At 37.0% G+C, this 71,498-nt stretch overlaps 2 protein-coding genes and 2 long non-coding RNA genes across 5 annotated transcripts; all 4 read right to left on the minus strand.

Moving 5' to 3' along the window:
• Positions 1-3,772: 3,772 nt before the first annotated feature.
• Positions 3,773-31,688, minus strand: LOC113168618. Its single transcript, XM_026369666.1, has 8 exons — positions 31,522-31,688; positions 7,702-7,947; positions 7,413-7,529; positions 6,941-6,997; positions 6,655-6,729; positions 6,164-6,229; positions 5,964-6,034; positions 3,773-4,141 (listed from the first exon to the last, which is right to left on the minus strand). The coding sequence occupies exons 1-7, from the start codon at positions 31,616-31,618 to the stop codon at positions 5,964-5,966; spliced, it is 729 nt and encodes a 242-aa protein (XP_026225451.1). The 5' UTR covers positions 31,619-31,688; the 3' UTR covers positions 3,773-4,141.
• LOC113168634 lies at positions 10,743-14,191 on the minus strand. The gene is made up of 5 exons (XR_003299500.1): positions 14,020-14,191; positions 13,321-13,395; positions 12,712-12,787; positions 12,217-12,287; positions 10,743-11,671 (listed from the first exon to the last, which is right to left on the minus strand). It is a non-coding gene; the product is annotated as an uncharacterized LOC113168634 (long non-coding RNA).
• Positions 26,318-29,400, minus strand: LOC113168627. Its single transcript, XR_003299493.1, has 3 exons — positions 28,498-29,400; positions 28,292-28,368; positions 26,318-27,874 (listed from the first exon to the last, which is right to left on the minus strand). It is a non-coding gene; the product is annotated as an uncharacterized LOC113168627 (long non-coding RNA).
• LOC117153117 (high affinity immunoglobulin gamma Fc receptor I-like) lies at positions 31,069-54,686 on the minus strand. Of its 2 annotated transcripts, XM_033326778.1 has the most exons (6): positions 54,656-54,686; positions 54,444-54,488; positions 53,867-54,127; positions 53,534-53,779; positions 53,131-53,368; positions 31,069-31,088 (listed from the first exon to the last, which is right to left on the minus strand). In XM_033326778.1, the coding sequence occupies exons 1-5, from the start codon at positions 54,684-54,686 to the stop codon at positions 53,139-53,141; spliced, it is 813 nt and encodes a 270-aa protein (XP_033182669.1). In that variant the 3' UTR covers positions 31,069-31,088; positions 53,131-53,138. The 2 variants fall into 2 exon arrangements, 1 of the variants encoding a protein (XP_033182669.1); XR_004463542.1 differs by lacking the exons at positions 31,069-31,088; positions 53,131-53,368; positions 53,534-53,779; positions 53,867-54,127; positions 54,656-54,686 and adding an exon at positions 45,609-45,848 and having other exon boundaries at positions 54,444-54,470.
• Between the last annotated feature and the right edge of the window lie 16,812 nt (positions 54,687-71,498).

Genomic DNA, 71,498 nt, shown 5'->3' on the forward strand with positions numbered 1-71,498 from the left:
GCTGTGAGGGAAGTTTTGCATGTGCAAATAATGTAAAGTGGCATAAATAAACACTAAATGAACCTCAGTATAGTTAGACAGAGTGACAGATCCTGTTGTCTCTGGATGAAAGTCAGTGTACAGCCTGCAGCTCTCAGACCTGGAATGGGCCTTTAGATTGTGACTACAGACATGTCTGTGCTTCAGTTGTTATGTTTCTTACTGTAAGTTCCTGAATGATGGTTGAACACAGCTATATGCAGAGTGTCAGCATCTCTATAAACTGTCAGAGCTTTTCTGAAAGGACCAAATAGCAATAAATAACATGTCATTATGTCTGTGTTAATATTTCTATAGTTGTGTAATTACAGTGTAATAGCTAATACGTAACCTGACTGGACTTACTGTGTGATCATCATAGTAACAGCTGGAATTGGCTCAGACATATTTTAGCATTAAAGTATTAACGTATACATAACAAAACTACACATATAGTAGAGCAGCACAGTAAGATGGATACAATTAGATAGAGGAGCCTATAACCTGCACTGCCGAGGCTGATGGAGCGTAATCCTTGCTATTACGAAAACCTCTTACCCTCAAAAGTGGGTCATTCAGTGAGGATGACTGAAATGGCAGCCTGATGAATATTAGACAGGTTATGTCTAAGGCATGACTTACACCATCTTTCATCCAGAGACATCTGGATCTGTCACTCTGTCTAACTCTAAGTAGTTCATGCAGTGTTTATTCAAACTGAGAAATTACACTAATAACAACTGAAGTACAGATCCAGCTACAGTCACATGGACAGCACTATCCTAGCTGTAATCACAGCTACTTCAGTGTCACAGCCTGGTGTTGAGAGGTGGTAGCTAACTAACAGAACACTAACTATATCGTCTCACTGAGGTACAGTGGTACTTGCTGCTCAGAAGCCACAGCTGATGGTGAACCCACTCTGTTTCCACAGCCAGCGGGGTTTTTATGAACGGGCGAACTAGTGGACCAAGTTGCACATCGACAGCAAAAGCAGAGTGAGATTTCCCAAAAAAGGATTTATTAACAGAACATGTTATGATTAGCACAGAAAATACGTAATGTAATGTAATCACAATAACTAAATAACAAACAAAGAAACACAGTAAACGCAATGGAAAGGAAATCAAAATCTCAGCTGAATCTGGAACTAACGAGAGACAAAAGTACAGCTAAATGCTGGAACAAACTACAAAGCTAACTACTACTAATAAATAGGTACAGCAAAGATTATGACCTCCATCAACATTTATGCTCATGCTCTGCTGCTGAATGACAACGGGCTAATAATTACTTTCTAGGTACTTAAAGGAACTCAGCATTCTGAGAACAGAGGACCCACCGAGGTACTGTGTCACCCACAAGGTGTCATCGCACCTTCACAAGCTGGCGATGAACTTTTTGTGCACACCAGCTTCCTCTGTTTCCTGTGAGAGGATTTTCTCCACGGCTGGTGAAGTCATCACGTCAAAACAGTCATTTTAGTTTGGCCCTGTTTCACAAGCACACCCCCCTCTCACTTTATACTTATTATTCACAATGTAACACAAGTAAATGATCACAAATTGTTTTGTTTTATAATTTTTATTATGTACATATTGAAGTATAACATGACAAGGAGGCTGGTTACAGCAGATGATATACTTTCAGTCCACCACCAGATGTCACTGTTCTGTGTGGTTTCAAAGCCTCACATCTTTGGTTCATTATCTGGCACGATCAGATGAACCCTGTGGAAGCTTCATGATGCTTCAGCTGCCATCACTACTAATAAACAAGCTGACATCACTAACAGGACTCGGGGGTCGGGGAAAAGGTAGATGGAGGAAGCAGCTGTTGACAGTCGACACACTAGCAAATGAAAAGAGCAGACACCAACTTAAATACAAGACACAGTAATGACAAACACAAAACACCTACTGCCCCTCAAACCAACAGGAAAACAAAAAACACACAGACTTCAGTGGACACCGCCTCAGCTGGCCGGAGGAGGGAATTGTAACAGGGGGTCTACTGCATGATATGGGTTGTACAGAAGTAGCTTTGAACAACATGAACAGTACATTACTAAGTCACTGGTTACTGGAGGAAAACAGCATTGAATTAATTTTAGTTTTTGTTTCATCAATCATCACAATCGTCGTATTTTGGATTTATTGTCAGTTAGTACAAATGTAAATCAGAGTTTGCAGAGATGTTAGTGCCCAGGTTATAGTCAGTGTCAACATGCATGGTTAGCGCTACATGTGATTTGGAATAGTGAAATTCAAAATGTCATGTGTTTATTAAAACATGTTAATGTTACTGTTACTGTATGTATTCTGACAGTGGTCAAGGAAAAAATATTATTATAAATATAATTATAATCAGTTTGAAGCAACTAGTGAAGCAATCTATCATGTGTCTTATTTCTTTTCTGTCCTCACCACAGTGAGATGCCTCTGTACACCTACGTTACACTTCAGTCTTATGTTCAGTCAGCAGCAAGACAACATGGAGGTCACAGCTCTCTGCATCAAACTGCGTGAGTACTGAGTTTGTTTCTGTTACTTTATAGTACAAACTTTCATCTGTAGTATTGTATTTTTCTGTATCATCACATTGATCTGACAAATATTCCGTGATGATTGTGATGCTGCTGTGTGAACACGATCAGAAAGTTGGTAAGTACCAGTTTTTTACTCAATGAACACATTCAACATTTTTCTTATTCAGCAGATCCAATCATTTCTGACAATTGGTTAAAAACAACACTTTCAATTGTCACAGAAATTAAGGTGCCATTTATCATTTTATACTGGATCAGTATTTCTTTTGTTCTGTTATTTTGAAAAGATATTCCAGTTTTATGAATCTGTTTCTCATATTTATTCTTTTTTTTTCTTTTGCAGATGCTGTTACTCTCTATATTGCTAAATTGATCAAAACAGAGCACAGTTCTTTGAATATGAGTCTGTAACCTTTTATTGTGAGGGCGTCTCTTATTGTGAAGTTGTACATGAGTCCAAAGGAAAAATATCATCATGTAATAAAACTAATAAGAGATCAGCAACAGGGTCGTCCTGCACCATTAGAAATGTTTATACAGATGACAGTGGAAAATACTGGTTTGATGCTGGAGGGGGGAACAAAAGTAACAGTGTCAACATCACTGTCACTGGTAAGTTTTTATCATGACAACAACATTTTGTCATAAACTCAGCATAAGTGTTTCATTAAATCAGCTTTTACATCCTTGTTGTGATCCAGTTTTTTTTTTTTTTTATTGGGTATTTAGTGTAGATCAATAAAAAGAAAAATAATTTGTGTATCGTATGTCCATGCTAATAGTAGCTGACTTCTATCACCACAAGAAACACACTGAACAAAATCCAGTCTCACTGTGTGTTTGAGGTTTAGCTGCTGGTTTCAATGCGCAGTACTTTAGTTTCCACAGTTTCATCAAAATGTACTTTGCTGCTACAAATAATATATTTTTTTTATTTATTATTATTATTTTGAAACTGCTTTAATTTCGATGGTCTGATAGAAGTAAGTGAGCTGATATATTAACATGAAAGACCATGATTGATTTTTCAGCTCAGAAATATTAGATATCAGATCCCATTTCATACAGAAAAAATATGAAACAGGTTAGTTTTTCTTCTTACTGTTTTTTTAAAAGGTGGAAAATGTTTCTGTTAAGATAATTTTTAGACGATCACAGTGAGACTATTTTTTAAAAGGCACAGCCGCTCTGCGTTTGAAATGTATTCTCAAACATGTGAACAGACACACTGCTGATGGAATACGTTGGTTAACCTGATAGAAACAGATGTCTTTTAAAAGACATGTCTTTTGGTTAGTTAAAGAGCTTAAGAAAAAATCAATCAATTTAACTGCTTTTAATTTCAAATGTACCTCAATCAACATAAATACAGAGTGTAACTTCCATACAAAGCTATGGACACTTCAAAAATGCATCTTTTTTTTAAATTTTGTAGTAAACATATAAAGGTTTGAAATAGTTTGCAACTATACTCAACATACAGCTGTCTTTCTGTCATATCATGGTTTTAATTTACAAACACTGATGATAACTGTCCTTTAAAGCTTCTCCTTCAGTCAGCTCTCTCTTTGGAACCTGTAAGAAACAGAAAACATATAATACAGATTACAGCTGCGTTAAAAAAAACCAAAACAAAACCATGTGTTAAAAATTGATTCTTCAAACTATTAATCTAATTGTAGATTTCTGATTTGTGCATACATGTTGATTGTCACATGACATTGGGATCAAAGGAACAGCACTAGGGTAGTTTAAATCTATCAGATAGATTTCAGTTTGTACATGTTAATGATAAATCTTAAATGTGCAACAAAGTTAGCTACGGAGTTCCACAGGGTTCTGTGCTTAGATCGATTCTCATACATATGTCCCCCTTAGGCAATATTATTAGGGAACACTGTAAATTTCTATACTTTGAGGAATCTCTGAGTTATCTTTGACCAGGATTCTTCTTTACTTCATACATAAAAGAAATATCTAGAAATGCCTTTTTTCACCTGAGAAACATTGTTAAAATTAGGAGCATCCTGTCCCAAAGTTATACTGAAAAACTAGTCTATGCATTTGTTACTTCCAGACTGGACTATTGTAATTCCTTATTAATAGGGATGTCCCAATAACTCATTAAAGAGCCTCCAGTTAATCCAAAATGCTGCAGCCAGAGTTCTGACTGGAATTAGCAAGAGAGATCATATTTCTCCTACGTTAGCTTCTCTCCATTGGCTCCCTGTAAAATCCAGAATTGAATTTAAAATCCTTCTCCTCACTTATATATCACTTAATAATCAGGCTCCATCTTATCTTAAATAACTCATAGTTCCATATCTTCCAAGCAGAACTCTACGTTCTCAGACTGCAGGTTTACTTGTGGTTCCTAGAGTTTCCAAATGTAGAATGGGAGACAGAGCCTTTAGCTACCAAGCTCCTCTCTTGTGGAACCAGCTCCCAGTTCAGGTTCGGGAGGCAGACACCCTCTCCACATTTAAGACTAGACTTAAAACTTTCCTTTTTTATAAAGCTTATAGTTAGAGATGGATCAGGTGACTCTGAACCATCTCTTAGTTATGCTGATATAGATTAGTCTGCTGGGGGACCTCTACTGATAAACTGAGCTCCTCTCCTCTCTCCTTTCTCCTGTATCAATTCAAATGTCACCATTTCATGTCATTAACTTTGTGTCTTCTCTCTCCTGTAGTTGTTTCCTCCTCTCTGTCTCCCTCTCTCTGTACTTTTCTGCAGATATCCTCGGCCTGGAGCTGTACATCTCCAGAATCCAGTTGACCTGCCTAATGTTCTTGCTGCTTGTTGTTGTCTTTATTGCCTGCTGTTCTTTTCTCTCTTCTTTTTCCACTCACCCCAACCAATCGAGGCAGATGACCGCCCACTATGAGCCTGCTTCTGCTGGAGGTTTCTTTCTCTAAAGGGAGTTTTTCCTCTCCACTGTTGCCTAAAGCTTGCTCAAATGGGATTGTTGGGTTTTCTATATCATTTATTGTATAATGATACTCTGTAAGGTCTTAAACCTTGCACTGTAAAGTGCCTTGAGATAACTTCTGTTGTGAATTGGCGCTATACAAATAAAACTGAAATAAATTGAACTGATTAGTGAAATGAGTGACAAAAATACGGTAGGGAAGTGGAAAAAAAAAAAAAAAGCAGAAAGACAGAAAGTGGAGCCACGATCATGACATTGATTTTTATGTCGTAATTACGATTTGCCACCTGTGACAAAAACTAAATAAACATGGACGTTTGTTGCCAACTGAAGTTATTAACAATAAAAAAGATCAAATCCACATTTTTAAGACCACCTATGAACACATAAAGCTATGATAAGCTCCCAGTGACATTAAAACATCCATCTCATACAACATGAGTTTTTTTTTATTGTTCTTACCTACTGGATTGTAGAATAGAAGGCATCTTCTGGTAAAGGTGAACTGGTACGAGCCAAGGAACCTGATACAGCTGTTTCCACATAAAAACAAGATTCTATTATTATGCTGCCAAAATAGAGCATATTTCATTTACTTTGAATCTAGAATTGCTATTGATCAATACATCAGTTACCATTTAATTTAGCTTTAATAAACTCACCAAGCTGTTGAGTTTTATCCAGGTCCAACATGTAGTAAACAGGTGTACATGATAATTCATCCTCATCTAATAAAGACAAATACAGTGGAGGTTAGCTGGCACATCAACAGCTACAAAGAATTGATGCTGTGAACCAGTTTAAGGTTATTTTAGAATATTTGTTCCCATCGATGTGTTTAATTGTTTCCATCAGTTTAACATTCTGGTTCATGTGTCTTGACTTATCTAATACACGTCAAGGCACAAAGCCACAACATCTTACGTTACCTTACTGTATGTAGCTAACATATAACAAATACTAAGACAATACCACATAAGTGTCATGTTTACATTGTTGTAAACTGCTTATGGTTGTAACACAGTAGTCATAATCTCACTCTGCTGTTGTTAGCATTAATCTACATAATGGGACATTTCCAGTGTAAACAATTTGTTAGGAACATCAGCGCAGATATAAATTTAAAACAGCAATGACAGGTGAAGTACTGTACCTTTCTTTTTTCTGTTTTTTGTTACTACAGCATAAACGGCTTTGCTTGTAGCAGTTGAATCAACATTTTCAGAGACTGAAAAACAGGTCAGCAGTGTAAGAGACATGTTATATACACAAATACTTATTTTACTATAAAAATGATGATTATTATTATTAATATTGTTTCAGTTTTGATCTGATTTTTCTTTACACAAGTAGATGATCTGTGTCATTTTATACAATATTAAACCACTGAAGCAAACAAAACTTTCATATGGCCTGTTTTAGTTTTTTTGTTTTTTCACCTTTTTGATTCCCAGCTGAGCCTGATCCAGGTCTCAGAGTGGACACGTAAAACACTACTGCAATAGAGGAAAAATAACAACGTCAATAGAAAACCAGAAAGAAGAACGATCTTGCTTTTTACAATAAAGGGAAGTGGTGTAAACGGACTGAATAACACAATGTTTCACTGCTAAATCTTCCTCTATAATTAGTTTTGAAAGATACAAAAAAAAAAAACCCATCTGAAATATACTAAAAAATATTGTTTTAATAAGTTTAAATAAGTTTAACACGCTGATTATAAACAGTAACATAATTACTGTCCATTCCTGTCTTCTTAACAATGAATCAAGTTAAACACCTAAATCAGTCCTAAAAACATACTGAATGCTGAATCTGGCTTGTTTTAACAATATTCACAGCTTGTTTCAACCTACTTGTTGTGAGGTAGCACTGTATAAGTATTAATCTCTTACAACAATTGTAAGTTACCTCTGTGCCAATAACTTTTTAACTGAAGTAGTCCGACCACCACCAACAGAACCAGCAATAAAACTGTGACAATGATCCATGGGGTGGAACTGGAAGAGGAAATCTCTTTTTGACCATCTAGAATGGATATAGAAGAAACTATACCTAAAAATGTGCAGTGACTTTCACAATACTTTGATATTCAAGTTTGACTATTAACTAATATAATGTGTTGTTTACAGTCAATATCAAACTATAGAGTCGCCATCAAGTGTACGTATAAACTATCTTTTATGTTTCTGTGTCTCACCTCTGATGATCAACCTGCTCTCTGCTGATTCTCCAGCTCCAGAGATGCTGCACTTGTAGAGTCCTTCATCGGACTTAGAAACACTGTTGATGATCATGTTTCCTGTAGAGCTGCTACTGATGAAGACTCCATAATAATAGAAATCAGCTGAGGTCTGTGAGGAAGTCATCTTGTTTCTACAAGTCAGAGTTACATCTTCTCCCTCCATCACAGGAAGAGCAGGAATTTCCAGGATCACTGAACCAGCTGAACAACAAGGATGTAAAAGCTGATTTAATGATACACTCATGTTGAGTTACTAACAAAATGTTGTTGTCATGATAAAAACTTGCCAGTGACAGTTATGATGACACTGTTGCTTCTTTCCCCCCCGTCAGCTACAAACCAATATTCACCACTATCATCTAGAAAAACATTTGTTATAAGAAGAGACCCTGTTTCTGTTGTCTTCTTATTACATAATGGCATTTTCCCTATGTGGCAATGTACAATTTCACAATAAAAGGCCCCTTCACAGTAAAAAGTCACTGCATCATACACAAAGAACTGTGCTCTGTTTGGATGAATACGAAGAGAAGCTGCATCTCGAACAAGGGAAAAGAAAATAAATTCATATAATAGCTGGAATATATATTTTCAAAATATTAAACCAAAGAAATGAGCCAGTATGAAATGATAAATGGCAGCATGATTTCTATGTTATACCATAAAAACAACAGTGATAACATATATAAAATCACTGAGTAAATAACTGGCACTTACTAACTTTCTGATCATATTCACACAGCAGCATCATCACAATCATCACTAAAGAGACAAAATAAAAGAGAGAGATGGTTATAAGTACTATATGCTGATACAGATTATTGGTACATAAATAAAACAATATGTCAGCTGAAGGTTAGTAATTTGAATAACAGAGAGATTCAGTACTCAGCAGTTTGATACAGAGAGCTGTGACCTCCATGTTGTCTTGCTGCTGACTGAACATCAGACTGAAGTTTAATGTAGCTGCACAGAGGTGTCTCTTCCTTTTTTCTTAACTCTGCTGTTAAGTGTTGATCAAAAAAAACTTTCTGCAGTTGTAGCAGAAATACTCTGGTGGTTGAACATCAGTGGGTGAAGCAAAGCACAAGTCTCAAGTTAAAAATAAAAATTGAAATGACTAGTTGACCAAAACGTTTTACAGGTATCGCATACAAAAATATACTATGTATACAGACATAGTGCTGCATTTGAGCTCAAACCACAGCTGTATGTTAAGAGAATAGTTCATGTTTGTATAGTAACAATCTCACAGTGACACTGCTAGCATACTGATGTTTGGCAGGTTTATGATTTTTTCTTTCACGTCCTGCAACACTAGTCAAAGACTTTGTCAAAGACAAATACTGCAATTTCATTGCAACACATTTGCAGACAAAGGACATTTGATGTTGCCACATTGGAGACAAATATAATGCATCATAAGTCACATGTGTGTCCACACTGGCCACAGAGACTCTTCACAGAGGTGTAGAGTTACATGTAGGGTCAAAGTGGAAAGTCAACTGTTGTTTTCAAAGGATGGAGCCTCATATATTAATACAGTACATGATATTGACAAAAAATTAACTCATAGTCTTTAATTTTCATATTTTCTTTATTATTTTCTATATCATGACGGTTTACATCTGAGTGGATGGTAATTTTGTGTTTCCCACAGTGAAGCAGTCCCTCCAGCAGCAGCAGCAGCAGCAGCAGCAGAGCCAACATCACTGTGAAAAACACAGTCTTTAAAATGAGGGACACAAAGGTTTGTCTGCAAGCTCCATGCTGCCTTTTTATGGGTTTTGCACTGAGGCGAGGCATTGGTTTAGCTGGACACCAGCTTTTGGAAGAGTCCTGGTTGTGCCAAACTTCTTCTATTTGAGAATTTTGAATGCTGCTCTGCTATTGGGGACCTTCTTCTTTAGCCTACGCCCGATGTGTGCCTGGCACAAATGCTGTGTCTGAGCTCCATCTTAATACTTTTGCAAACATTTCAAAAAATCAGATTTTCTACAAACAGTTCAAATTTATTGATTATTATTATTATATTTATTATTTATATTTTCGCAAACTGCAAAAAATTTGATAGTTTTTTTTAAGTCAGCGAAAAGATTATATACCAAAATGAAAAACCCACGACTATGATATATCAGAAGAGTAATATTAGATATCATGTATGTTACATGCAGTTTACTTGGACCACAAGGGTGCATCACTACACCATGTTTTAAACAGCAAGAGGGTCTGGATTCAGACTGTGAATAAGTTTAACAGCTGTTCCTTTCATGAAACCTTTAAAAAGTTTATACATCATAAAGACAATGAAATTGATAGAAATAGTAATGGAGATGACCTGTTAAACATGGGATGTGCTGTACGAGCTTCACATAACTATCACATTGTTGGCCACAAAGAGTGAGACAGCATGTTTCAGAGTAAATAAAGTAACAAGAATATGTTAGAAGAGTTGACCTCAGCATGTCTAATTAAAAGCCACAGCAGCTCTGTGCTTTTGAACTTTATTTTCACACATGTGAACAGATGCTCTTGTAAAAAAAGTTGGTTTAACTGGTAGAAATTGATACATCTTAAAAGAGACATGTCATTTAGTTTGTCAAAAAGCTTTAAAAATTCTACTTTCCATAAAAATCTATGGAGGTGTATAAAAGCATCATTCATAATTTGTAGTAAACACATTTTGTAAATATAAGTGTTAATGCATTTACAATGACACAAAGAAAGTATGTGATTAATTTGCATTAACTTGTCATAAAATGTGATCTGATCTACCTCTAAGTCAAGAGCATTCACAAATATAATGAGCCTAAAATAATAACACAAGGAAATTCACATATTTTATGTCTTCATTGACTCTTTTAGTGGAAACAGTATCTGATTGGTTTTCTGAAGCCATGTTATTTTGTGTTTTGGGTCATTGTTCTGTAGCATCACTTAACTTCCACAGAGTTTCAGCTGACATTCTTATATAATCCTGATTTTTTTTTTTTTTTTTTTTTTTTGATACACTTGGGAATTCAACTTCTCCCCAATCACTATAAGCTGGCCAGGCCCTGATGCACCAAACCGGGTCCAAATCATGATGTTTCCTACACCATGCTTTGCAATTGGGATGATATTTTAATGATTGTATGCTGTGCCCTTTTTTAGGCTGTCCACTTCTTGGTTTAGCCACAATCCTAAAGTGTCTTCATTTATAGTTTATTTGCCTAAATGTGGACTGGTGAATTTCTAAAGTCTTTGAAACCACTTTGTAACACTTTTCTAGCTTTGTGTAATTCAGCAATCTTTGTTGCAGATCATCTGGAAGCTTCTATGGCAAGGAATGACTCACATAAGCATCTTCTTCTTGTACGGTGCAAATTAAAAACAAGTTTGGGTAGTTTTTGTCAGTCAGAGTAGCTCTAGTCCACAACTCCAAACTAATTGTCTATACAAGACTCCAAGTATGCTGCTACACTTGACTCTGTTTAGATTTTTTCAGGTCATTATTCACATACTTTTCCAATAGTACTATAAGGGTTGTATAATTGTCCTCAATAAAGACAGGAAACATCTAAACATTTGTGTATTTCTTTAGGCACGTTGTATTTGTTAATACTTTTTGATGAAGATCAGATCACAGTTTAATGCAGAACACCATGAAATTCCAAAAGGTTCACATACTTTTTTCTTGTCACTGTATAAAGTGCTTTTCTTCCTAACTGGCACTCAGTGATTTTAAACTGCTTCTTATTCACCCATCGCACACACAATTGAACCACCGGTCCGACAATTGGTAGATGACTAGATTCCTGAGCCACAGCTGCCCCTATAGGTTTTAAATAGCTGTCTTTGTCATATCATGGTGTTATTAATTTAGAGACACTAAGGGAAACTGTCTTTTAAAGCTCCTCTGTCAGATGAGCTCTCACTCCAAAACCTGTAAGATACAGAAAATGTACAAAAAAATTATTAAAAATATTACAGCTTGTCACTGCGCTGAAAAGTTTGATTTGGACATTTTTCCCCAAACCTTTGTTGCAAACTCCATTATATAACAGATGAAGACGCTTAAAGACCAAAAACAATCTTGTGCTAGACTGATATAATATTACTTCCTAAAATGCATTCATGAAATGGTTAAAGATGTTTGCTAACACATTGATTTATTCATTCAACTTATTTACCTAGAAGCTTTCATGTAGTCGTTGATATGTAGTATATATATAGTCATTTTAAAAACATCACATTTAGATTGAATTACATCAAGTATCTGCATGTCATGTTTCTGATTTGTGCATTGATTTCTATGTAATAACTAATACATAAAGATAAATAACTATGTTTGTTACTAGTTAAATGTTATTTAAAACAAGAAAACCTAAATCCACATCCTCAATACCACTTTTGCAATCATACAACTACCTTCAGTTCCCAGTGGGATGAAACCCTCATACGACATGAGTGAGTTTTTATTGCTCTTACCTATTTGCAGACTTGAAGTCATCTTCTGTTAAGACGAGTTGGTACCAGCTGAGGGACCTGATACAGCTGATCTATATTAAAAAAAAACATTTATATATAATATTTTCGAACTGCCAAAATAAAACACATTTCATTTACTTTTAATCTAGAATTGCCCTTTTCAACAACATCAGTTACTAATCAAATGGGGTATCATCAATGCCCAACATGTTGAATGAACATAATGATGCATCCTTATCTGGTGAAGATAGATCTTGGAAGTTAGCGGGCACATCAAGAGCAACATAAAAACCGATACTCTGGACCAATGGAAGATGATTCGATTATTTGAGCCCATTAGTATGTATGATTATATCTATAAGGACATGTTTTAAATTTTTGGGTAATGTGTCTTGACTTGACTCTAACACAAGTCAAGCCAGTGTAAGAGGTTATCAGGTTATCACCAGCTCACTGAACCATCTAACAACTACTGACACGAAATAAATACTGTACCTTTGTTTTTTCCTGTTTTTTCTTACTACAGCATAATCTGTTGTGCTTGAAGAAGTTGATTCGACACTTTCAGAGACTGAAAAACATGTCAGCAATGTAAACAGACACGTAAACAAGACAGGCATTTATATCAAGATAATTATTACAAGTATTAATGATGTAGGGGATCAGTCTCATCTAATGCATCGTTAAACCACTGAAACAATCAACTATTTCTTTTTACCAACTGGTAGATGCAACCTATTCCAAAGAATCATAATAATAATTCCCATTCCATTATTTTTTAGGGTGATGGGTATAGAGTGGCAACCCATCCTCATTTATTGACTGTTCTAGCCTCAATAGTGAAATATAAGTCGAGGTGAGATGATTTAATAAGAGCTAATGTCGTAAAAGGTTCAGTCATAGATAAATTCGAGATTCTATGTAATCTGTGCTGCCATGTTGTGTAGTGTAGTAATGCTCATATTACTCTGTAAACCAAGTCTGATGTTTTTAGCATGTACATGTAGACGATGGTACTTTTTCAATGCAAATAATACATTTAGAACATGTGCTTGTTATGAATTGTAGTATAATTGTAAAGTAAAAATTAAAACAATACTGTACCTTCCATTTTCCTGTCTTTTGTTACTAAAGCATAAGTTGTTGTGCTTGTGGAAGCTGGTTCGACATTGTCTCTGTCTGAAAACCAGATCAGCAGTGTGAGATACTTTGATAATGATTGGACACATCTAACAAATACTGACACAAAAGAAATACTGTACCTTCCTTTTTCCTGTTTTTTCTTACTACAGCATAATCTATTGTGCTTGAAGAAGTTGATCGAACACTTTCAGAGACTGAAAAACAGGTCAGCAGTGTAAACAAACACGTCAACAAGACATGTACAAAATGTTAAATACACATCTATCTATTTTAATATTAAGATTATCAATGTCTTATTGATCTGACTTTTCAGTCAACGAGTCAAAGATAACTCTCATTTAATACATCATTAAATCACTGAAACAGTCAACACTTTCTTCTTGTCAGTTGTTAAATTTGTCACTTGTTTTGAATGCACACTAGATCATCAAATGAGGTTAAAACCTTGCTTTGGTAAAAATGTAATAAAACTCAATTCGATATTATAAAAATGCACCAAGCAAACTTTCCTATGTTCAGAAACCTATTGGTTGAAACTTGAAAACTGAATCTTACAGCTTGGCTGGACCCACCTATTCACACTGTGAGTAATTTGTGGGGACGAGTCAGTGTGTAAGTGGTTAATCTCTTACAAAAGCAAATATTCATGCATATTTTTACCTTTATTTTCTTTACCACTGAAACCTTTGAAAAAGTACACTAGTCCCACCAACACCAGCAGAACCAGCAGTATAACTGGAACAACGATCCATGGGGTTGAACTGGAAGATGAAGCAACCCTCTCTTTGGAAGAAGTAGTGCTCATGTCTTTGAAAGAGGAAGTAACCGTCTCTGTTTGTCCATCTAAAGTGAGTATAGAAAGTAGGTCCATTATAATGTACAGGGACTATCACAACATTTTGGCAGTAGTTTGACAATTAAATGTGTTATATAAAGTCAATATCAAATGATACAGTTGTAATTTATATGACATGTACTTATAGATCCTATTTTTAAATGTTTCTGTGTCTCACCTCTGACAATTAACCTGCTCTCTGCTGATTCTCCAGCTCCAGAGATGCTGCACTTGTAGAGTCCTTCATCAGACTTGGAAACATTGTGGATGATTATGTTTCCTGTAGAGCTGATACCAATCAAGTCTCCATAATGATAAAAATGAGCTGAGGTATGTGAGGAAGTCGTCTTGTTTCTACAAGTCAGAGTTACAGCTTCTCCCTCCATCACAGGAAGAGCAGGAATTTCCAGGATCACTGAACCATCTGAACCACAAGGATGTAAAAGCTGATTTAATGATACACTCATGTTGAGTTTATGACAAAATGTCATTGTCATAATAAAAACTTACCAGTGACAAAGATGTTGACACTGTTACTTCTCTCCCCACTTCCACCTTCAAACCAGTATTTTCCACTGTCAGCTGGAAAAACATTTGTAATGGTGCAGGACGACCCCGTTGATGTTCTCCTATTAGTTTTATTACATGTAGGTACTTTCCTCTTTGGGGCATGAACAACTTCACAATAAGAGACCCCCTCACAATAAAAAGTTAGTGACTCATATTGAAAGAACTGTGCTGTGTTTGGATCAATACGAAGAGAAACTGCATCTGAAACACAAAAAAAAGTAAGAGACTCACTAAACAGCTGGAACATATTTTAACATTTTAACAGAACCAAAGAGATGTTGATCCAGTGGCAGCATGATTTCAGTGAGAATTGAAAGTCTTGTTTTTAACCACAATTTAGAAAAGATTAGGTCACCAGAATAAGAAACAAACATATTTTCCTGTTTCTAACTTAGACAAATAAACAAATGAACAAATCAAACAACAACAAGTAACAGTGAACAACTCAGTGAGTAAATAACTGGTACTTACAAACTTTCTGATCACGTTCATGACACATCAGCATCACAATCATCACTAATGAGACAAAAAGAAGAAGGAGGTGTTTATATGATCAACGTGTTGATACAGAAAAACACAATACTGGAGCTGAACCTTTGTACTATAAAGAAACAGAGACAGACTCAGTACTCACACAATTTGATGCGGAGAGCTGTGACCTCCATGTTGTCTTGCTGCCGACTGAACATCAGACTGAAGAGTAAAGTAGGTGCACAGAGAGGTCTCTTCCTGTTTTCTTACTTCTGCTGTTAATGTGATGATTTATTTAGATCGCAAACTTTCTCTATTGTTTTAGCAGAAAAAAACTGGTGGTTAAACATCAGTGGGTGGAACAACGCACAACTGTGGATTTAAAAATATCAGTTGAAATGACCAGTAGACCAAAATGTTTTGCAGATACCAGTGTTAAAAATATACATCTACAACTGCTATGCTGCATTTTAGCTCAAACCACAGAAGCAAGTTGAGAAAAGGGTTCATGTCTGTATCATACCAATCTCACAGTGATGCTGCTAACACCCTGTGATGTTTGGCAGGTTTAATCTGTATTTTTTTTATATTTAAATATTTTTAATTATACATTTCATCCTTAGTGTATTAGCATGATAACATTAGCAAACTAACACTAAGCACAAAGTGCAAATAGTGTTAACTGAAAATTATTTTTCTGATAGTGACACTTTGAAAAGTCCTGTGCGGAACCTGAATCTGGGACTGTTAACCAAGAGGCCATTTACTTTTATGATTAGCCGATTTCAAGATTATAGCAAGTTTTCATAAATGCACATTTAAATTCAAAAGAAAATCACGATTTTCCTCTTTTAATGGCTTTACTTTCTTTTTTGGTTCGTTTTAGACACACACACATGCAAACACACCAACTCAATTCACTAGTCCTATTCTGCCCCCTGCAGTACAACAACAACAAAAGTATGATTTTCATGACAATTTAATTAAAGACAAACAACATTTTATGTTTACTCATTAGAGACAAATATACTGCAACATAAGTCACATGTGTTCCCACACTGTTCACAGAGTCTGTTCCGAGTTGCATGTTCAGTCAATGTGGAAAGTCAACTGAAAATATCAGTAAGAGATTGAGATTGTGATTTCTTAGAACAGTCACAGCATTTGACAAATATATATATAATATAATAATAGTGATTAGAATGGAATAGATTTAGAGCACAAAAAATGTGTGAGAGCAGCTTGTAACTATTATTGAACACGAAACATATGAACACACACACACACACACACACACATACACACATGGACATATAAATTAATTGAAGATATAACATGGATTTCAGAATGGATTCTGACAAATCATGATCAGATATTAATCACTGCAGTGAATGCACCAGCAGCAGCAGAGCCAACATCACTACAATGAACACAGTTTTTAAAATGAGGACAATATTACATCAGTGGTCTGGGAGAGTTTGAGTCTCTGTGATGAGTTCTGCAAAGACGACAAAATATATGTTTATTGATGCTCAAAGGTGTTTTTTTTTTTTCTGCGTGTACTGATTCTCCAGCTCCTGAGATGCTCCACTTACAGAATCCTTTATCAGACTTTGAAACACTGAATAAATCATCTTTCCTGTAAAGTTTCTCATGATGAAGACTCTGTGTCCACTAGCCAGTGACATTGTAGTTCACCCATGTCTTTCCAGACTTTTATTCTAATAACTTTGCATGAGTCCAGCAAGATGTTTGTACCACATGTAATGAAATTCCTCTCAGGCATTTCTGAGATATAGGTTTGACAAAAATGTCACGATGGCCTTGACCTTTCATCTTCGTCCACTAAAATCTAATCATATCATCTTCTGACCAAAGAGACAATTTGTATCCCATTTGAAGAAATTATCCTTAAGGTGTTTATGAGACATCACATTCACATTAATAAGAAGAATTAAATGAACATGAGGTAACTGTGACCTTGACCATTCACCTTTGGCTGTCAAAAGCTAAGCAGTTCATCACGTGTCCAAGTGGACAGTCGCAAAGCCTGGCTATTGCTGAAGTGGAGACATAAAAAGTAGAACCATAAACTTACAACAGCTTTATTTACTACAATTAAAAAAGGGAGAAAAAACTTTAAAAGTAATCAAAAAAATCTTCACACACACAACATCGAATATTTGATCATTGATGATAATTATTATTGCTGTTTTTGTTAAGTATTATTAATAATAATAATCCTGGATGCATATATGGAGTTGTAATTTGATTCCACTCTAGACGTGGACTAAAAAAAGCTGGATTTAATTTAATCATCTAAGATAACAGTGCACCCCAGACACTGCTGGTCTAGTCGACAACTTGCTTGTTGACTAGACTAGTGACTAACACTGGAAAGCATGATCAGCAGATTTCCCACTATGTCTCAAAGGCAAAAGATGCAAACGTATAGCAGACCGTTTTAACATTTAAGAGTTTTAAGCTGAAAATCTACGATAATGATTTAAGACATGTAAAATGGCTATTTGACTAGAAATTATAATGTAAATATGCAAAATTATAATTCAAGATCCGCTACTACATTCTGATCAGTAAGAATAAAATTTTAAGATCTCTTCACCTACATTTTTACCAGTCATAATTTTATTAGAGATTAGAAAATGACAACATAAATGCCATTGCACCACTTTAGCATACTATGGACTAAAGGTTTTGCCTATCCATCAGGAATTCTAGATAGATTTAATTACATTAGACTATTCAAAATTCCAGTTACAGATATTTTCATGCCATTTTAACTTGTCACAATTCCAATGAAAAGTATATTTAATTGACCTTTTTAGACCTTTTTGGTCTAACCAGGCGCCGCCTCAGGTGGCTGCCTGTTGCAGTAGCTCCGGTTAGATTTTGTAGTTTTGTAGTTATTTTGGCCGTTTTTTTTTTTTCTTTCCTTACTTTTCTCTTTTAACTCTCCTTCGAAACAACTTACTTCACGTTGAAGGTCCTGGAGAGACTGGTTCTGACTCATTTGAGACCTCAGGTTAAGACATCACTAGACCCATTGCAGTTCGCCCATCGTCCCCGGGTTGGAGTAGATGATGCTATTGTCTACCTGCTTCAGCGAGCTCTCTCACACCTGGACAAGGCAAACAGCACTGTGAGGATCACATTCTCTGATTTCTCCAGTGCCTTTAACACCATCCAGCCTGTCCTGCTGAGAGAGAAGCTCCTGAAGATGCAGGTAGACTCCTCCACAGCCTCCTGGATCACTGACTACCTGACAGACAGACCACAGTTTGTACGACTGCAGGGATGTGAGTCTGAGCGGGTGGTCAGCAGCACAGGAGCACCTCAGGTGACTGTCCTCTCACCTTTCCTCTTCACCCTGTACACCTCAGACTTTCAGTACAACACTGAGTCCTGCCATCTGCAGAAGTTCTCAGATGACTCTGCAGTGGTTGGGTGTATCAGCGGTGGGGAGGAGACCGAGTACAGAGGTCTGGTGGACAGCTTTGTGAAGTGGTGTGGGACTTCAGGAGGAAGAAAACTGGCTTTGACACTGTGTCCATTCTGGGTGAGAAGGTGGACGTGGTGGAGGTGGTGGAGAGGTACAAATACCTGGGAGTTCACCTGGACAACAGACTGGACTGGAAGTTCAACACAGAGGCTGTATACAGGAAGGGACAGAGTAGACTCTACTTCCTGAGGAAGCTCAGGTCCTTTAATGTGTGCAACAAGATGCTGCAGATCTTTTACCAGTCTGTTGTAGCCAGTGTGATATTCTTTGCTGTCGTCTGCTGGGGCAGCAGCATCAGAGCCAGCGACTCTAAGAAACTGAATAAGCTGATCAGGAAAGCTGGCTCTGTGCTGGAGGCTCCTCTGGAACCTTTAGAGCAGGTGGTGGAGAGGAGGATGCTGCACAAACTGCTGATCATCATGGAGAACAGCTCACATCTTCTCCACAGCCTGCTTATCAAACAGCGGAGCAGTTTAAGCCAGAGACTTCTCCAGCTCCGCTGTGACAAGGAACGGTTCAGGAAGTCATTTGTGCCAACAGCCATCAGCCTGTACAATGACTCCCTGACAGAGAGCCAGTGTCCACGCTGATGGTTTAACAATGTGTAACTTAGTCACTTTACATTCAAGTCCTACAGTGTGTTTTGTTCTTATTACTGTCTATTCTCTGTGTTATTCTTGTACTGTGTCTCGTGTATTGTTGTGTAGATCATGTTACTCAATGTTCAAATGTTTTTGTGTGTAATGGCTGCTGCAACACCAAAATTTCCCCTTGGGGATCAATAAAGTATCTATCTATCTATCTATCTAATATGTCAAACTAAGATATTGCTAGCCCTAATTCAATTGTATTCAATTTCTTTACTTGGAATTCTTACTGGTCAAAATGAAGCTACGGAAATCTTCCATCACAGATTTTACTAGTGAGAAATACATTACAGATATCTGTAATGCGAATCCTGCATGCCATACACTGGCAATATTGCCAAGATATGAAATATTTTGTCACTAAATGATGCAGAAAAATTAGTCCATGCTTTCATCATCTCTAGGTTGGACTACTGTAATGTTTTACTGTCTGGCTGTTCAACCAGGTGCATAAACAAGCTTCAGTTAGTTCAGAATGCAGCAGCGAGAGAACCAGAAGATACGAGCACATCACCCCTATCTTATCTACACTTCATTGGCTCCCCGTGAAATTTCGCATTGATTTTAAAATGCTACTTTTGACATTTAAAGCATTAAATGGTCTTAAATGGTCTCTCAGTATCTAAGTGAACTGCTAGTGTCTTATGATCCACCACGCCTACTTCGATCAAAGGATGCTGGCTGCCTGTCAGTACCTCGTCTCATGAAAACTACAGCTGGGGGCAGAGCTTTTTCTTACAAAGCCCCAAAGTTATGGAATAGCCTTCCAAATAGTGTTCGGGACTCAGACACAGTCTCAGTGTTTAAGTCTAGGCTGAAAACTTATTTTTGTAAATAGATTTGGGAAGGACTCATGGACGTAGAGCATTATGGTGAACTGATATGTTTAGATGCTGTCTTCCCAACTCTCATTGATCACTCGGGTTTGTTGATGGTGAAGTGTTTGGTTGCTCTACATCCCAGGGAGCCCTCATGTCTGTGTTTCCTTCTGGCCCACCCTTTTAGTTAGGCTGTCATAATTACCTGCCTGACTCGTCCTGATGCCCAACTTCTGGCTGGAGATCTCTTCGCCTGGATCCACCGTCTGCCCTATGGGATGCGTTTGGAGACTGGAGTTGGTCACACACTACTATGAAGTCGGTCTTGGCCTCGGCAGACGTCGACAGCTGTTTCTCGGAGGTCTCGACACAACGCTCGATAGTCCAAGAATGGAACAAATCTGCCTGCAATTAACTAACTGGACTCCACATTAACTTAAAGACATTGACTATTATATTGGACTGCCACAGCATGTAATCACCCATATGAGGATGGGTTCCATGTTGAGTCTGGTTCCTCTAAAGGTTTCTTCCTGTTGCCTTCTCAGGGAGTTTTTCTTGCCACCATCGCCCTCGGCTTGCTCATCAGGGACAATCTGATGTCATGATTCATACACATTTGCTGTTCATGTACTGTTCTTTGGTTGTGTAAAGCTGCTTTGTGACAATGTCAATTGTAAAAAGGGCTCTACATTAAAATTGAATTGAATTGAATTGAATTGAATACACACAGACATATACTTTTTAGTCTAGCCGTCCAAGAGATTCTGTGAAGTCATTGCATTGTAGTTAGTTTAATCCTGCATACCAACATGAAAATAGCTTCACAAAAGAGAAGTATGATGTTACTAGCACCATTATTTGGGGCTTTGACTCAGATGAAGTTAGGTGATGCAGCAGGACAATGAATAAACCTCAAAGTTAATCTGAAACTGAAGACTAAATGTCTCCCATTATCATTTTGGAGTAGCCCAGTGAGAAACGCACACTTTAAACCAACAAAGCTATTGTTGAACGACCTCAAAAGAGCTGCTAACACCAGAAATCCTAAGAATATGTCTGCACAGGTAGTGCCTGCTTGAAGTTTGTACTTTTTGAAGCATCACTTGAAGTGGTTGTAGTTTTAGGATCTGTTCAATAAAGATATCAAATACCAGGACTGTGATTTATCAGCTTGAAAATATGAGCTAACATCTTATTACGATGTTAGCTTGAAAACTACTAAAGTCAAAATCTCTTGGTCTGTTTTTCTTTTTCCTATGTTTTTGTAAAGCTGATTTTTTTGTTTTTGTTTTTGTAATAATCACTTAGACCACAAGGGCGCACCACTACACCATGTCTTACATAGCCTAAAGGTTTGGCTTCAGACTGTCCTTTTAAATAAGTCCAAAAACATTCACTCCTTTTCCAAATTAACTTTATTGTCTTAGGACATCGTAAACACAAATGAAATAAAGATAAAGAAACAATTAAAACAAACAAACAAACAAAAAATAATGTTCTATAATAATGACTCTTCATCTTCATCACATTAACATTAAAAGTTGGTTTACCTGTTAGAAGCAAATAAAAAGATAAAAGAGACATATCTCTTTTAGTTAGTGAACAAGCAAAAATTAAAAAAAAAATCTCCCTAAAATGTTTATTATAAACATAATAATATACATTTAATACATAATAAAATTTATATTTTGTAATAAACACATATATGTAAATGTAAATAGTCTGCACTTATACAGCTCTGTTCTACCTAATTGGCAGTGAAAGTGCTTTTTCACTGTTTCTCATTCAACTATTTGCACACATAAGATCATCGAACATCGATGGCATCTCTCTCTGAAACCTGTAGAACACAGAAAAAGTAGAAACAAAAATTTAATAAATTACAGGTTGAATTTACAAACTCTATGATATAATATTACAGATGAAGATGATAAAGACCAACAAAAATCCTTCTGTGCTACACTAAAGAAATAATTCTTACATTTGGAAGCCTTTTCTTTTATCCATGTAAAAGTTGCATGTGAAATTGAATCATTCTAATAGTTGATTTCTGATTTTTATATACATGCTGAGTTTATGTCGTAATTATGATTTGCTAGTTTTGAAAGCTACAAAATAACATGAATTGTGCTTGGAACCTGAAAGCGTCTAAAGTGTAAAAACTAAATTAAAAATCTATGGGCTAGAGAGAGTAGTGGTAAGATCATCACCCTCATACGACATGAGTTATTTTTTATTGTTCTTACCTACTGGATTGTAGAATACAAGGCCTCTTCTGGTGAAGGTGGGTTGGTACCAACCAAGGGAACTGATACAGCTGGTTTTATATAAAAACAAGATACGCTGTCATGTTACACATTTAATTTATAATGAAATCACAAATTGGCATTTTCTCTGGTTGTGTTTGATCACAACATCAGTTTTAATTTAAAATGGTTTTAATAAACTCACCAAGCTGTTGAGAACCACCATCCAGGCTCAACATGTAGTATACAGCTCTACTGGATGATTCCTCTTCATCTTATAAAGACAGAGACAGTAGACGATAGTTGGTACATGTACAGCAACAAAAGAATCGATGTGAAACAATTAAATGTTATTTTAGAATAATTGTTCCCATTGCTTTGTCTTTTCTTAACATAAGTTGAAAAGCTGTGTTTGTTTGTTTATGACTATATTACTGCGCTAATCACCTACGTGGAAAGATGTAGCAGCGAGTCTTCTCATCAGTAATGAACAAACCACACTGTGATGATCTCATTTTTCACATGCCTCTTATACAATCTATATTATATGATGTTCTTTTATACATTAAAAAAATGCATATCCAAAGTGGTTGCATAGAAATTCACAAATTATACTTTGCATACATCCTGTACTCTGCAGATGTGTCAACCTCTTCCTGTGTGGTTTCAGTTTAGAAGCTCAGGTTAAAACCAGCACTCACACATCTAACAAACACTGAGGCGACTGTAACCAAGTGTCATGTGAAAAACACCATAGTCATATTTTTACTCTGCTGTATTTAGCATTAATGTACATGGCTATACATTTCTAATTCAAACAATATATTTGGAAAGTTTGGTACAATTGTTTGAAGATCATAAAGTAAAATTAAAACAACAATAACAGGTGAAGTACTGTACCTTTCTTTTTCCTGTGTTTTGTTACTACGTCACAAGCTGCTGTGCTTGTAGCAGTTGAATCGCCATTTTCATAGACTGAGAAACATGTACAAAATGTTATATACTATTTATTTCTTTACTAAGATTATTAACTCTTAACGATTTGACTTTTCTTTACACAAGTAGAGGACCTGTCTCATTGAATACATCATTAAACCACTGAAATAATCAAAACGTTTTGTTGTCGACTGGTAAATTTGTTGCTTGTTTTTCCTGGACATTACATTTTGTCTTCATGTTTCATATCAAAAATTATTTTCACGTATGTTAATAACTGAATATTTCCTGCTTTGTCTGAAAGACTTTGTTATCTGGGTATTTGTGTTCCTAAAGAACAAAGGAAGCGTAGTTATCTTACTTTACATGAGGAAATCATGGTCAGTGTGTCTTGTTTGTTTTCTCACCTGTTTGATTCCCAGTAGAGTCTGATCTAGGTCTCAGTGTGGACACGTAAAACACTACTGCAATAGAAAAAAATAATGGCATCAATACAAAATCAGGAAGAAAAGATGTCTTACTTATTATGTTAAAAAGTTAAACTTATAAATGGACATAATCACATTCTATGCTATTCAAACTATGCTAAAGTTTCCTCCAAATTTAGTTTTGGACAATGTAACTACTGTGGTGACTACTTGCTGTTTATCATTAAGTAAAAATGTATTTAACATGAACACAAATAATGTTTTAGTATAATACTACTAGTAGAATATTCTATAATTAGGTTTGTCGCTATAATTCTCAACAACAAATATCATCTTATGGCAGGTTTCCTCTCCTAACCAATCTTCAATTAAAATGCCAACAAGCTGCAGGTAAATACCTCACTTTGTATAAGAATGTACTAAAATATACTTAAGAGTACTAAATATGCACTGTTTAGAAACATATCCCCTTTTTTATAACCCACCTATTCACACTGTGACTAATATGTGGGGATGCATCATTGTATAAGTGGTGAATCTCTTACAAAAGCAAATATTTATGTGCATTTTTAACTTTGTTTTCTTTACCTCTGTGCCAGTAACTTTTGACAAAATAAAGTAGTCCCACGCAGATCAGAAGAAGCAGCAGTAAAACTGCTGAGACAATGATCCATGGGTTGAAAGTGGAAGAGGAAGGAACCATCTCTTTTGAAGAGGTAGTACTCGTGTCTTTAAGATAGGTAGTAAACGTCTCTTTTTGACTATCTGCAATGAGTACAAAAAGTAGTTTACAGTCAATATGAAGCGTTTCATTTGTCATTTATATCACATGTACATATAAACTCTTTTATAAAATGTTGCTGTGTCTCACCTCTGACAGTCAACCTGCTCTCCGCTGATTCTCCAGCTCCAGAGATGTTGCACTTGTAGAGTCCTTCATTAGACGTGGAAACATTGAGGATGGTCATGTTTCCTGTAGAGCTGCTATTGATCAAGACTCCATAATTATAAAAATCAGCTGAGATCTGTGAGGAAGTCGTCTTGTTTCTACAAGTCAGAGTTACAGCTTCTCCCTCCATCACAGGAAGAGCAGGAATTTCCAGGATCACTGAACCATCTGAAAAACAAGGATGTAAAAGCTGATTTAATGAAACACTCATGTTGAGTTTATGACAAAATGTTAAAGATATGATAAAAACTTACCAGTGACAACAATGTTGACGATGTTGCTTTTGTCCCTCCCTCCAGTCTCAAACCAGTATTTACCACTGTCATTTGGAAAAACATTTCTAATGGTGCAGGACGACCCTGTTGATGTTCTCTCATTAGTTTCATTGCATGATGATATTTTCCCTTTGGACTCATGTATAACTTCACAATAAGAGACCCCCTCACAATGAAAAGTTAGTGACTCATATAGAAAGAACTGTGCTCTGTTTGGATCAATACGAAGAGAAGCTGCATCTGAAACAAAGAAAAAGAAAGAGATTAATGAAACAGCTGGAATATATTTTTAAAATAACAGAACCAAATAAATATTGATCCAGTACAAAATAATAAATGGCAGCATGATTCATGTGATTTTTGAAAGTGTTGTTTCTAACCACTAATCAAAAATTATTGGGTCAGAATAAATAACAAACATTCCTGTTTTTAACTTCTTTTAAATAAATAAATCAAACAACAACAACAGTGAAAATATATCTTTCAAAATGCTAAATGTGTTCAGTGAGTAAATAACTGGTACTTACTAACTTTCTGATCATGTTCACACAGCAGCATCATTGCAATCGTCACTAAAGAGACAAATGAAAAAGCAAGAAAACTTAATCAGATCAATGTGATGATACAGATTACTGGTACAGAAAAACATAATACAACAGCTAAAAGTTTGTAGTATAAAGTAACAGAGACAGACTCAGTACTCACGCAGTTTGATGCAGAGAGCTGTGACCTCCATGTTGTCTTGCTGCTGACTGAACATCAGACTGAAGTGTAATGTAGCTTCTCAGAGGTGTTACTTCCTGTTTTCTTACTTCTGGTGTTAATGTGTTGATTTTTTTTTTAGATAACATTCTTTTCTCTATCTGGTGGTTTAAATGATAAACTAGAATTACATCAATGTTATTTCCTCCACTAACCAGTGACTTTGTAATTTACTGTCCAGATTCTGTCCAGGTTTCACAGAGTTCAAGCAGATGTTTGTGTCAGATGTAATGAAATTTCTAAGATATAGCATTTACAACAAACGGAAATAAATGAGGTCGCAATGACCTGAGCTCAACTAAAATCTAAACAGGCCACCTCTTGATGCCAGTAACATTCATAACAATTAGTTAAACCTAAGCTGGCTGTGACCTTTGACCTTTGGCCAATACGGTAGTTCATGCAGTTTTATTCATACTGAGCAAATACTCTAATAACAACTGAAGAACAGATTCAGCTACAGTCACATGGACAGCACCATCCTAGCTGTAATCACAGTTACTGCCAGTCAGTGTCACAGCTCGGTGTTGAGAGGTGGCTAGCTAACTAACTGAACACTTACTATATCAGTTCACTAAGTTACAGTGGTACTTGCTGCTCACAGCTGATGGTGAACCCACTCTCTGTGGCCACAGACAACAGGGGTCAACTGCATGATACAGGTTTTACTTTGGGAACAGATCAATATAGACCAGAGGTACTGAAAAAGTATTATGAGAGCAAAGTGAAAGAGAACACAGGAGTAGCTCAGAATAAAATTCATCGTTGTGACCCTTAGTGGGATCTATAACAGTGGTACTGTATATGAACATAGACAGTACCACTATCTATGTCCTGAAGGCTACAGACACACACTCACTGAGCATGTCTTTCCAACCTGACTGTACAAAAGATTAATTAGAATATTTAAACATGTGACTTGGTAAAGTGCAGAAAGATAGAGGTAAAAAGTGTTTGACAGAGTAAAAGTAAATTCTAACATGGGAATTGGTCAAATGTAAAGTTGAGTACAGAAAAACTAGAAAACTAGTTAGTCTTAGCACCAGGTCCTAAAGGCAAAAGAGATGCACTCACTTAACATTTCTTTTCAACCATAGAAGTACAAGAGATTCTGTGATGTTACTAACACTACGTTATCATTGTAGTTAGTTTAAGCCTGCATACCAACATGAAAATGGCTTCACAACAGACAAGTATGATGTTATTAGCACCTTTTTTTAGGGTACAAGCACAGATGAAGTTGGGTGATGCAGCAGGACAATTACCCTAAACATTAAAGTTAATCTGGAACAGAATCACTGTCTCCCAACTCTCTTTGGGGTAGCCCAGTCAAAGCCTACACCTCAACCCAGTAAAGGTGTTGTTGAACAACTTCAAGAGAGCTGTTCACACCAGACATCACATGAATATGTTTTTATTTTTTTTGTTTGTTTGTTTGTAAGTCAGATTCATTGTTTGTTTTTGTAATACTGACATAGACCACAAGAGGGCACCACTACGTCATGTCTTAAATTGCTTAAAGGTTTTGCTTCAGACTGTCGTCTAAATGAGTCTAAAAGTCTTAGGACATTGTACACAGAAGAAACAAACAAAACAAACAAAAATAACTACAGCTCTTTCTGAACTGTATTGTTACACGTATCACCAGACACGCTGCTAATAGGAAAAGGTGGTTTACCTGGCAGAAAAAGTTAAAGAGTTAAAAGAGACATATATTTCAGTTAGTCAAAAAAAAAAAATACTTAAACAATTTAGAACTTGTTTAGGACTTGAATGTTATTCATTAAATCCAAATAGACGCAATGTTTATTTTTTACCCAAATCTATGGACGGGTCGATAAATGCATCATTTATATTTTGTACTAAACACATATGATAAATGTAAATAGTTTGCAGTTATACAGCACTTTTCTACCAAACTGTCAGTAAAAGTGCTTTTACACTTTTTCTCATTCAGCCATTTGTTCACAAGCACACAGCGAAGGTAGAGCTGCCATGCAGCTGACCTAACTCACTGGGGACAAATCTTCTCCTTTATTCATCTCTCTCTGAAACCTGTCGAAAATATACAAATAAAAGTTAATTTATAGAAATTACAGCTTCACACTGAACTGTAGAAAGTTTAATTTAAAAACTCTTTAAAAAAAAAAGATGAGGACGATAAAGACAAACAATAATCCTTCTGTGCTAGACTAAAGAAAAAAATCTTAGTTTCTAAGCCTTTCAGGATATCTAAATAAAAGTTGAATGTCAAATTGAATCATTGTAATAGTTGATTTCTGATTTGTGTATACTGTACATGGTAATTTCTATGTCGTAATTAAAATTTGCCAGTTCTGAAAACTATAATATAACATGAATGGTGCTTGAAACCTGAAAGTGTCTAAAAACTAAATTAATAGTCTATAGGCTGGAAAGTGTAGTAGTTAGATCACCGCTCTCACAACATGAGTTATTTTTTATTGTTCTTACCTGCTGGATTGTAGAATATAAAACATTTTCTTTAAATGGTGGGTGGGTAGGAACCAGGGCAGGTGATACTGTTGGTTCTACATAAAAACAAGATTATGTTTTAATGTAACACATTTCATTTATGTTTAATAACAACTTGGCATTTTCACTGGTTGTGTTTGATCACAACATCAGTTAGCATTTAAATAAGTTTTTAATAAACTCACCAAGCTGTTGAGAACCACCATCCAGGCTCAACATGTAGTAAACAGCTCTACATGATGATTCATCCTCATCTAATAAAGACAGAGACAGTGGAAGTTAGCTGGTACATGTACACAACAAAAGAATTGATGCTCTGAAGTAATTTAAGGTAATTTTAGAATATTTTTTCCATTACTGTGTCTTGACTTATCTAAGCCATATATAACACAAACAAAGTAGGGGCGTTCAGCAGAGGTCCAACAGAGAGAAGGTGGTGTCAGGTGAGTGCGGAGGTCTGGATGTGAGTTGCTGTGGAGAACCAGGGGAAATGGCGGAGTTGGTGATGGCTATGATCTGGAGGAGATTGATGAGTGTGAGAGGTGAGAGTGACAACAATTCCAAGATAGCCGTTGAACAGAGGGTGAAAACTGAGAGCACTGAGACACATGACTGATAAAGGTGGTAAGTTCCAGGTGAGTAGTGGCAAGTTTGCTCAAGCACAGTCCAAAACAGTTAGAGTCCAAAAACAGATTGATATGGTGAGTTTAGTGTCATAAACAATTACAGTTCAGACAAGAATAAGCAAAATCCAATAATCCAAATACAGGGAGAGAGTTTCAAAAGTTGAGTCCATGAGGCTAATAACAGAGGTCTTAAGACGACCCAGGTCATACACAGAGAGAAGGGTTAAAGGGAAGTCCAGCAGGCAAAATCCACAACAGAATAGACAGTCCCGGTCCAAAAGCACTAGGAGGTCCACACAGAGTTGAAACAGGGTAAGGAACAATGAGGGAGAGAACAGATCAGGGAAAAACACTCATGTAAAGGCAGGTTCAGGTCAGGAAGGTCTGGTGAGGGGAATCACACAGAGACAGGGTCGAAGGGCTGCAGTTCCTGGAAAGGGAATTAGGCATGTACAGGTCCAGGTCTGGTACTGTGAGCAGGGGGACGGGGAATAAGCAGAACTCACAGCACCAGGGGGTCAGGGAAGAGACAGGGTCAAGGGCAGGCAGAGTCCGAAAAATCGAAAATATGTCAGTCCAAATGAAAACGCTGGATAGTGTCCGGGAGTTGAGGTTAGACTATCTGGCCGGGGAGGAAGGTGATCAGGTCTGTATTTGTAGTCCGGGGGAAACTAGGTGCAAACAATGAGGTGAGTAAAGGTGATCAGACTGGGAGGAGGAAACAGGAAGTTGCCCATAAGAACATGGGGAAAAGCCAGGCAGCAACGAGGCTCGAACCATGATAGTAGCAGCTTATCAGAAATATACATACCACATCTGTGGTGATCTGACTCTAATACAATCTATATTTGTTATATGATATTATTTCGTATATTTTTTTAAAATGCATGTCCAAAGTGGTTGTGTGGAAACAGGATATACAGGATATATATACTACTCTATATATATCCTGTACTCTGCAGATGTGTCAACCTCTTCCTCTGTGGTTTTAGTTTAGAAGCTCAGGTGAAAACCAGCCCTAACACATCTAACAAATACTGAGACGACTGCAACAAAGTGTCATGAGAACAACTTGTAAAACCATAGTCATATTTTTAGTCTGCTGTATTTAGCATTAATGTACATGGTTATATATTTCTAATTCAAATAATATATTTGGAAAGTCTGATACAATTAGATATGTACTTGTTTCAACATTGTTAAGTAAAATGAAGAAAACAATGTCAGGTGAACTACTGTACCTTTCTTTTTCCTGTTTTTTGTTACTTCACAAGCTGCTGTGTTGTAGCAGTTGAATGGACATTTTCATAGACTGAAAACAGGTCAGCAGTGTAAGAGACATTGACAAGACATGTGCAAACTGTTATATATAATAATATAAATATTGATTTTTTTTTTACTTGTTTTAACTGGATAGATGTTGTCTATATGTTTCATGTCAAAAATAACTTCAATAGCAAGAATTATTAAAATTATTTTCACAGTATGTTTAATAATAACTGAATATTTTTGCTTTGTCTGAATGACTTTGTCATCTGGGTATTTGTGTTCCTAATGAACAAAGGCAGTGTAGTTATCTTACTTTACATGAGGAGCTCATGGACAGTGTGTCTGGTTTGTTTTCTCACCTGTTTGATTCCCAGCTGAGCCTGATCCAGGTCTCAGTGTGGACACGTAAAACACTACTGCAATAGAAGAAAAAAAACAGCATCAAAAGAAAAACCAGGAAGAGAAGATGTCTTTCTTATCATTTTAAAAAAACTTATAAATGGACACAATCACATCCAGCTTCACCAAATTAGAACAGACTTTGCATATGTTTCCTCCAAATTTAATTTTGGATAATGTAACTATGTAATAATGTAACTGTGGTGACTACTTGCAGTGCATCATTTTGTAAAAATCTATTTAAAATGAACACAAATAATGTTTTAGTATTATATAGTATTATACTACTAGTATAATGTTCTATAATTCTCAAGAATAAAAGTCATCTTATGGCAGGTTTCCTCTCCTCTAACCAATCTGCAATTAAAATGCCAACAAGCTGCAGGTAAATACCTCACTTTGTCTAAAAATGTACTAAAACTTACGTAAGAGTACTAAACATGCAGTGTTTAGAAACATATTGGTTGAAACTTCCTTCCTTCCTTCCTACCTAGTCACACTGTGACTGATATGTGGGTATGCAGAACTAAATAAACAACAAGCTCTTATAATAAGAGCAAATATTTGAGTAAAATGCATTTTATGTCATTGTTTTTACCTCTGTGCCAGTAACAGTGAAGTAGTCCAACACAGATCAGAAGAACCAGCAGTAAAACTGTGACAATGATCCATGGGTTGGAAGTGGAAGAAAAAGTAACCATCTCTTTGGAAGAGGTAGTAACTGTCTCTTTCTGACTATCTGCAATGAGTACAAAAAGTATTGTACCTTATAAAGTCCAAGGACATTCACAATATTTTGACAACAGTATGACAATTAACTAATATAATGTGTTTAAAGTCAGTATCTAATGCTACACTTCTCATTTACATCACATATACTTATAAATTCTTCTTTAAAATCTTTCTGTGTCTCACCTCTGACGATCAACCTGCTCTCCGCTGATTCTCCAGCTCCAGAGATGCTGCACTTGTAGAGTCCTTCATTAGACGTGGAAACACTGTTGATGGTCATGTTTCCTGTAGAGCTGCTATTGATGAAGACTCCATCTTTATAGAAATCAGCTGAGGTCTGTGAGGAAGTCGTCTTGTTTCTACAAGTCAGAGTTACAGCTTCTCCCTCCATCACAGGAAGAGCAGGAATTTCCAGGATCACTGAACCATCTGAACAACAAGGATGTAAAAGCTGATTTAATGATACACTCATGTTGAGTTTATGACAAAATGTTAAAGATATGATAAAAACTTACCAGTGACAACAATGTTGACAACATTACTTCTTTCCCCCCCTTCAGCATCAAACCAGTATTCACCACTGTCAGCTGGAACAATATTTCTAATCGTGCAGGACGACCCTGTTGATGTTCTCTTATTAGTTTCATTGCATGATGATATTTTCCCTTTGGGCTCATGTACAACTTCACAATAAGAGACCCCCTCACAATAAAAAGTTAGTGACTCATATAGAAAGAACTGTGCTCTGTTTGGATCAATACGAAGAGAAGCTGCATCTGAAACAAAGAAAAAGAAAGAGACTCATAAAACAGCTGGAATATATTTTTAAAATAACAGAACCAAATAAATATTGATTCAGTACAAAATGATAAATGACAGCATGATTCATGTGATTTTTGAAAGTGTTGTTTCTAACCACTAATCAAAAATTATTGGGTCAGAATAAATAACAAACATTCCTGTTTTTAACTTCTTTCAAATAAATAAATCAAACAACAACAACAGTGAAAATGTATCCTTTAATATGCTGTATGAGTTCAGTGAGTAAATAACTGGTACTTACTAACTTTCTGATCTTGTTCACACAGCAGCATCATCACAATCACCACTAAGGAGACAAATAAATAAGCAAGAAACCTTAATCAGATCAATGTGATGATACAGATTACTGGTACAGAAAAAACATAATACAACAGCTGAATGTTTGTAGTATAAAGTAACAGAGACAGACTCAGTACTCACGCAGTTTGATGCAGAGAGCTGTGACCTCCATGTTGTCTTGCTGCTGACTGAACATCAGACTGAAGTGTAATGTAGCTTCTCAGAGGTGTTACTTCCTGTTTTCTTACTTCTGGTGTTAATGTGTTGATTTTTTTAGATAACAAACATTCTCTATCTGGTGGTTTAAACGAAAACTAGAATTACATCAATGTTATTTCCTCCACTAAACAATGATTTTGTAATTTAGTGTCTAGATTTCAGAGATTTCAAGCAGATGTTTTTGTCAGATGTAATGAAATCCCTTCTAGGTATTTCTAAGATATAGCATTTACAACTACAGGACACAAATGATGTCGCAATCACCTTAGCTACACTGAAATCTAAACAGGCCACCTCTTGATGCCAGTAACAGTCATAACAATTAGATTAACCTAAGCTGGCTGTGACCTTTGACCTTTGGCCACCAACACAGTTCAGACAACATTCACAAGGAACACCTGAAACACTTGACTCCAAAACTCAAGATGATCAGTATAGGGTATGCAGTCTGATGCAGCCAGCTGTACATTGAAGAAACCACACAGCTGATACACGGGAGGAGTAACACATCAAGACCTGAGTCAGCTGTGTACCTTCATCTAAAAGACAAAGGCAATGTTGTTCACACATTGGACAGAGAAGATAAGCACTTTGAGAGCAGTGTGAGGGAAGTTTTGCATGTGCAAATAATGTAAAGTGGCATAAATAAACATTATATAAACCAGTAGGAGCCAACCTCAGTTGAGTTAGATAGTCACACCTCTGCCAACCCCTCCTATTGTCTATTGTGGGCCGTTAGGCGTGGTCGGCTTGGTGGATGTGTGAATTGCGTCTGATCTTTTTGGGGATGGTTGAATGATGATGAATATTAGACATGTAATGTCTAAGGCATGACTTACACCACTTTTCATCCAGAGACATCCGGATCTGTTACTCTGTCTAATTCTGAGTAGTTCATGCAGTTTTATTCATACTGAGCAAATACACTAATAACAACTGAAGTACAGATCCAACTATAGTCACATGGACAGCACCATCCTAGCTGTAATCACAGCTACTGCCAGTCAGTGTCACAGCTTGGTGTTGAGAGGTGGCTAGCTAACTAACTGAACACTTACTATAGCATCTTACTAAGTTACAGTGGTACTAGCTGCTCACAGCTGATGGTGAACCCACTCTCTGCGGCCACAGACAACAGGGGTCAACTGCATGATACAGGTTTTACTTTGGGAACAGATCGATAGACCAGAGGTATTGAAAAAGTATTGTGAGAGCAAAGTGAAAGAGAAACCAGGAGCAGCTCAGAATAAAATTAATTGTTGTGACCCTTAGTGGGATCTATATCAGTGGTTCTGTATATAAACCACAATCGACAGGTTTCCCACTATCTATGTCCTGAAGGCAACAGACACACACTCACTGAGCATGTCTTTTCAACCTGACTGTACAAAAGATTCATTAGAGTATTTAAACTTGTCACTTGATAAGTGCAGAAAGATAGAGACAAAAACAGTAAATTCTATCATGGGATCTCGTCAAATGTAAAGTTGAGTACAGAAATACTCAGAAAACTATTTAGCACCATGTCTATTGATTGTGGAGCTGTAGCAAATCTAAATTAACAATGTCATAGACCTACTGCTGCATCATGCAACACTTTCTGTGATATAAATTCAAAGTTTATATTACAAATCTATCCACTTACTTTTGAATCTGCTGTTTGTTGATGGTCTGATAGAAGTAAGTGAACAGCTGATGTATTGACATGAAAGACCATGACTGATTTTTCAGCTCAGAAATATTAAATGTCAGATCACATTTCATGCAGAAAGAAAATTAAACAGTTCAGTCAGTTTTTCTTGTCACTATGGTTTTTTAATAGGTGGAAAATGTTTCTGTAAAGCTGACTTTTTGTTTGTTTGTGTCATTCTCACTTAGACCACAAGAGTGCACCACTACACCCTGTTTTAAATAGCAAGATGGTCTGAATTCAAAATACGTCTAAAAATCTTCAGGGTCAGAACATCAACAGGGTCGTCTAAAAAAACGTATTGTACATTTGAACACAAAAAAAAGGTTTTTACAGATTACACACATTTTTAGATTAAATCAACATTAAGGTAGAAATTGACCACAGTGAGTCTACTTAAAAGCCACAAAGGCTCTGTGCATGTGAACTCTATTTTCACACACGTGAACAGATACGCTGCTGATGGAATAAGTTGGTTTACCTGGTAGAAACAGATGCCTCTTAAAAGGGACAAGAAAGAAAGTCAACCTAACTGCTTTTAACTTCAAATTTACTTTAATCAATTTAAATACAACGAAGAGTCACTACCAGAAAGAGCAGGCAAAAACACTTAGAGGCATAGGTTAAAAGTTCATAGTCCAGGTGCTGATCAGGGAAACAGAGCAGAGATCCAAAACACCAGGTGGGGTAAATTACCATAAGGGCATGAGGCAAGGAAAAGAGGGTCCACACACAGGAGCAAGGACCAAGGCTAGAGAAAGGCTGCAAAGTTGTAATAAATCTAACAATCTGGCAACTTACAGGTGAAAAGGAAGGTGCTTATAAAAGGGAGAAAATGAGACACAGGTGAAAATGATCCGAGTGATTAGTGATAATAAAATATCATTATCAAAATAAAAGCAGAAAGACAGGAAGTGGAAGCACGATCATGACATTGATTTACATGTCATAATTATGATTTGCCATTTGTGACAATGTATTGTGATTGGTTCTTGGAACCTGAAAGTGTCTACATGAGTTAATTTGTATTATTTTTACCTACTGGATTGTAGAATAGAAGGAATCTTCTGGTAAAAGTCCACTAGAAATTCTGCATTTCAGTTTCATCCACTAACCAGTGACGTTGTAGTTCACCCATATCTGTCCAAACGTTTATTCTAATATGATTAATGCACGAGTCAAACAAGATGTTTTTACCACATGTATGCTAGATCTGAGATATAGCATTGACGAAAATGTCACAAAGACCTTGACATTTAATCTCCGTCCACTAAAATCTAATCAGGTCATCCTTTTGCCCAAGTGACAATTTGTGCCACATTTGAAGAAATTCCCTTAAGGTGTTTCTGAGACATCACATTCACATTAAAAACAAGAATTTGACAAACGTGAGGTGACTGTGACCTTAACCATTCACCTTTGTCTGCTAAAAGCTAAGCAGTTTATCACAGTATCCAAGTGGAGAGTTGCAAAGCCTGGCTATTACTGGAGTGGACACATAAAAAATAGAACCATAAACTGTCAACAGCTTTATTTAGTACAAAACGACTAAACCACCACTGTAAACCATGAAGAGCAGATTTCCCACTGTGTTTGTCCTAACAGCAACAACACTTTTCAACCTAGCAGTACAAGAGATTCTGTGTTATGTTATGTTATTGTAGCATGAAAATACCTTCACAACAGACAAGTATGATGTTATTAGCACCATCATTTAGGGCTGATGGAGCAGGACAATGACCCTAAACATTAAAGTTATTCTGGAGCAGAATCATTGTCTCTCATCACAGCGCAGTCAGAGCCCACACCTCAACCAAATGCTGCTTGCTGTTTGTACTTCTTTCATCATGACTTATCTTTAATGGCTGTAGTTGTATCTTCTTCTTCTCTTTCGGCTTTTCCCATCAGGGGTCGCCACAGCGAATCATCCTTATCCACCTCACTCTATCATGAACATCTTCTACCCTAACACTAGCCAACCTCATGTCCTCTGTTATAACATCCATATATCTCCTCTTTGGCCGCCCTCTTGACCTCCTGCCTGGCAGCTCCATCTCCAACATCCTTCTACCAATATACTCACTATCCCTCCTCTGAACATGTCCAAACCATCTCAGTCTGGCCTCTCTGAATTTGTTGCTAACACATGCAACGTGAGCCGTCCCTCTGATGTACTCGTTCCTTATTCTGTCTAACCTGGTCACTCCTAAGGAGAACCTCAACATCTTCATCTCTGCTACCTCCATCTCAGCCTCTTGTCTCTTTCTCACTGCTACCGTCTCTAACCCATAGAGCAGAGCTGGTCTCACCACTGTCTTGTACACCTTTCCTTTGAGTCTTGCTGACACTCTTCTGTCACACAACACTCCTGACACTTTCCTCCACCCGCTCCAACCTGCCTGCACTCGCCTCTTCACCTCTTTTCCACACTCCCCAGCACACTGAACTGTTGACCCCAAGTACTTAAACTCCTGCACCTTCTTCACCTCAGCCCCCTGTAACCTAACGCTTCTACCTTGATCCCTCTCGTTCAGACACATGTATTCTGTCTTACTACGACTTACTTTCATGCCTCTTCTTTCCAGAGCAAACCTCCACCTCTCTAGCTGTTCCTCCACCTGCTCTCTACTCTCACTGCAAATCACAATATCATCCGCAAACATCATTGTCCAGGGAGATTCCTGTCTGACCTCATCTGTCAGCCTGTCCATCAACATAGCAAACAAGAAGGGACTCAAAGCTGATCCTTGGTGTAGTCCCACCTCCACCTTGAACTCCTCTGTCTGACCTACAGCACATCTCACCACCGTCATACTTCTCTCATACATGTCCTGAACTACTCTGACGTACTTCTCTGCCACTCCCGACGACCTCATACAGCACCACAGCTCCTCCCTCGGCACCCTGTCATACGCCTTCTCTAAATCTACAAAGACACAATGCAGCTCCTTCTGACCATCTCTGTACTTTTCCATCAACATTCTCAAAGCAAAAACAGCATCAGTGGTGCTCTTACGGGGCATGAAACCATACTGCTGCTCACAAATCTCCACCTTCTTCCTAAGCCTGGCTTCCACTACTCTTTCCCACAGCTTCATTGTGTGGCTCATCAACTTTATTCCTCTGTAGTTGCTGCAGTTCTGCGTGTCACCCTTGTTCTTAAAGATCGGAACCAGAACACTTCTCCTCCATTCCTCAGGCATCTTCTCACTCTCTAGAATCCTATTTAACAAACTGGTTAGAAACTCCACTGCTGTCTCTCCTAAGCACTTCCACACCTCCACAGGTACGTCATCAGGACCAACAGCCTTTCCACTCTTCATCCTTTTCAGAGCCTTCCTAACCTCATCCTTTCCAATCTCTGCTATTTCCTGCTCTACAACATCCACATCTTCCTCCCTTCTTTCCCTGTCATTTTCCTCGTTCATCAGCTCCTCAAAATACTCCTTCCATCTTTTCTGCACACTCTCCTGGGTTGTTAGTACCTTTCCATCTCTGTCCTTAATCACCCTTACCTGTTGCACATCCTTCCCATCTCTCTCTCTCTGTCTGGCTAGCCTGTACAAGTCCTTCTCTCCTTCCTTTGTGTCTAACCTGTCATACAGCTCATCGTAAGCTTTCTGTTTGGCCTTTGCCACCTCCCTCTTCACTCTACGCTGCGCTTCCTTGTACTCCTGTCTACTTTCCTCAGTCCTTTCTACATCCCACTTCCTTCTAGCTAACCTCTTCCTCTGGACGCATTCCTGTTCTTCCTCATTCCACCACCAAGTGTCTTTACCTTCTTTCCTCTTTCCAGATGACACACCTAGCACCTTCCTACCTGTTTCCCTGATAATCTCTGCTGTAGTTTCCCAGTCATCTGGAAGCTCATCCTGACCACCAAGAACCTGTCTCAACTTCTGTCTGAATTCCTCACAAGTTTCTTCATTCTTTAACTTCCACCACTTGGTCTTCTTTTCTGTCTTCCCTCTCTTCTTCTTCCTGACCTCCAGAGTCATCTTACACACCACCATGCGGTGCTGTCTGGCTACACTCTCTCCTACCACCACTTTGCAGTCACTAACCTCTCTCAAATGACCTCGTCTACATAGGATGTAGTCCACCTGCGTACTCCAACCTCCACTCTTGTATGTCACTCTATGTTCCTCTCGCTTCTGGAAGTAAGTGTTGACTACAGCCATTTCCGTCCTCTTAGCAAAGTCCACCACCATCTGTCCTAGATTCCTTTCCTTCACACCAAACCTGCCCATCACCTCCTCATCACCTCTGTTGCCCTCACCAACATGCCCATTGAAGTCTGCTCCAACAACAACTCTCTCTCCTCTGGGGATACTCTCTATGACCTCATCAAACTCACTCCAGAATCTCTCCTTCTCTTCTAACTCACAGCCAACCTGTGGCGCATACCCACTGACTACATTCACTATTACCCCTTCAATTTCTAGCTTTAGGCTCATCACCCTGTCTGAGACTCTTTTCATCTCTAGAACACTGTTTACAAACTCCCCCTTCAGGATCACTCCTACCCCGTTTCTCTTCCTATCCACACCATGGTAGAACAGTTTGTATCCTCCTCCGATACTACGTGCCTTGCTGCCCTTCCACCTTGTCTCCTGCACACACAGAACATCTACCTTTTTTCTCTCCATCATGTCTGCCAGCTCACTGCCTTTCCCTGTCATCGTGCCAACGTTAAGAGTCCCTATTCTCAAACCTATGCTCATGCCTTTTCCCTTCTCTCTCTGACCACGAACCCTTCTGCCTCCCCTCTTTCTTCGACCAACAGTAGTCAAATTTCCACCGGCACCCTGTAGGTTAACAGCACCGGTGGCGGTCGTTGTTAACCCGGGCCTCGACCGATCCGGTATGAAAGTGTTATTGATGATTTGCATGGTTATTTTGGCAATTTTTAGACCGGATGCCCTTCCTGACGCAACCCTCTCTATTTATCCGGGCTTGGGACCAGCACAGAAGTAACTGGCTTGCAACCCCTGTGGCTAGATTAATGGCTGTAGTTGTATAATGTTTTAAATAAAGATATGAAATATGAGGACTGTGATTTATCAGCTTGGACATATCAGATAACATTTTATTGCTGTTTCAGGTAGAAAACCAGCAAAGTTAAAATAGTTATCTTTTTCTTGCCAGTATTTACATGGTAGAAACACATACAGAGTTAAAAGAGACATGTCTTTTAATTAGTCAAAGAGCAGAAAAAATGTTTTTCTTTTTTAAATCACCTAAAACAGTTTAGGACTTTGAATGTATTTAATTAAATCCAAATAGACACAGTGTTTACTTTCTACTTAAATCTATGGCCGGGTGGATGAATGCATCATTGACAGTATATTTTGTACCAAACACATATGATAAATGTAAATGGTCTGGTGGCGGCTGGTTAGTGTAGTGGTAACATCACCGCCTCCCATGTGGGAGACTGGGGTTCAAATCCCAGCTATGGCTACCTCCAGTAGGGGTCCTTAGGCAAGACCTCCTCACGCTGCCCTGCCTACCCTTGTAACTTGTAATGACTTGTAAGTCACTTTGGATAAAAGCGTCTGCTAAATGACTGTAATGTAATGTAAATGGTCGTATTACAGGACTTTTCTATGTAATCGGCAGTGTAAGTGCTTTTTCACCATTTCTCATTCAGCCATGTGCACACAAACGAACATCGATGGCAGAGCTGCCATGCAGCTGACTCACTGGGGACAAAGCTTCTCCTTTATTCATCTCTCTCTCTCTGTCGAACACACAAAATTTACAAATGTAAATTATTTAAAGTACAGCTTCACACTACACTGTCGTAAACAGCTCTAAATGATGATTCATCCTCATTTAATAAATATAGAGACAGTGGATGTTTGCTAGGACATGTACAGCAACAAAAAAGTTGATGCTGTGAACCAATTAAAGGTTATTTTTGAATAATTGTTCCCATTGCTGTGTCTCGACTTAACATAAGTTGAATAGCTGTGTTTTTTTGTTTGTGGCTATATTTTGAGCTATGCTTATCACCTATGTGGAAAGATGTAGCAGCGAGTCCAGTACCACACTGTGATGATCTCATGTTTTATGTGAGTAATACAATCTATACTTGTTATAAGATATTCTTTCATATATTTAAAAAAAAGTCCAAAGTGGTTGCATGGAAATTCACAACCTCTACTCTACATACATCCTGTACTCTGTACTCTGTCTTCTGGTGTTAATGTGACGATTTATTTAGATCACAAACTTTGTCTATTGTTGTAGCAGAAATAATCTGGTAGTTAAACATCAGTGGGTGAAGCAAAGCACAACTATGGACCGAAAAATGAGTAGTTGTATTAGACAAAATTAAATATTTTCCTCACAGAGACACCTTGAAAAGTCCCGTGTGAAACCTGAACTGGCACTGTTAACCCAGAAGCCATTTGTTTATATGAACAGCCGATTTCAATATTGTAGCAATTTTCCATAAATGTACAAAAAAACTTCTGTATCAAGGTAGAAGCGTTAGGTTACAGGGGGCTGAGGTGAAGAAGGTGCAGGAGTTAAAGTACTTGGGGTCAACAGTTCAGTGTGATGGAGAGTGTGGAACAGAGGTGAAGAGGCAAGTGCAGGCGGGTTGGAGCGGGTGGAGGAAAGTGTCAGGAGTGTTGTGTGACAGAAGAGTGTCAGCAAGACTCAAAGGAAAGGTGTACAAGACAGTGGTGAGACCAGCTCTGCTCTATGGGTTAGAGACGGTAGCAGTGAGAAAGAGACAAGAGGCTGAGATGGAGGTAGCAGAGATGAAGATGTTGAGGTTCTCCTTAGGAGTGACCAGGTTAGACAGAATAAGGAACGAGTACATCAGAGGGACGGCTCACGTTGCCTGTGTAAGCGACAAAGTCAGAGAGGCCAGACTGAGTTGGTTCGGACATGTTCAGAGGAGGGATAGTGAGTATATTGGTGGAAGGATGTTGGAGATGGAGCTGCCAGGCAGGAGGGCAAGAGGACGACCAAGGAGGAGATATATGGATGTCTTAACAGAGGACATGAGGTTGGCTAGTGTTAGGGTAGAAGATGTTCATGATAGAGTTAGGTGGAAAAGGATGATTCGCTGTGGTGACCCCTGATGGGAAAAGAAGAAAGAGAAGAAGTACAAATAACTTTCGTATTATTATCAAGATTTTCCTCTTTTTCTTTCGTTTTTGTGTCTTTTACTCAGAAACACACACACACACACACACACACACACACGTGCAAACACACCAACTCAATTCACTAGTCCTACTCTGCCCCCTGCAGTACAACACTAACACTATGATTTCCATGACAGTTAAACAAATTTGCAGACAAAATACATTTGATTTTGCCACATTAGAGACAAGTATGATGTTATTAGCACCTTTATTTAGGGTACAAGCACAAGTGAAGTTGGGTGATGCAGCAGGACAATTACCCTAAACATTAAAGTTAATCTGGAACAGAATCACTGTCTCCCAACTCTCTTTGGAGTAGCCCAGTTAGAACCTACACCTAAACCCAATAAAGGTGTTGTTGAACAACTTCAAGAGAGCTGCTCACACCAGACATCCCATGAATATGTTTTTTTTTTTTTTGTAAATTAGATTCATTGTTTGTTTTTGTAATACCTTCATAGACCACAAGAGTGCACCACTACGTCATATCTTAAATTGCTTAAAGGTTTCGCTTCAGACTGTCGTCTAAATGAGTCTAAAAACATTCACTTTATTTCCAGGTGAACAGTAAAGTCTTAGGACATTGTGAAAAAAAAGAAACAAACAAAAACAAACAAAAGTAACTGCAGCTCTTCTTTCTGAACTGTATTGTTACACATGTCACCAGACACACTACTAATAGAAAAAGTTGGTTTACCTGGCAGAAAAAGATGAAGAGTTTAAAGAGACATATCTTTTAGTTAGTCAAAAAATATACTTAAGCAGTTGTGGATTTTGAATGTTATTCATTAAATCTTATTTTCTACCCAAATCTATAAACGGGTCTATAAATGCATTATTTTTATTTTGTAGTAAACACATATGGTGAATGTAAATACTTTGCAGTTATACAGCACTTTCTACCTAACTGGCAGTAAAAGTGCTTTTACACTGTTTTCCATTCAACCATTTGCAAACAAGCGCACAGCGAAGGTAGAGCTGTCATGCAGCTGATCTGACTCACTGGGGACAAATCTTCTCGTTTATTCATCTCTCTCTGAAACCTGTAGATCACAGAACATATACAAAATTACAAATTACAGCTTCACACTGAACTGTAGAAAGTTGAATTTAAAAATTCAAAGATGTGATATAACAGATGAGGAAAATAAAAGACAAACAATAATCCTTATGTGCTAGACTAAATAAACAATTCTTAGTTTCTAAGCCTTTTAGGATATCTAAATAAAGTTGAATGTTAAATTGAATTATTATAATAGTTGATTTCTGATTTGTGTATACTGTACATGGTAATTTCTAAATTAAAATTTGCCAGTTTTGAAAACTACAATATAACGTGAAAGGTGCTTGAAGTGTCTAAAAACTAAATTAAAAGTATAAAGGCTGTAAAGTGTAGTAGTTAGATCAACGACCTCACACAACATGAGTTATTTTTTATTGTTCTTACCTGCTAGATTGTAGAATATAAATCATTTTCTTTAAATGTTGGTTGGGTACGAACCAGGGCAGGTGATATTGTTGGTTCTACATAAAAACAAGATTATGTTTTCATGTAACACATTTCATTTATGTATAATAACAAATTGGCATTTTCTCTGGTTGTGTTTGATCACAACAATCAGTTACTATTTAAATGAGTTTTTAATAAACTCACCAAGCTGTTGAGAACCACCATCCAGGCTCAACATGTAGTAAACAGCTCTAAATGATGATTCATCCTCATCTAATAAAGACAGAGATAGTGGACGTTTGCTAGGACATGTACAGCAACAAAAGAATTGACGCTCTTAACTAATTTAGGGTTATTTTAGAATAATTGTTCCCATTGCTGTGTCTTGACTTAACACAAGTTGAAAGGTTGTGTTTGTTTGTTTGTGGCTATATTTTAGGCTACACTAATCACCTACATGGAAAGATGTAGCAGCAAGTTATATCATAAACAAACAAACCACACTGTGATGATCTCATGTTTTATGTGACTCTTATACAATTTATATTCGTTATATGATGTTATTTTGTATATTCTTAAAAAAATGCCATGACCAAAGATGATTGCATGGAAATTCACAACTTCTACTCTACATATATCCTGTACTCTGCAGACGTGTCAGCCTCTTTCTCTGTGGTTTCAGTTTAGAAGCTCGGGTTAAAACCAGCACTCACACATCTAACAAATACTGCAATGACTGCAACAAAGTGTCATGAGAACAACTTGTAACACCATAGTCATATTTTTAGTCTGCTATATTTAGCATTAAATATACATGGCTATACATTTCTAATCCAAATACCATATTTGGAAAGTCTGATACAATTGTTTGAAGATTATAGTAAAGTAAAATTAAAACAACAATAACAGGTGAAGTACTGTACCTTTCTTTTTCCTGTGTTTTGTTACTACGTCACAAGCTGCTGTGCTTGTAGCAGTTGAATCGCCATTTTCATAGACTGAAAAACATGTACAAAATGTTATATACTATTTATTTCTTTACTAAGATTATTAACTCTTAACGATCTGACTTTTCTTTACACAAGTAGAGGACCTGTCTCATTTAATACATCATTAAACCACTGAAATAATCAAAACGTTTTGTTGTCAACTGGTAATTTTGTTGCTTGTTTTTCCTGGACATTACATTTTGTCTTCATGTTTCATATCAAAAATTATTTTCACGTATGTTAATAACTGAATATTTCCTGCTTTGTCTGAAAGACTTTGTTATCTGGGTATTTGTGTTTCTAATGAACAAAGGCAGCATAGTTATCTTACTTTATATGAGGAAATCATGGTCAGTGTGTCTTGTTTGTTTTCTCACCTGTTTGATTCCCAGTAGAGTCTGATCCAGGTCTCAGAGTGGACACGTAAAACACTACTGCAATAGAAAGAAAAATTACGGCATCAATAGAAAATCAGGAAGAGAAGATGTCTTACTTATTATGTTAAAAAGTTAAACTTATAAATGGACACAATCACATTCTATGCTATTCAAACTATGCTAAAGTTTCCTCCAAATTTAGTGTTGGACAATGTAACTACTGTGGTGACTACTTGCTGTTTATCATTAAGTAAAAATGTATTTAACATGAACACAAATAATGTTTTAGTATTATAATACTACTAGTATAATATTCGAAAATTAGGTTTGTCGCTATAATTCTCAACAATACATATCATCTTATGGCAGATTTTCTCTCCTCTCACCAATCTTCAATTAAAATACCAACAAGTTGCAGGTAAATACCTCACTTTGTATAAGAATGCCCTAAAATATACTTAAGAGTACTAAATATGCACTGTTTAGGAACATATTCCCTTTTTTATAACCCACCTGTTCACACTGTGACTTGTATAAGTGGTAATCTCTTACAAAAGCAAATATTTATGTGTGTTTTTAACTTTGTTTTCTTTTACCTCTGTGCCAGTAACTTTTGACAAAATGAAGTAGTCCCACACAGATCAGAAGAAGCAGCAGTAAAACTGTAACAATGATCCATGCGTTGGAAGTGGAAGAGGAAGGAACCATCTCTTTGGAAGAGGTAGTACTCGTGTCTTTGGAAGAGGTAGTACTCGTGTCTTTGGAAGAGGTAGTACTCGTGTCTTTGAGAGAGGTAGTAACCGTCTCTTTTTGACTATCTGCAATGAGTACAAAAAGTAGTTTACAGTCAATATGAAGCGTTTCATTTGTCATTTACATGACATTTACATATAAACTCTTTTATAAAATGTTGCTGTGTCTCACCTCTGACAATCAAGCAGCTCTCTGCTGATTCTCCAGCTCCAGAGATGTTGCACTTGTAGAGTCCTTCATTAGACGTGGAAACACTGTGGATGATCATGTTTCCTGTAGAGCTGCTATTGATGAAGACTCCGTAATTATAGAAATGAGCTGAGGTCTGTGAGGAAGTCGTCTTGTTTCTACAAGTCAGAGTTACAGCTTCTCCCTCCATCACAGGAAGAGCAGGAATTTCCAGGATCACTGAACCAGCTGAACAACAAGGATGTAAAAGCTGATTTAATGATACACTCATGTTGAGTTTATGACAAAATGTTGTTGTCATGATAAAAACTTACCAGTGACAAAGATGTTGACATTGTTGCTTCTTTCCCCCCCTCCAGTCTCAAACCAGTATTCACCACTGTCATTTGGAAAAACATTTGTAAAGGTGCAGGACGACCCTGTTGATGTTCTCTTATTGGTTTTGTTACATGAGGGTATTTTTCCCTTTGGACTCATCTACAATTTCACAATAAGAGACCCCCTCACAATAAAAAGTTAGTGACTCATATTTAAAGAACTGTGCTCTGTTCGGATCAATTCGAAGATAAGCTGCATCTGCAACAAAGAAAAAGAAAGAGATTCATATAACAGCTGTAATATATTTTCAACATTGAATGTGTTCAGTAAGTAAATAACTGGTACTTACAAACTTTCTGATCATGTTCACACAGCAGCATCACCACAATCATCAGTAAAGAGACAAATGAAAAAGCAAGATACATTTGTAAGGTCAGTGTGATTCCTACAGCTGAAACAGTGGCTCTTGAACATCAGTGTATCATCTATTCTATCAACACAATACTGCAGCTGAACGTTTGTAGTATAAAGTAACAGAGACAGACTCAGTACTCACGCAGTTTGATGCAGAGAGCTGTGACCTCCATGTTGTCTTGCTGCTGACTGAACATCAGACTGAAGTGTAATGTAGATTGTCAGAGGTGTCACTTCCTGTTTTCTTACTTCTGGTGTTAATGTGATGATTTTTTTTCATCACAAACTTTTTCTGTCTGGTGGTTTAAACAAAAACTAGAATTAATTTAATTCTGTTTCTTCCTCTAACCAGTGACTTTGTAATTTACTTTCCAGATTTCAGAGAGTTCAAGCAGATGGTTGTGTCAGATGTTATAAAATCCTTTATATCTTAGGTATATATATCATTATATATAACATTCACAACAATAGGACATAATTGAGGTCACAGTCACCTCAGCTACACTAAAATCTAATCAGACCACCTCTTGACCCAAGTGACAATTTGTGCCAAATTTAAAGAAAAGTAACATTCATAAGAAGAACTAAGTGAACCTGAGGTGTCTGTGACCTTGATCTTTGACCTTTGTCACCAACACAGGTTAGACAACCTTCACCAGCATAACCTAAAACACTGGACTCCAATATAGTGTATGCAGTCTGATGCAGTGAGTTGTATATTGAAGAAACCAAACAGCCGCTACACAGGAGGAGCAACACATCAGGACCTGAATCATCTGTGTACCTTCATCTAAAAGACAAAGACAATGCTGTTCACATATTGGACAGAGAAGAGAAGCACTTTGAGAGAGGTGTGAGGGAAGCTGTGCATGTGCAAATACTGCAAAGTGGCATGAATAAACACTAAATGAACCTCAGTATAGTTAGACAGAGTGAAAGATCCTGTTGTCTCTGGATGAAAGGCGGTGTACAGCCTGCAGCTCTCAGACCTGGAATGGCCCTTTAGATTGTGACTACAGACATGTCTGTGCTTCAGTTGTTATGTTTCTTACTGTAAGTTCCTGAATGATGGTTGAACACAGCTATATGCAGAGTGGCAGCACCTCTAAAAACTGTCAGAGCTTTTTTGAAAGGACCAAATAGCAATGAATACGTCTTGTAACATGTCATTATGTCTGTGTTCTTTCCTAATATTTCTATAGTTGTGTAATTACAGTGTAATAGCTAATACGTAACCTGAAGTAGCTTCTTCAGTCTTCTAGGTTAGAGCCTACAAAGATATGCTCCAGGTTGGTTTTAGTTCACCTCTGGCCTGAATAGGCTCATTACATGCAACAATGGAAGGAGAGGATATGAAAAGATCTAATAGTCACAGCTCTGCGAAAACCTCTTACACTCTGAAGTGGGTTGTTCAGTCGGAATGACTGAAAGGGCAATCTGATCAATATTAGACAGGTTATGTCTAAGGCATGACTTACATCATCTTTCATCCAGAGACATCTGGATCTGTCACTCTATCTAACTCTGAATAGTTCATGCAGTGTTTATTCAAACTGAGCAAATACACTAATAACAACTGAAGTACAGATCCAACTACAGTCACATGGACAGCACCATCCCAGCTGTAATCACAGCTACTGCCAGTCAGTGTCACAGCCTGGTGTTGAGAGGTGGTAGCTAACTAACAGAACACTAACTGTATCATCTCACTGAGGTACAGTGGTACTTGTTGCTCAGAAGCCACAGCTGATGGTGAACACACTCTGTTGCCACAGCCAGCGGAGGTTTTACGAGCTAACGGGCTACGTAGTGGACCCAGTTGCAAAATGACAGCAAAAAGCAGAGTGAGATTTCCCAAAAAAGATTTATTAATCAGAATCAGAATTAATATGTTATGATTAACACGGAAAAGACGTAATGTAATGTAATCACAATAACTAAATAACAAACAAAGAAACGCAGTAAACGCAATGGAAAGGACATCAAAATCTCAGCTGAATCTGGACCTAACAAGAGTTAAAAGCGGCGCTAAACACAGAACAAAATACAAAGCTAACTACTACTAATAAATAGGTACAGTAAAGATTATGACCTCCATCACCATTTATGCTTATATTCTGCTCCTGAATGACAACGGGCTAATAATTACTCTCTAGGTACTTAAAGGAACTCCACATTCTGAGAACAGAGGACCCACTGAGGTACTGGGTCACCCACAAGGTGTTATACCTGCACCTTTACAAGCTGGCGATGAACTTTCTGTGCAGACCAGTGTCCTCTGTGTCCTGTGAGGGGATTTTCTCCAAGCTTGGTGAAGTCGTCAGCCAAAGATGAAACAGGCTGAAACCCAGCACAGTTGAGAGAATCCTGTTTATGAATAAAAATCTGTGAAATGATCCCATGCAATAATTTCAGCTTAGCCCTGTTTCTCAAGCACACCCCCCTCTCACTTTATACTTATTATTCACAATGTAACACAAACACTTCTCACATAAATTATCACAAATTGTTTTGTATTAAGCTTTTTATCATGTACATATTGAAGTATAACAAGGACAAGGAGGCTGGTTGAAGCAGGTGATATACTTGCAGTGCACCACCAGATGTCACTGTTCTGTGTGGTTTCAAAGCCCCAAATCTTTGGTTTATTATCTGGCACGATCAGATCAACCCTGTAGAAGCTTCATGGGGCTTCAGCTGCCATCTCTACTAATAAACAAGCTGACATCACTAACAGAACTTTCACACCGTGGTCATGTAAGCCAGAGGTTGGGGAAAAGGTAGATGGAGGAAGCAGGGAACAAAGGAGGTTGACGAGCAGACACGAACTTATATAGATGACACAATAATGAAAAACACAAAACACCTGATTAAAACACGCACCTGCTGCCATTCGAACCAGCTGAAACATGCCCCCGGAAGTGAGGGAAAACACAAACAGGAAAACAAAAAACACAAAGACTTCAGTTGACACTGCCTCAGCTGGCCGGAGGAGGGAATTGCAACAGGGGGTCTAAAGCATGATACGGGTTGTACTTTGGGAGCAGATCAATATGAACCAGAGGTAATGGAAAAGTATTGTGAGAGCAAAGTGAAAGAGAACACAGGAGTAGCTTTGAATAAAATTCACCATTGTGACCCTTAGTGGGATCTGTAACAGTGCGCTCTTGTTGATAAACCACAATCAACAGGTTTCACACTGTCTAAGTCCTAAAGGCTACAGACACACACTCACTAAGCAGGTCATCTTCATATTTTCTCTTTAACCTTTTAATCTGTGTTCAGAGAACAGATTTCACATAAACATTCTCACTGGAAGCAAAAACTCTTATTTACACAGTCTGAGAGTCCTTCACTTGCATTTAGCAAACTCCAAGCGGGTTTTCATGAGTTCTGTACTAAGGTGCGACTTTCTTTTAGCCACTGTGCCATGAAGTCCAGATCAGTGGAGGGAAGCAGTGAGTGTTGTCCTTCTGGAACCTATTATCTCCAAACAGGATCAGTGGAGCTCAGTCAGAATGACTATTGTATTTTGATCAGTTCCTTTTGTGTCTTGGATTTTGTTTTTTTTTGATACAGTAAATATTGTCAACTGTGGGGCCCTTTATAGAGTGTGTGCCTCTCTAAATCACGTCCAATCTGTTTATTTTACCACATGTGGAATTATGGATCATGGACATGTGGTCAACATAAAATATCTATATATATAAATATAACTATTAGGAGGAATTGGAGGCACCTAAGTTAAAAGTGTTGTTGGAAAGTTTCTGATAACTTATGCCAAAGTGTAATTCAATGTATTTATTTATTTACATTTTTCATACATTTGCAAAAAGAAAAAAAAATATATTTTTTTATCACAAAAAAATATATTTTTACTATTATTAAAATTAATAATAAAAATATTTGTGTATTGTATTCCCATGCAAATAGTAGCTGACATATATCACCACAGGAAGGCTACACTGGGCAAAATCCAGTCTCACTGCATTTTTAAGTGTTTGAGGTTTCAGTGTGCAGTACTTTCAGTTTCTACAGTTTCAATAAAATGTACTTTGCTTCTACAAACACTACAAATCTACCTAATTATTTATTTTGAAACTGCTTAAAGTTTGATGTTCACATAAAATTCAATGAATAGCTAATATATTAACATGACTGATATTTTCAAGTTCAGGAAAATAGTATATATCAAATCACATTTCATGCAGAAAAAAAGTAAAAAGTTCAGTCAGTTTTTCTTGTCACTATGTTTTTTAATAGGTGAAAATAGTTTTATGTTAGTTTTTTTCATAATCACTTAGACCACAAGAGTGCACTACTACACCATGTTTTAAACAACATGAGGGTCTGATTCAAAATGTCAAAATACGCCTGAAAATCTTCAGGGTATGAACATCAACAGGGTCGTCTAAAAAATTATTGTACATTGTAAACACAAAAAAAAAAAAAAAGACTAATGAAATGACCCTGACACATGTCAACAGATGGTGAGAAAGAGAACTTGGAAACATTAAGATACAACAACTCCCTTTTTTTTAATGAGAGAGAGAAAAACAAACCCATCAAAAGTGGTACAAATGTGCCACCATACATTTCTGTCAGGGCAGTTAAACATGAGACATGCTGCGTATGGTTCACAGGAATATAACGTTGTTAACCACAGAATAATGAGACAGCGTGTTTCAGATGTAACGAACAATAAGGTAGATGTTGACCACAGTATGTCTATTTAAAAGCCACAGAGATTCTATGCATGTGAACTGTATTTTCACACACTGCAGATGGAAAAAGTTGGTTTACCAGGTAGAAACTGATACCTCTTTTGGTTAGTTAGAGTGCTTGAGAAAAAATCTACTTAACTGCTTATAACTTCAAACGTAATTCTTAAAAGTTAATACAGAGTGTAATGGACATGCGTATAAATGCATAATTTTTATTTTGTAGTAAACAGCAGAGTTTAAAATTGCTTGTTAAGTGACTGTACTATACATACAGCTGTTTTACTGTCATATCAAGGTGTTGATTTACAAACACTGATGATAACCGTCCTTCAAAGCTTCTCTTCAGTTAGCTCTCTCTTCGAAACCTGTAAAAAACAGAAAACAAATAATATAACAGAAATTACAGCTGCATAAGAAAAACAAAATGATGTGTCAACAATTGATTCTTCAAAATATTAAATGTGTTTGCTGACACATTGATTTATTGAATGATTAAATTAAGTACATAACATTTTACAAACATTACATTTAGATCAAATTATATCTAGCATATTTACCTAATGCTTATTTTTGCTTTTTAAGTTATTCAAATACAAATTTTAAGACATTTTGATTCATTCTAATAGTTGACTTTGGGTTTGTACATACATCTTGATTGTCACAAATGTGGTTTAAGTAGACCTCACCAAAATGCCATACACAAAGAAAATAGTCAAAACTGTTTATTGAAAAAGGATTATTATTAGAACGATACGGAAACCGGACATAAAAAGAAAAAAAAAAGCAAAAACACATGGACAAAGTCCTTAATCCAGGTGCTAATCAGGGAAACATAGCAGATGTCCAAAACAACAGGTGGGGTAAATTCCCAAAAGGGGATGAGGTAAGGAAAAAGCAAGATCCAAAAAACAGGGTCGACACACGAGAGCAAAGAGAGAGGAAAGGCAAGACGATGGCTGAAGAGTTTTAATGAAACTAACAACCTGGCAAGCTACAGGAATGTGGCTGATTAGTGAAGTGAAGTTAAATGGGTTTTTAATAAACTCACCAAGCTGTTGAGTATTATCCAGGTCCAACATGTAGTGAACATGCCTACATGATGATTCATCCTCATCTAATAAAGACAAAGACTGTAGAAGTTACCTGGGACATTAACAGCAACAAAAGAATTGACGCTGTGAACCAATGCAGGGTTGTTTTAGAATATTTGTTCCCATTGCAGTGTCTTGACTTAACATAAGTTAAAAAGCTTTGTTTGTTTGTTTGTGGCTATTTTATCCTAAGCTATGCTAATCACCTATGTGGAAAGATGAAGCAGTGACTCTTCTCATCAGAAATTAACATACAACATTGTGATGATCTCATGTTTTATGTGAGTCTAATAGAATCCATATTTGTTATATGATATTCTTTTATGTATTTTTTAAAACTTGCATGGCCAAAGTGGTTGCATGGAAATTCACAACCTCTACTCTACATCTTCTACACCCCATACTCTGCAGATGTGTCAACCTCTTCCGCTGTGGTTTTAGTTTAGAAGCTCACGTTAAAACCAGCACTCACACATTTAACAAACACTGAGACGACTGCAACAAAGTGTCATGAACAACTTGTAACACCGTAGTCATATTTTCTGCTATATTTAGCATTAATGTACATGGTTATACATTTCTAATCCAAATAACAAATGTGTAAAGTCTGATATGATTAAATATGTGCTTATTTCAACATTATAAAGTAAAATTAAAACAACAATGTCAGGTGAAGTACTGTACCTTTCTTTTTCCTGTTTTTTGTTACTACAGCATAAGTTTCTGTGTTTGTTGAATCAAAATTTTCAGAGACTGAAAAACAGGTCAGCAGTGTAAGAGACATTGAAATGACATGTACAAAATAGTAATTTGTGTTATATACACAACTATTTTTTTTTTTTACTAAGATTATTAATGATCTGACTTTTCTTTACACAAGTAGAGGAAGTATCTAATTTAATACATCATTAAACCATGGAAACAAACTAAACTTTCTTGTTGCCAACTGTTAAATTTGTTACTTGTTTTTCCTGGGCATTAGATTTTGTCTTCATGTTTCATATCAAAAATTATTTTCATGTATGTTTATAACTGAATACTTTCTGCTTTGTCTGAAAGACTTTGTTATCTGGGTATTTGTGTTCCTAATGAACAAAGGCAGCATAGTTATCTTACTTTACATAACGAAATCATGGACAGTGTGTCTTGTTTGTTTTCTCACCTGTTTGATTACCAGTTGAACCTGATCCTGGTCTCAGTGTGGACACATAAACCACTACTGTAATAGAGGAAAAATAACAGCATCAAAAGAAAACCAGGAAGAGAGGATGTCTTGCTTATTGTGTTAAAAAGCTTACAGTTTGGTTGGACCCACCTATTCACACTGTGACTGATATGTGGGGAAGCAGCACTAAATAAACAACAAGCTCTGACAGTAAGAGCAAATATTTGAGTGAAATGTATTTTATGTCATTTTCTTTACCTCTGTGCCAGTAACTTTTGACAAAGTGAAGTAATCCCACACAGATCAGAAGAAGCAGCAGTAAAACTGTGACAATGATCCATGGGTTGGAAGTGGAAGAGGAAGGAACTCTCTCTTTTTGACTATCTGCAGTGAGTAAAAAAAGTATTGTACCTTATAAGGTGCAAGAACATTCACAATATTTTGACAGTTAAATAATATAATGTCTTTAAAGTCAATATCTAACGCTACAGTTGTCATTTATATCACATATAAATATAAATTATATTTAAAAATCTTTCTGTGTCTCACCTCTGACAGTCAACCTGCTCTCTGCTGATTCTCCAGCTCCAGAGATGCTGCACTTGTAGAGTCCTTCATCAGATACGGAAACACTGTGGATGATCATTTTTCCTGTAGAGCTGTTATTGATCAAGACTCCATCTTTATAGAAATCAGCTGAGGTCTGTGAGGAAGTCGTCTTGTTTCTACAACTCAGAGTTACAGCTTCTCCCTCCATCACTGGAAGAGCAGGAATTTCCAGGATCACTGAACCAGCTGAACAACAAGGATGTAAAAGCTGATTTAATGATTCACTGATGTTGAGTTTATGACAAAATGTTGTTTTCATGATAAAAAACTTACCAGTGACAGTGATGATGACACTGTTGCTTCTTCTTCCACCTCCATCATGAAACCAGTATTCACCACTGTCAGCTGGAAAAACATGTCTAATGGTGCAGGACGACCCTGTTGATGTTCTCTTATTAGTTTTATTACATGATGATATTTTTCCTTTGGACCTATCTACAACTTCACAATAAGAGACCCCCTCACAATAAAAAGTTACTGACTCAAATTGAAAGAACTGTGCTCTGTTCGGATCAATATGAAGAAAAGCTGCATCTGCAAAAAAAAAAAAAAAAAAGAGACTCATAAAACAGCTGGAATATATATATTTAAAATAACAGAATAAAAGAAATATTGATCCTGTACCAAAAAATAAATGGCAGCATGATTACTGTGATAATTGAAAGTGTTGTTTTTAACCACTAATCAGAAATGATTGGGTCACCAGAATAAAAAACATGTAAAAAATATGAACATATTTTCCTGTTTCTAACTTTTTTTTAATAAACAAATAAAACAACAACAAGCAACAGTGAAAATGTATCTTTCAAAATACTTTAATGTGTTCAGTGAGTAAACAACTGGTACTTACAAACTTTCTGTTCATGTTCACACAGCAGCAGCATCACAAACATCACTAAAGAGTAGAAAAGAGCAACAGATGGTTATTAGATCAATGTGTTTCATTAGTTCCTACAGCTGAAACAGTGGCTCTTGAACATCAGTGTATCATCTATTCTAACAACACAATACAGCAGCTGAAAGTTTGTACTATAAAGTAACAGAGACAGACTCAGTACTCACTCAGTTTGATGCAGAGAGCTGTGAACTCCATGTTGTCTTGCTGCTGACTGAACATCAGACTGAAGTGTAATGTAGGTTCTCAGAGTGTTACTTCCTGTTTTCTTACTTCTGGTGTTAATGTGATGATTTATTTTTAGATCACAAACTTTTTTCTGTCTGGTGGTTTAAACAAAAACTAGAATGAATTTAAAGTCGTTTCCTCCATTAACCAGTGACTTTGTAATTTAGAGTTCAAGCTGATGTTATAAAATCCCTTATATCTTACATATAACATTCACAACAGAAGGACATAAATTAGGGCACAATCACCTCAGCTACACTAAAATCTAATCAGACCACCTCTTGACCCAAGTGACAATTTGTGCCAAACTTAAAGAAAAGTAACATTCATAACAAGAACTGGAGGAACCTGAGGTGTCTGTGACCTTGATCTTTGACCTTTGTCACCAACACAGGTTAGACAACCTTCACCAGAAAAACCCAAAACACTGGACTCCAATATAGTGTATGCAGTCTGATGCAGTGAGCTGTACATTGAAGAAACCAAACAGCAGCTACACAGGAGGAGCAACACGCCAGGACCTGAAACAGCTGTGTACAGTGCCTTCATCTAAAAAACAAAGACAAAGCGCTTTGAGAGAGATGTGAGGGAAGCTTTGCATGTGCAAATAATGTAAAGTGGCATGAATAAACACTAAATGAACCTCAGTAGAGTTAGACAGAGTGACAGATCCTATTGTCTCTGGATGAAAGGAGGTGTACAGCCTGCAGCTCTCAGACCTGGAATGGCCCTTTAGATTGTGACTACAGACATGTCTGTGCTTCAGTTGTTATTATTTTTCCTCTATTTGCAGAGTGGCAGCACCTCTAAAAACTGTCAGAGCTTTTTTTAAAGGGCCAAATAGCAATAAATACATCTCCTAACATGTCATTATCTCTGTGTTCTTTCCTAATATTTCTATAGTTGTTTAATTACAGTGTAATAGCTAATACGTAACCTGACTGGACTTACTGTGTGGATCATCATGGTAACAGCTGGAATTGGCTCAGACATACTTCACCATTATCATATTAACGTATACGTAACTTGACTACACTTAGAGCAGCAGAGTAAGATGGATACAATTGGTTAAAGGAGCTTATAACCTGCACTGCCGAGGCTGATGTAGCGTAATCTCTGCTAATTTGCCACAATCGGCCATGGCAGTGCTGGCTATGTCCTCTGTTAACTAACTGTATCCATTGCGCTGATTTCTGATTCTCATTTTTCCTACTTGCTCTGTGACCACAGCCAGCGTGGTTCTACTGCATAAACTATTTTCAGAACAGATTATGTTGAGTTATGGCAACTGGACTTCCTTCTTGTTAGGTTGAAACATTTCACTACTCATCAAAGCAGTTTCCTTAGTCTGAAGATAGTTGGTTAGAGACGACAGATTTATGCTCCAGTTTGGATTTACTCCACCCCCTGGCCTGGATAGGCTTGTTAGTTGACAGGTTATGTCTAATGCATGGCTTACATCACCTTTCATCCAGAGACAACTGGATCTGTCACTCTGTCTACTTCTGAGTAGTTCATGCAATTGTATTCATATTGAGCAAATACAATAATAACAACTGAAGTACAGATCCAACTACAGTCACATGGACAGCACCATCCGACCTGAAATCACAGCTACTGCCAGTCAGTGTCACAGCCTGGTGTTGAAAGATGGCTAGTTAACTAACTGAGAACACTCACTAAGCATGTCTTTCCAACCTGACTGTACAAAAGATTCATTAGAGTATTTAAAAATGTATCTTGTCAAAATCCAGTCTCACTGCATATTTGAGTACTTACTTACTAGTACTTTGCTGCTACAAACTGTACAAATCTACCTAATTACTTAATTTGAAACTGCTTAAAGTTTGATGGTCTGATAGAAGTAAGTGAACAGCTGATATATTGACAAGAAAGAACATGACCGATTACTCGGCTTAGATATATTAGATATTAGATAGCAGATTTCATTTCATGCAGAAAAAAATATGTCAGTTTTTCTTTTCATGTTTTTTTTTTTAATAGGTGGAAAATTGTTTCTGTGAAGCTTATTCTCTTGCTTTTGTCTTTGTCTTACTCACCTAGACCACAAGACTGCACCACTACACAACGTTTGAAATAGCAAGAGGGTCTGAATTCAAAATGTTGTCAAAATACATCTAAAAATCTTCAGGGTCAGAAAATCAACAGGGTCGCAATAAATCTGACCTGTGGTTTTGCTGCTGACTGAAAATCAGACTGAAGTGTAGTAATGTAGCTGCACAGAGGCGTCACTTTCTGTTTTAAACAAAAACTAGAATTAATTGTTGCTGTTTTCTCCACTAACCAGAGACTTTGTTATTTAATGTTTACATTCTGTCCAGATTTCAGAGAGTTCAAGCAGGTGTTTAGGTCAGATGTAATGAAATCCCTTATCTGCAAAGTGGCATGAACAAACACTAAATAAACCAAACGAAGCCAACCTCAGTAGACTACACAAGATAGTCACACCTATGCCAACCCCTCCTACCCTCTAAAGTTGGCAGTTCGGCATGGTCCTCTTGGTGAATGGGTGAATTGGATCCAATCTTTCTGGGGATGGTTGAATGGGTAGCATGATGAATATTAGACAGGTAATGTCTAAGCCATGATTTACACCAGCTTTCATCCAGAGACATCTGGATCTGTCACTCTGTCTAATTCTGAGTAGGTCATGCAGCGTTTATTCATACTGAGCAAATACAATTACAAACTAACAGAACACTAACTGTATCATCTCACTGAGGTTCTGGGGATACTTGCTGTTTAGAAACCACAGCTGATGGTGAACACACTCTCTGTGGCCACAACCAATGGGGGCCTACTGCATGATACAGGTTGTACTTTGGGAATAGATCGATATAGACCAGATGTAATGCAAAAGTATTGTGAGAGCAAAGTGAAAGAAAACTTAACTAATTTACTTTACTAGCTTAGAATAAAATTCATGGGATCTGTAACAGTTGTACTGTATATAAACCACGATCAACAGGTTTCCCACTGTCTGTCATTAGAGTATTTAAAAATGTATCTTGTCAAAGTGCAGAAAGATAGAAGTAAAAAGTGTTTGACAGGAGATCTGGTGAAATGTAAAGTTGTGTACAGGAATACTCTGCAAACTGTGTGTCAGTTTTACCAACACGTCCAATAATTGTGGAGGCTTTACCTTAATAAAAAGGAAAATACTCTGGTGCTGGTTTCAGTGAGCAGCACTTTCAGTTTCTACATTTTCATCATAATCTACTTTGCTGCTACAAACTGTACAAATCTACCTAATTACTTAATTTGAAACTGCTTAAAGTTTGATGGTCTGATAGAAGTAAGTGAACAGCTGATATATTGACATTAAAGAACATGACCAATTATTCAGCTTAGAAATATTAGATATGAGATCACATTTCACGAAAAAAAAAAAAAATTAAATAGTTCAGTTAGTTTTTCCGTCACTATGTTTTTTAATAGGTGGAAAATGTTTCTGCAAAGCTGACTTTTTTGTTTGTTTTTATCATACTCACATAGAACACAAAAATAGCCACAGGGTCTGAATTCAAAATGTTGTCAAAATACATCGTAAATCTTCAGAGTAAGAACGTCAACAGGGTCGTCTGAAAAAATCATTGTACATTGTGAACACAAATAAAAAAATTAAAGAAAAGAAAGTTTTTAAGCTGTTTTAGGCAAAGTAGTAAGACCACGTATTTCAGATGACATGACATAACAATAAAGTAGATGTTGAGCAGATCAAGTCTATTTGTTCTCACACGTGTGGACAGACATGCAGCTGATGGAATAAGTTGGTTTACCTGGTAGAAACTGATGCCTCTTCAAAGAGACATGTCTTTTGGTTAATTAAAGAGCTTAAGAAAAACAAATCAACTTAACTGCATTTAAGTTACAGAGTGTAACTTTCATACAAAACTATGGACACATGTATAAATGCATCATTTTTATTTTGTAGTAAACATATAACGGTTTGAAATAGTTCATGACTATGCTAAACACACAGCTGTCTTACTGTCATATCATGGTGTTCATTTACAAAAAGTGATGATAACTGTCCTTTAAAGCTTCTCCTTCACTCTTCGAAACCTGTAAGAAACTGTCAATTGTTATTCTGTAGAACTCAGAACATAGGCAAATAGAAATTATACAAATTACAGCTTCACATTGAACTTTAGAAAGCTGAATTTACAAACTCAAAGATATGATATACGTAACAGATGAGGACGATAAAGACCAACAAAAATAATTCTGTGATACGCTAAAGAAATAATACTTAGTTTTGGAAGCCTTTTAGGGTATTTAAATAAAAGTTGCACGTCAAATTGAATCGTTCACAGTAGTAATAGTTGATTTCTGATTATTATATACATATGGATTTTTGTGTCGTAATTACAATTTGCCATGATTAACATGGTTAGTGCTTGGAACCTGAAAGTGTCTGAAAACTAAAAAAATAAACTACAGGCAGAAGAACATTGTGATAAGAAGTTACTTTCATTGTTCTTACCTACTAGATTGTAGAGTAGAAGGCATTTTCTGAAGAAAGTGGGTTGGTACGGACCAGTGTAGGTGATACAATCGATTCTACATAAAAACAAGATTATGTTTTCATTTAACACATTTCATTTACGTTCAATCACAAATTCAAAGCTCAGGTTAAAACCAGCACTCACACATCAACAAACACTGAGATGACTGCAACCCAGTTCAATTTAATTCAATTCAGTTTTATTTGTATAGCGCCAATTCACAACAGACGTTATGTCAAGGCACAAGGTTTAAGACCTTAAAAGTGTCATGAAAACAACTTGTAATATCATAGTCATATTTTTAGTCTGCTGTATTTAGCATAATTGTACATGGTTATACATTTCTAATCCAAAATATATATTTGTGAAGTCTGATACGATTAAATGTGTACTTGTTTTGACATTATAAAGTAAAATTCAAACAACAATAACAGGTGAAGTACTGTACCTTTGTTTTTCTTGGTTTTTGTTACTACAGCATAAGCTGCTGTGCTTGTAACAGTTGAATCAACACTTTCATAGACTGAAAAACAGGTCAGCAGTGTAAACAAACTCATCGGCAAGAAATGTACAACATTTTATATACATAACTATATATTTTTTACTAAGCTTATTATTACTCTCTTAATAATCTGACGTTTCTTTACACAAGCAAATAAACTGTTTGTTGCTTGTTTTAACAGGATATTAAATTTAGTTTTCATCTTTCATAACAAAAATGACTGAACAAAAATTATTTAAATTATTTTAACAATATGTTTAATAATATATACTTTTTAAACAGAGTATTTTCTGCTTTGTCTAAACGACTTTGTTATCTGGGTATTTGTGTTCCTAATGAACAAAGGCAACATAGTTATCTTACTTTACATGAGGAGCTCATGGACAGTGTGTCTGGTTTGTTTTCTCACCTGTTTGATTCCCAGCTGAGCCTGATCCAGGTCTCAGTGTGGACACGTAAAACACTACTGCAATAGAAGAAAAATAACGGCATCAAAAGAAAACCAGAGAAGAGAAGACGTCTTACTTATTATGTTAAAAAGTTAAACTTATAAATGGATACAATCACATTCAGCTTCACCAAATTAGAACAAACTTTGCAAAGATTTCCTTCAAATTTAGTTTTGGATAATGTTTGTACCACATGTAATGAAATTCCACTCAGGCATATCTGAGATATAGCTTGACGAAAATGTCATAATGTCCTTGACCTTTGATCCTTGTCCACTAAAATCTATTCAAGTCATCTTTTGACCAAACTGACAATTTGTGCCATATTTGAAGAAATTTGAAGGTGTTTCTGAGACATCACATTCACATTAATAACTAGAATTAAATGGAAATGAGGTAACTGTGACCGTTCACTTTTGGCTGCCAAAAGCTAAGCAGTTCATCACATTATCCAAGTGGAAAGTTGTGCTGCCTGGCTATTATTATAGTGGAGACATAAAAAGTAAAACCATAAACTGACAACAGCTTTATTTACTACAAATAAAATAAAGGGAGAAAAAACTGTAAAAGAAAAATTCAACAGGTAAATCAACTAACCAGAAAACAACGTGAGAGTAAGGTTAAAGTCACAAGTCATCACACATAACATCAAAGATTTTAGTGAACTTGATGATGATGATAATTAATGTTGTTGTTTTGTTTTTTTGGTTTTTGTTAATTATTAATAACAATAACCGTGGATGAATTTACCAGTTGTCATTTGATTCCACTTGAGACGTGGATTAGAAAAGCTGGATTTAATTTAATCATCTAGCATAACATTGCACCTTTGTGGTTGTCAAACAGACCATCACTGTAAACCATGAAGAGCAGATTGTACTAAAGGCAAAAGAGACGCACTCACTTAACACTTTTTAACAGAACAGTACAAGAGATTCTGTGATGTTACTAACACTACGTTATCATTGTAGATAGTTTAATCCTGCATACCAACATGAAAATGGCTTCACAACAGACAAGTATGATGTTATTAGCACCTTTATTTAGGGTACAAGCACAGATGAAGTTGGGTGATGCAGCAGGACAATTACCCTCTCTTTGGAGTAGCCCAGTCAGAACCTACACCTCAACCCAGTAAAGGTGTTGTTGAACAACTTCAAGAGAGCTGCTCACACCAGACATCCCATGAATATGTTTTTTTGTAAATTAGATTCATTGTTTGTTTTTGTAATACCTTCATAGACCACAAGAGTGCACCACTACGTCATATCTTAAATTGCTTAAAGGTTTGGTCGTCTAAATGAGTCTAAAAACATTCACTTTTTTTCCAGGTGAACAGTAAAGTCTTAGGACATTGTGAAAAAAAAGAAACAAACAAAAACAAAACAAAACAAACAAACATAAGTGCAGCTCTTCTTTCTGAAACTGTATTGTTACACGTGTCACCAGAAACGCTGCTAATAGAAAACGTTGGTTCACCCGGCAGAAAAAGATAAAGAGTTTAAAGAGACATGTCTTTTAGTTAGTCAAAAAATATAAACTTAAACAGTTGTGGACTTTGAATGTATTTCATTAAATCCAAATAGTCACAGTGTTTACTTTCTACTTAAATCTATGGACGGGTCTATAAATGCATTATTTTTATTTTGTACTAAACACATATGATAAATGTAAATAGTTTGCAGTTATACAGCACTTTTCTACCTAACTGGCAGTGAAAGTGCTTTTACACACAGCGAAAAGGTAGAGCTGCGATGCAGCTGATCTGACTCACTGGGGACAAATCTTCTCCTTTATTCATCTCTCTCTGAAACCTGTAGAACACAGAAAATATACAAATAAAAGTTAATTTATACAAATTACAGCTTCACACTGACCTGTAGAAAGTTGAATTTACAAACTTAATGATATGATATAACAGATGAGGACGATGAGGACAAACAATAATCCTTATGTGCTACACTAAAGAAACAATTCTTAGTTTCTAAGCCTTTTAGGATATCTAAATAAAAATTGAATGTCAAATTGAATTATTATAATAGTTGATTTCTGATTTGTATATACTGTACATGTTGAGTTCTATGTCGTAATTAAAATTTGCCAGTTTTGAAAACTACAATATAACATGAATGATGCTTGAAACCTGAAAGTGTCTAAAAACTAAATTAATAGTCTATAGGCTGGAAATTGTTGTAGTTAGATCACTGACCTCACACAACATGAGTTATTTTTTATTGTTCTTACCTGCTGGATTGTAGAATATAAAACATTTTCTGTAAATAGTGGGTGGGTATAAACCAGGGCAGGTGATACTGTTGATTCTACATAAAAACAAGATTATGTTTTCATGTAACACATTTCATTTACGTCTGGATGTGTTTGATCACAACATTAGTTTCCATTTTAATAGGTTTTAATAAACTCACCAAGCTGTTGAGAACCACCATCCAGGCTCAACATGTAGTAAAAAGGTCTACTTGATGATTCATCCTCATCTAATAAAGACAGAGACAATTGAAGTTAGCTGGTACATGTACAGCAACAAAATAATTAATGCTCTGAACTAATTTAAGGTAATTTTAGAATATTTTTTTCAATTACTGTGTCTTGATTTATCTTATCTAAGCCATATTTTAAGCTATGCTAATCAAATACGTGGAAAGATGTAGCAGCGAGTCTTATCAAAAATGAACAGACCACAATGTGATGATCTCATATTTTACATCACTCTAATACAATCTATATTTGTTATACGATGTTCTTTCGTGTATTTTTAAAAAAGGCATGACTAAAGTGGTTGCAAGGAAATTAACAACTTCTACTTTACATACATCCCGTACTTTGCAGATGCTTCAGCCTCTTTCGCTGTGGTTTGAATTTGGTGGCTGAGGTTAAAACCAGCACTCACACATATAACAAACACTGAGATGACTGCAACAAAGTGTCATGAGAACAACTTGTAACACCATAGTCATGTTTTTACTCTGCTGTATTTAGCATTATTGTACAGGGTTATATATTTCTAATCCAAATAATATATTTGGAAAGTCTGATACAATTAGATATGTACTTGTTTCAACATTGTTAAGTAAAATAGAAAAGTATAACTATAAGAAAACAATGTCAGGTGAAGTACTGTACCTTTCTTTTTCCTTTCTTTCCTGTTTTTTGTTACTATATCACAAGCTGCTGTGCTTGTAGAAGTTCAATGGATATTTTCATAGACTGAAAAACAGGTCAGCAGTGTAAGAGACATTAACAAGACATGTAAAAAACTTTTCTTGTTTTAACTGGATAGATGTTGTCTATATGTTTCATGTCAAAAATAACTTCAATAGCAAGAATTATTAAAATTATTTTCACAGTATGTTTAATAATAACTGAATATTTTCTGATTTGTCTGAAGGACTTTGTTATCTGGGTATTTGTGTTCCTAATGAACAAAGGCAACGTAGTTATTTTACTTTACATGATGAAATCATGGTCAGTGTGTCTGGTTTGTTTTCTCACCTGTTTGATTACCAGTTGAACCTGATACTGGTCTCAGTGTGGACACGTAAAACACTACTGCAATAGAAGAAAAATAACGGCATCAAAAGAAAAATCAGGAAGAGAAGGTGTCTTACTTATTGTGTTAGAAAGCTGAACTTATAAATGGACACAATCACATCCAGCTTCACCAAATGAGAATAAACTATGCTGAAGTTTCCTCCAAATTTAATTTTGGATAATGTAACTATGTAATAATGTAACTGTGGTGACTACTTGCAGTACATCATTAAGTAAAAATGTATTTAACATGAACACAAATAAGGTTTTAGTATTATATAGTATTATACTACTAGCATAATGTTCTATAATTGTCAAAAATAAAAGTCATCTTGTGGCAACTATCCTCTCCTAAATAATCCGCAATTAAAATACCATCAAGCTGCAGGTAAACACTCACAAATCTACTTAAATGTACTAAAACTGTTTAGAAACTTGTTGGTTAAAACTTCCTTCCTTCCTTCCCACCTATCCACACTGTGACTGATATGTGGGGACGCAGCACTAAATAAACAACAAGCTCTTATAATAAGAGCAAATATTTGAGTAAAATGTATTTTATGTCATTTTCTTTACCTCTGTGCCAGTAACAGTGAAGTAGTCCCACACAGATCAGAAGAACCAGCAGTAAAACTGTGACAATGATCCATGGGTTGGAAGTGGAAGAGGTAGTAACCGTCTCTTTTTGACTATCTGCAGTGAGTACAAAAAGTGTTGTACCTTATTTGTAAGGACTTTCACAAACATGTGACACATATACATACATATACATTCTATTTTCAAATGTTTCTGTGTCTCACCTCTGACAATCAACCTGCTCTCCGCTGATTCTCCAGCTCCAGAGATGTTGCACTTGTAGAGTCCTTCATCAGAGATGGAAACACTGTGGATGATCATGTTTCCTGTAGAGCTGCTATTGATGAAGACTCCATCATTATAGAAATCAGCTGAGGTCTGTGAGGAAGTCGTCTTGTTTCTACAAGTCAGAGTTACAACTTCTCCCTCCATCACAGGAAGAGCAGGGATTTCCAGGATCACTGAACCATCTGAACAACAAGGATGTGAAAGTTGATTTAATGATACACTCATGTTGAGTTACTAACAAAATGTTGTTGTCATAATAAAAACTTACCAGTGACAAAGATGTTGACATTGTTGCTTCTTTTACCCCCTCCAGTCTCAAACCAATATTTACCACTGTCATTTGGAAAAACATTTGTAATGGTGCAGGACGACCCTGTTGATGTTCTCTTATTAGTTTTATTACATGAGGATATTTTCCCTTTGGACTCATGTACAACTTCACAATAAGAGACCCCCTCACAATAAAAAGTTACTGACTCATATTCAAAGAACTGTGCTCTGTTTGGATCAATATGAAGAGAAACTGCATCTGCAACAAAGAAAAAGAAAGAGATTCACAAAACAGCTGGAATATATTTTCAACGTTGAATGTGTTCAGTGAATAAATAACTGGTACTTACAAACTTTCTGTTCATGTTCACACAGCAGCAGCATCACAAACATCACTAAAGAGACAAATGAAAAAGCAAGAAACATTTGTAAAGTCAGTGTGTTTCATTGATTCCTACAGCTGAAACAGTGGCTCATGGAGGTCAGTGTACTGTCTATTCTAACAACACAATACAGCAGCTGAACGTTTGTACTATAAAGTAACAGACAGACTCAGTACTCACGCAGTTTGATACAGAGAGCTCTGACCTCCATGTTGTCTTGCTGCAGACTGAACATCAAACTGAAGTGTAATGTAGATTCTCAGAGGTGTTACTTCCTGTTTTTCTTACTTGTGGTGTTAATGTGAATTTTTTTTTTTTTTTTTCATCACAAACTTTTTCTGTCTGGTCGTTTAAACAAAAACTAGAGTTAATTTAATGATGTTTCCTACTCTAACCAGTGACTTTGTAATTCACTGTCCATATTCTTTCCAGAAGAGTTCAAGCAGATGTTTGTGTGAGATGTTATAAAATCCTTTATATCTTAGGTATATATATCATTATATATAACATCCACAACAAAAGGACACACATGAGGTCACATTCACCTTAACTACACAAAATCTAATCAGGCCACCTCTTGACCCAAGTGACAATGTGTGCCAAATTTAAATAAAATCAACATTCATAACAACAACTGGATGAACCTGAGGTGACTGTGACCTAGCTAACTAACAGAGCACCAACTGTATCATTTCACTGAGGTACAGTGGTACTTGCTGCTAGTAAGCCACATCTGATGGTGAACCCACTCTGTTGCCACAGCCAGCGAGGGTTTTACGAAAGGGCTAACTAGTGGACCCAGTTGCAGAATGACAGCAAAAGCAGAGTGAGATTTCCCAAAAAAAGATTTATTAACAGAATATGTAATGATCTGGAAGTTGAGTCATGGCAACTGGACTTCCTTTAGTTAGTTGAAACGTTTCGCTACTCATCCAAGTACCTTCTTCAGTCTGAAGATAGTTGGTTAGAGGCCGCAAATTTATGCTCCAAGGCTGGTTTCACTCCACCCCTTGCCCTGAATAGGCTTGTTAGGTGAAACAATAGATGGGGGAGATGTGAAGGATGTAATGGTCACACCTCTGCCCACCCCCTCTTAACACCTAAATGGGTCGTTGAGTGTGTCCAACCTGGTGCAGGTGTGAACTGGTTCTGGCCTTTTTCGGGATAGATAAAAGGGCAGCATGATAAATAGAAGACAGGTTGTGTCTAGGTCCTCCACCTCTGTTAAGAGAGGGAGTGTTGATTTGCACATGCAAGGCTTCCTTCACCCCTCTCTCAAACTACTTGTCCTCTTTGTCCAATATTTGAACGTCACAGTCCTTAAATGAGTGTCCTTTGTCCTTAAGATGAAGGTACACAGCTGATTCAGGACCTGAGGTGTTACTCCTCCTGTGCTGTGCCATCCTCCTGTGTAGCGGCTGTTTAGTTTCTCCAATGTACAGTTCAGAACATTCTTCACTGCATTGGACCGCATACACTATATTGTTCATCTTGTGTTTTGGAGTCCGGTCTTTGGGGTGTACAAGTTTCTGTCTAAGTGTGTTAGTGGGTTTGAAGTAGACAGGTGTGTTGTGTTTTCTGAAAATCCCTTTTAACTTCTCTGAAACCCAAGGTACTGGGGCACCCACAAGGTGTTATACCCACATTTTTACAAGCTGCAGATGAACTTTTTGTGCACACCAGCGTCCTCTGTGCCCTGTGAGAAGATTTTCTCCAAGGCTGGCGAAGTCGTCATCCAAAGACAAAACAGGCTGAAACCCAGCACAGTTGAGAGAATCCTGTTTATGAATAAAAATCTGTAAAATTATCCCATGCAGTCATTTTAGCTGGGCCCTGTTTCACAAGCACACACCCCCCACCCTCACTTTATACTTATTATTCACAATGTAACACAAGCACTTCTCACATAAATGATCACAAATTGTTTTGTGTTAAGATTTTTATTATGTACATATTGAAGTATAACAAGAACAAGCGGCTGCATCACTGCCTGGTTTGGGAACTGCACCGTTTCGGATCGCAAGGCCCTACAACGGATAGTGAGGACAGCTGAAAAGATCATTGGAGTCTCTCTCCCCTCCATCACGGACATTTACACCACACGCTGCATCCGCAAGGCTACCTGCATTGTGGACGACCCCACCCACCCCTCACACCCAATCTTCACACTTCTGCCATCAGGGAAGAGGTTCCGGAGCATTCGGGCCCTCACTACCAGACTTTTGAACAGTTTCTTCCCCCAAGCCATCAGGCTCCTCAACACACACACAACAAACTGAACTGAGCACACACACTCGCTAGATTTGACATGTTTCCATCTTTCAGTTGTAAATTGTATTCATTTCCGCTACTGGTCGCTGCTGTTTTGTGTTTTGTGTTCTGTTTTTGCACTGTCTTCTGACGTCTGTCTGCACTTTTTCTTTGTGTTCTTGCACTGTTTGCACTAGGTTGCACAGGATGCACTTTATGTGTTTTGCTAGGACAACTTAGCAGTCCTCAGCCCCATGTTTGTCTTGTTGCCGTTTTATGTAGCACCATGGTTCTGGAGAAACGTTGTCTCATTTCACTATGTACTGCTTCAGCTATATGTGGTTTGGAATGACAATAAAGCTTCTTGACTTGACTTGACTTGACTTGAAGCAGGTGATTTACTTGCAGTACACCATCAGATGTCACTGTTCTGTGTGGTTTCAAAGCCCCAAATCTTTGGTTCATTTTCCGACAGTATCAGATGAACCCTGTAGAAGCTTCATAGGGCTTCAGCTGCCATCCCTACTAATAAACAAGCTGACATCACTAACAGGACTTACACACTGTGGTGATGAAAGCCAGAGGTCGGGAAAAAGGTAGATGGAGGAAGCAGAGAACAAACAAGGTTGATGAGCAGACACCAACTTAAACACACAAAACAAAAAACACAAAGACTTCAGGGGGCCCTGCCTCAGCTGGCCGGATGAGGGAATTGTAACTACTCTACTGCATGATATGGGTTGTACTTTGGGAAGAGATCAATATGAACCAGAGGTATTGCAAAAGAAACTGCAGAAGTAGCTTAAAATAAAATTCACCATTGTGACCCTTAGTGGGATCTGTAACAGTGCGCTCTTGTTGATAAACCACGATGAACAGGTTTTACACTGTCTATGTCCTAAAGGCTACACACACACACTCGTTTAGCATGTCTTTTCAACATGAATGTACAAAGATAAGTGTTGGCACTTTGTCAGTTATCACTTAAGAACAATACCCCATCACCTGGTTGGTATGATATACAAGGAACTTCCCTTTTCCTGTCACAATGCATGGGTAAGCGCAAAATGAGGAAATTTGATTCATTGAATGTTTTGTGGCTTCAGCACACATAGAAAAGAAGCATGTGGACACATGGTTTTAGAGTTGTCATGTACTACATGTTATGTGTGCAGCTCTCCCCGGGTGACAAACAAAGACTCCACTGTTGAAGAAGCCTTCTCTGGATCCCTCCCTTGTGGAGAACTACAGACCGGTCTCTCTTCTTTCATTCCTGGCCAAGACTCTGGAACGTGCAGCCTTCAATCAACTCTCTGACTTTCTTTCCCGGAATAACCTCCTTGATGTCAATCAGTCTGGCTTCAAGAGTGGTCACTCCACAGAGACGGCACTTCTGACTGTTGTGGAATCCCTACGGGTGGCAAAAGCTGCAGGTAACTTTTCTGTCCTTATTCTATTAGATCTATCTGCAGCCTTTGACACTGTGAACCATCAGATTCTCATGACTGCTCTCTCAGACCTGGGCATCTCTGGATCAGCTCTAGTCTGGCTTCGGTCATACTTGTCCGAACGAACCTTTAAGGTATCCTGGCAGGGCCGTGTCTCTGACTCTCATAACCTCTCCACCGGTGTACCGCAGGGCTCAGTCCTTGGTCCTCTTCTTTTTTCAATCTATACTTCTTCTCTAGGCTCTATCATCCATTCTCATGGCTTTTCTTATCACTGCTATGCAGATGACACACAGCTCTTCCTGTCTTTTCCGCCGGATGACTCAACTGTCTCATCTCGCATCTCTGCCTGTCTCTCTGACATCTCTGCCTGGATGAGAAAAAGACACCTTCAACTCAACATACCCAAATCTGAACTTCTAGTCTTCCCTGCCAGACCTTCAACTCAACACAACATCAGCATTAACATTGGATCTGCAGTGATTGCCCCTACTAAGTCAGCCAGAAACCTGGGGGTCATCATTGACGACCAGCTGACCTTCACAGATCACATCGCCACAGTTGCTAGGTCGTGTAGATATGCCCTCCACAATATCAGAAAGATCAGACCCTACCTGACGGAGTACATGACCCAACTCATTGTACAGGCGTTGATCTTATCTCGCCTGGATTACTGCAATGCACTACTGATGGGTTTACCGGCATCTGGTGGTACCAGCACCACACAGTCGACACCAAGGAAAACTGTTCAGCTCAGTGATCCCACGATGGTGGAATGAGCTGCCTATCTCTGCACGCTCAGCCACCTCACTTGCAATCTTTAAAAAACTGCTGAAAACAGAACTCTTCTGCATCTTCCTTTGCACTTAAAAAAAAAAATTAAAAATTCTACCCTTTCATCTCTTGAAACAGAAACACTTTTTCAATAGCACTTTGCTTTGATGTTGTTTCTTCTTGACTTAGATTTTGTTTGCTTGCCTTGTTCCTCACTTGTAAGTCGCTTTGGATAAAAGCGTCTGCTAAATGACTAAATGTAAATGTAAATGTAAATGTAAAGACTTCTCTCATCGTCATTTCTTGAGATCAGCATGAATAAAAAAGTTCCTCCACAATGGTCAACTGTGAGGCCTTTTACTGAGAAGTGTGTGCCTTTCCAAATCATGTTCAGTGAGTTTTATCTATCAAGGGACATGGGAGGCACCTGAACTAAATATCAAGTGTTCTTGCAAAAGGTCTGATTCCCATTTTTTTACCTTTTTCATACGTTTACAATCATTTTGAAAACTCAGTTTTTACTTAGAAAAATGCTCAGTGTATTTTATGTCTGTAAGAAAGTTACACTGAGCAAAAACAAATCTCACTGAATGTTTGAGGTTACGCTGCTGGTTTCAGTGTGCAGCACTTTCAGTTTCTACATTTTCATCATAATGTACTTTGCTGCAACAAACAGGTACAAATCTACCTAATTACTTATTTTGAAACTGCTTAAATTCGATGGTCTGATAGAAGTAAGTGAACAGTTGATATATTGACATGAAAGACCATGACCGATTATTCAGCTTAGAAATATTAGATAGCAGATCATATTTCATGCAGAAAAAACAAAAAAAGTTTGGTCAGTTTTTCCTGTCATTATTTTTTTGGGGGGTGTTTTTATGGGTGGAAATTGCTTTTGTGAAGCTGACTTTTTATTTATTTGTGTCATACTCACTTAAACCACAAGAGTGCATCACTACACCACGTATTAAAAAGCAAAAGGGTCTGAATTCAAAATGTTGTCAAAATACGTCTAAAAATCTTCAGGGTCCGAACATCAGCAGGTTCGTCATTGATCATTGTGAACCCAATTAAAATAAAAGAAAGAAATGAAAGTTTTTACGCTGTCTTATAGAAAGTAGTCAGACAGTGTGTTTCGGATGAAATGAACAATAAGGTAGACGTTGACCACAGTGAGTCTATTGAAAAGCCACAGAGGTTCTGTGCATGTGAACTGTATTCTCACACGCTGCTGATGGAAAAAGATGGCTGGTAGAAACTGATGCCTCTTAAAAGACACATGTCATTTGGTTAGTTAAAGAGCTTAAGAAAAAATAAATCAACTTAAATGTATTTAACTTTAAATGTACTTCAATCAATATAAATACAGAGTTTAACTTATATCCCAAACTATGGACACATGTATAAATGCATCATTTTTATTTTGTAGTAAACACATGGGAGTTTGAAGTAGTTTGCGACTAAACTGAACATCCAGCTGTCTTAATGTCATATAATGGTGTTAATGTACAAACACTGAGGATAACTGTCCTTTAAAGCTTCTCCTTCAGTCAGCTATCTCCTTGAAACCTGTCATTTGTCATTCTGTAGAAAATGTACAAGTAGAAATTATACAAATTAAAGCTTCACACTGAACTTTAGAAAGCTGAATTTACAAACTCAATGATATGATATAACAGATGAGGGCGATAAAGACCAACAAAAATCATTCTGTGATACACTAAAGAAATGACACTTAGTTTTGGAAGCCTTTTAGGGTAT

This window comes from Anabas testudineus, chromosome 18, assembly GCF_900324465.2.
Source record: "Anabas testudineus chromosome 18, fAnaTes1.2, whole genome shotgun sequence".
NCBI classification, from domain to species: domain Eukaryota; kingdom Metazoa; phylum Chordata; class Actinopteri; order Anabantiformes; family Anabantidae; genus Anabas; species Anabas testudineus.

Coding starts and splice junctions, on each gene's coding strand:
- LOC113168618 (XM_026369666.1), bottom strand. CDS start 31,618: ATGACCATCAACAGTGTTTCCACGTCTAATGAAGGACTCTACAAGTGC. Junction 6,730..6,940: donor CTCAGCTGGGAATCAAAAAG/GTGAAAAAACAA, acceptor CCTGTTTTTCAG/TCTCTGAAAATGTTGATTCA. Junction 6,230..6,654: donor AAAAAACAGAAAAAAGAAAG/GTACAGTACTTC, acceptor TGTCTTTATTAG/ATGAGGATGAATTATCATGT.
- LOC117153117 (XM_033326778.1), bottom strand. CDS start 54,686: ATGGAGTTCACAGCTCTCTGCATCAAACTGA. Junction 54,128..54,443: donor TGAACATGAACAGAAAGTTT/GTAAGTACCAGT, acceptor TTTTTTTTGCAG/ATGCAGCTTTTCTTCATATT. Junction 53,780..53,866: donor TGTCATCATCACTGTCACTG/GTAAGTTTTTTA, acceptor CTTGTTGTTCAG/CTGGTTCAGTGATCCTGGAA.